Genomic DNA, 72,089 nt, shown 5'->3' on the forward strand with positions numbered 1-72,089 from the left:
TCATAAGAGGATATAATGAGAAACTGTATACAACAAACTAGACAACCTAGATAAAATGGGAAAATTCCTAGAAATTCACAAGCAACCTACACTGACAGTACATGAGATACAAGAATGTAACAAACCAATTGCGGCGGCTTGCTCAGTCGGTAGAGGTGGGGTCTGGCTGCGGATGAGGGGTCGGTCCAGCTTAGGACGAGGGGTCAGTCCCACTTGGGACGATGGGTCGGTCTCACAGGGGTTGCACGGTTCGGTTGATGGGGTCGCCCAACGAAGCCGGCGATGAAGGGGTCGCCCGGAGAAGCAGGTGATGAACTGGGGACAAGGGAGGCCAGGCCCTTGTCTGGGGCTCTCAGGAATGGAGGGTGCACGGCAGAAGAACTACCACGGAGACAAGGTAAACACACAAGTCCAACTTTATTGAGGGAGAGGCAACAGTTTTATAGGGGCTGGGGAAGGCTGATTGGTCGAAGCCATGCCCTGTTCTGATTGGTTGCCGGAGAAAGGTCAGTGGGAGGTACTGGAAGGGGGAGGGGTGGTTGTTAGGGATTGGCTGTTGCTGTTGCTGGGGGAAGTGGCAGGGTTTAGGGATTGGTGGCTGCTATTGCTGGGGTAGAGGGCAGACTTGAGTTTCCCGCCCATGCCTGGCTGTTGCTGCTGTGGGGGGGGGGGAAGGGCAGACTGGAATTTTCCGCCCTGTGCCTGCGCAGGGAGAAAGAAGAAGAAGGCATCGTGTGGCGCTATCCGGGAAGAGGGGCAGCCGCGGAAGCATGGCTGCCGAGAAGGGGAGACCCGAGGGCACTCTGCGCCCATGCCGAGCTTCCTTCAGGGGTGGCAGTGGGCCCAACCACCCTATTATGGGGGCAGCGGTTTGGGACTTAAATTATGTTCACTTAAGAGCTCTGTCAGCGTTTTTTTGTAAATCGTATGTATTCATTGAAAGTAAACTTCTGTGAAAATTTCAAAATTGACTTCATTTTGTGTATTTCCTTGGAAAGGAGAAATCAGTATGTTTACAGTCTCATCATTTGTGTATGCTTATTTTCTGTAATAATATTTGAAATTGTAATGAACCTTTTTCAAATTCCTTTTTTCTTTCTTTATTTTCACTTAGAAAATTATTCATATGTCTAAATTTTATATTAAATAAACTGGCATCAATAGGCCTAATTACCATCCACCCTTATGAATTGTAAGGATTTTTGTTGAGATTTATTAACTAATTTTTCTTGGTTCAGTATGTCCTGTCACACTAATAAGTGCTGTAAATATTTGTAATCTCTTTTCAATGAGAAACTTTTTTTTCCATCTTTATTTTTTAATATTACATTCAAGAAATATCAGGTCCCCATATACCCCCTACCCGCCTCACCCCACTCCTCCCCCCATAGCAACAATCTCATCCATCATCACGAGTCATTCATTGCACTTGGTGAACACATCTCTGAGCACCGCTGCACCTTGTGGTCAGTGGTCCACATTATAGCCCACACTCTCTCATGTTCCAGCCAGTGGGCCATGGGAGGACATATAATGTCTGGTAACTGTCCCTGCAGCATCACCCAAGACAACTCCAAGTCCCAAAAACACCTCCCGATCTCATCTCTTCCTCCCATTCCCCACCACCAGCAGCCACGATGGCCACTTTCTCCAAGCCAATGCCACCTTTTCTTCAGTTACTAATCATGATAGTTCATGAATAGAATATCAGTAAGTCCATTCTAATCCATATTCTATTCCTCTATCCTGTGGACCTTGGAATGGTTGTGTCCACTCCACATCTATTTCAAGAGGGGGCTTAGATTCCACATGGATGCTGTTTTTAAACCTTTTAAACTAATGATTAAAGAGCATTGTCAAAATATTACTACTAAGCAAAGTATTTTCCCCTAACCAATCTGATTATATTATCTTTATATCATTTATATATGAACATACATAAACAATTAAGTGTATAGTAAAAGTTGTGAACTTACACAGCAAACATGCATAACATCATACAGGAGTTCCATACATCAACCTTCCCCCAATACCTTGCATTGTCATGAGATGTTTGTTACAAACTATGAAAGAACACTGTCAAAATCTTACTATTAATCATAGTCCTTATTTTACATTTGGTGTATTTTTCTCCCAACCCACCCTATTATTATTTAAAAAAATTTTTTTATGACAGAAGTTGTAAACTTATAAAACAATCATGTACATGTGCAGAATTCCCAAACACCCCTCCATCAACAAACCACAACATGGTGTGTCATTTGCTACAGATAAAATAATATCATCTGATTGTTGACTGGGGTAAAACTGCCTGGGAAGGAGTAGAAAATGAGAGAAACTGGTGACTGATGGGACAAAGCAAAGTGCCTGGAGTGAACTGATGTAAGTTTTGGGGAAGGTGCAAGGAGAGTTGACAGGGCCAGCGTGGGGGTAGCTGTGAAGGGCTATGACCGACTGGGGCACACAGTGCACAAGAACTGAGGCAAGGTGCATGATAGGGGGAGCTGAGTCCAGGACAGGGATGAGAAACCAAATATAAATGGAACATTCAGAAATTATAGGAAATAATTCTCTTTGTATTGATGAAGAGATATTTGAGCATATAGCATACAATCAAACGATGTTTCCATTTATATTCTTTAATATGAATCTTCTCATTGGATAAGAGTTGACATTCATTTTTAGTAAATCTGCATATAAGTATTGTCATAGCCTTCATTGAGACTTATTTTGCCATAAAAATGTTTCATAAAATGTCATTATGCTTCTCAACAATGTATTAAAATTTGGGAACTGGATGTGGCTCAAGCAATAGAACATCCACATACCATATGGGAGGATCTCTGGAGACTCCTGGTGAAAAAGATGAGAAAGTTTACCTGTGTGGTGAGCCCATGACCACATGAGTGCCCAAGTGGTGAGCCACTGCCCACGCGAGTCACGCAGCAAGATGATGATGCATCAAAAGAGAGACAAAGGGGAGACTCAAGGTGAAGTGCAGCAGAGACCAGGAAATGAGGAGGCACAATTGACAGGGAAACTCTCTCCCCATCGGAGGTTTCCAGGATCGAATCCTGGTGAATATGAAAGGACAGAAAATGAGAAGAGAAGACAACGCAGACAGCAAAAACAGAAGGGCAGGAGGAGGGGAAGGGGGTAAATAAATCTTTGAAAAAAAAACTATATTAAAACTTAGTAAACTATTTGTCATTAAGATTGCATATGAAGGGAAACGGACTTGGCCCAGTGGTTAGGCTGTTCGTCTACCACATGGGAGGTCCGCGGTTCAAACCCTGGGCCTCCTTGTCCCATTTGCAGCTGGCCCATGCGCAGTGCTGATGCGAGCAAGGAGTGCTGTGCCACGCAGGGGTGTCCCCCGCGTAGGGAAGCCCCACGCGCAAGGAGTGTGCCCCGTAAGGAGAGCCACCCAGCATGAAAGAAAGTGCAGCCTGCCCAGGAATGGCGCCGTCCACACTTCCCATGCCGCTGATGACAACAGAAGCGGACAAAGAAACAGACAACAGAAGTGGACAAAGAAACAAGATGCAGCAAATAGACAGAGAACAGACAACTGGGGGAGGGGGGATTAAATAAAATAAATCTTAAAAAAAAAAGATAACATATGAAGTGGTACTTGACCAACTCTAGCAGTTAGTTTTAAAAGATTATTAAAAAGTAGACATAAATTTAGAAAACTGACATAAATTATTATAAAATCTATAACTAGGTCACTTAAGCTCATTTGAGGCATTAAGTTTCCTTTCAGAATGATTCAGATCAATATATCTATTTTCACTTCCATATGTCTACAGTTCAAAGAATATTCTATTTTAAAAATAATAGAATATGTGCATGAGTTTGGTGCATAGTAAACAGAAATAACAGCCCTCAAATATGGCTATGCACTAATCTCCATGTAAGGACATGAAATGCCCACCTCTCCCTCCCACTAGTTATTTGTGTAGATTGCTGGAAAGTGTGGGGTGGAACTGACCAGCAATCCATCCTGGAAGTTTCTGCTACAGCACATACACAATCCTAGGCATAGTAATCATTAACCTTCATATGTGTTGACTCTCACTGTTCTGGGGACCCACACAATTAGCATCATATGTATGCACTCACTGTTAATTACTTACTAAGCTACCTACACCCTTGAGCTGCTCTATACATTAGCTAGAGCCACTCCTTGTGCTGTCTAGCCTTATATAATCTGTTTCCCTACTGTATAGCATGGTTGGTGCCTGATCACCAACATTGGGACATGTGAGTAAATAAATGGTGTGAGTGCTGCTGAACTCCCCATGTGGTTTCTTTGGAATATCGAAAGATTCTGTCAGCCTTCCTGGGCTCAATTACAATTGGCATAGTTGGCAGGATATTCCAGAGAATCCCACTGGAGATAAGGCAGGTGAAAACATGCCAGCCATTCCAGATACTGTAGAGTAGACCCTGCAGTACACAGGGAATTTGTGGGGGGAAATCCTGGGGGCAGCCATACATGTCTATGTGGTATGAGCTTGCCCAGCTGATAAACACTTGAGGACCCAGGAGGGAGTTGGGGAATGCCCCATACACTCCTGCTGGATTAGCACAGTTAGAGAAAAGAGTAGAGGGAACGTTTATAAAGGAAAATGAGCAATGTGCAGTGGCTGCAGCCATTGCATGGCTCTTCTTCTTTGCCTGGTGTGATACTACTAACAAGCAGCAGCTGAAGCAAATGCAAGGTGACTGGAGGAGGACTTAAAAGTGGAATGGACTCTCCAACTGATAATGCAATCAAAAGGAGAATTTAAGAAATCAGAGGAATCACAAGAAGAGGTGCAAACAACGGTCTATCTATGCTCAGGCTAGAGGAAAGAATTACAAGTAGAAAGGAATTTGCAGACTCTCACCTCTGCTTTAGTGACAGGTCTTTTTTTTTTTTTTTTTTTTTGCTCCTAATAGTGTTATTTATTTATTTATTTTTTATTGCCTTTGTAATAATATTACATTAAAAATATATATGTGAGGTCCCATTCAACCCCACCCTCCCACCCCCCCCTCTCCCTCCCCAACAACACTCGTTCCCATCATCATGACACATCCATTGGATTTGGTAAGTACATCTTTGGGCACCTCTGCACCTCATATACAATGGTCCACATCATGGCCCATACTCTCCTCCATTCCATCCAGTGGGCCCTGTGAGGATCCACGATGTCCGGTGATTACCCCCGAGGCGCCATCCAGGGCAGCTCCACGTCCCAAATACGCCCCCACCTCTCATCTCTTCCTGCCCTTCCCCATACCCATCGTCCACCATGTCCACTTTTCCCAATCCAATGCCACCTCTTCTATGTGGACATTGGATTGGTTGTGTCCATTGCACCTCTATGTCAAGAGGAGGCTCAGATTCCACATGGATGCTGGATGCAATCCTCCCATTTTCAGTTGTAATCACTCTAGGCTCCATGGTGTGGTGATTGTCCTTCTTCAACTCCATCTTAGCTGAGTGTGGTAAGTCCAATAAATCAGATTGTAGGTGCTGGAGTCTGTTGAGGCTCAGGACCTGGCTATCACATTATCAGTCCAGAGATTCAAATCCCCTAACTATATCTTAAACCCCAACGTTAACTGCACCTCCAGCAGATTAGTATGAAAGTCTTATGAAGGGAGATCCCATCTGAGTCCAGATTCATCACACATAAACACCATTTCCAGAGAGGGGCCATCTGCCCTGGTAGTAAACCCCATCGGCCATGACCATAACTCTCATGGGTCTCTTTAGCCTTCATAGGAACCAATATCTGGGGGTTGTATCTGCTTTATCTGTCTCTCTGACTCTGCTCAGTGCCAGGTCTTTTTGAGCAACCAGGTAAGGAGATACTGATTCAGATGTAGAAACTACAGAAGAACCTTTAAATCATGCTAAACCACTTGTGCAAGGGAAGGCTAAATCACAGATACAACGCACAAGTAGAAGTTCAAAAGAAAGAACTTTTCCCTGAAACATGCTTGTAAGAAAACATTCTGCTAACGAGTTAACTAACATAAGGAAAACATTCCTGCAGCAACTCTGCAAACCCTCTGCCACCTGAATGTTGTGTCTGTGGGCTAGTGAGGGCTGACAGAATTAAACTACTCGAAAAGTAGAAAAACATAGCAACATTAATAATTTCTGTTTTTTTCCATGATAATTCTAATTGGGCCAGGAGAGCCATACTGATGAAATGAGTGCCATCAAAGTTTAGTAACTTTTGAACTGGAAAACCCTAAAGAAATAGATAAATAAAAAATGCTAGTAGCTTTTGTAAGCCTGCAATTAAAATATATTACAAACTAAAAGAAAATTAAAATCTTAACAATATCTTAATTTTAGTCACATTTTATTTTGATCAGAATTTTTATCAAGGTGTTAAAAAAGAGCTTTCAGTTTTAAATCATTAGCTTACTCCTGAATTACAAATCTGTCAAACTGTACTAATGAAGACTAACCCAGAATATATGTGTTAAATGTTTGTCGGTCTAAACTGCTATATTAGTGCTTAATATAGTGCATGAGTATTCCTAACTGGTTGCTGATTACTAATAAAGTATTTCCAGGAATGAGCTTGTGTACTACAGGCAACATGCATTCCACAAGAGATCTTAAAAGCAGCTATGTGAAATGACAGAGAGCTTGGTAACAGCCATAGCAAAGGAATAAGAATAATGAGTCAAATTAGTGAGCTTTATGTTTCTGTTGGTGTGTTTTAAATCTTTTTGGATTTCTCTGTTTGTTCAGTGTATATTTTGATACCTCCAGATGGTAATATTCAATTAACAAATGACAACTCTTAAAAAAGCTCTACTCAAATGACCAAAAAATTACTAAGTGCTTATATTGAAAACTAAATATGGATACTAATAAGATAAATTAACATTATATGTATTAAATTTTTGCAATGATGAAAATTGTAAGTTTTGACTAATAAAATTATTGCCATCCTCTTTTTAAAAAATTGTTTTTGCCTAAATTGAAATGGATATTTTTGCTTTACAGAACAGAATGAGGGATATAACTTAAATGGATATAGAAAGAAGTAAATGTTTGTGGAAGTGCCGACTCAAATTTGATAAGTTTACTTCAGGGAGTGTGTTTTGTCCTAACATAAGGTGGCTGGTTTTCATAAAATCAGGATGGAAGTATGTAAGACAAATTTTGAATGCATATGGCAAGTTGTAGAAGACAATATAGGAGGTAGGATTAAGGGAATGTATTCTGTGAAGTTGAAATTTGTCTTGAGATGAAGTAACCAGTCTATGTGGTTATGGATTATTATAAGACATTTATAAAAGTATTGCATAAATGGAAATATCCAGGAAGCTGTTATTAAATAGAAAGTGAATTGGTATTTATAAAAAAAGTAACTTCATAACAGGAAAACCATTTCAGGAAGGCCATTTCAATCTGCATGTGAAAGTGGTGGTAGGAAGAAGATAATCTTGATTCCACTGGGAATTTTAGGTTTTCATAAAATAATGAAGAAAGTAGTTTTTCCTGTACTGCTAAAATAAAATACCAGTTAATTAATGTAATCATGGTAAAGGTGTAAAAGCAAAAAGTAAAGTAATAAAATAGTTAAGACCATTTGATATGTTACAAGCTGAATGAAAAGTGTTTAGAAATTGTTACAGAATTAAAGGGCTTTTATAACATTCTGTTAACCAAAGTTGTTTGATAAAATGTTCATATGAATACATAAAGACTGTATAAAATTCACACAAATTAAACAATGCATTCTTCAAAATATTAAATAGAAGCATAATGTTGTTAATCATGGTTTTAATTATTTTAAAAAATGGTTTGTGTCACAAAATCCACCTCTCCACCTTGTCATCAAAGGCAGACACTCAGGCTTGTATTCATCTGATTTGCCCCACCTCCACTGACGAAGCAGTTCTTTGGGTGTAGAGAATGGCCATTAGGGGTTGCCAAGAATGACACATAACACTAGGTTAACATAAATTAAAGTAACATCACTGCTGTATACCAAAGTTCCAAATATTGGTTTCTGCAAAATATCAGTTATATCACTATCACTTTGCTTTAGATCTCACTAAGGCTTTCTGTACTATCTCCTTAGGCAAGTCAAGCCAGCTTGCATTCACCTTCATGTAGGGGGCCAGTGGTGGATCTTGCACTACATCGCCAAGGCCATGTGCAGAGCCCACACCATCTGTCCTGGCCTGGTGACAAAGGATCCAGCTGTGCAGAAGAAAGCAGTGGCCATAACCCTATTTCATTATACTGATATTATTTTAACTAGTAATTCTTTTTCAGAATTAAAAGAAGCCTCAGAAACAATGGTATCTTATCTTAAGAGCCTGGAATGGGCAAACAATTGGGAGAAATTGCAAGGTCTCTGCTCCCAGTAAGCTCTTAAGTGTTATTAAAGTACGATGTTTTCCCATACCACAAACCAAAACAATTTTGGCCTTTTCGTGGTTGTTGAGATACTGGAAACCTTTCATTCCTCATTTAGCTCAGATATTAGAAACCAATGTATGTGCTAATCAGGGAGGGTTGTACATAGAAATGAGAAAATCTCCCAAGTGGGCTGCTTTTTAAGAAGTAAAGAGGACAATAATACAGTTTTAAGCAGTAAAGGGTGGGCCTTGACTTACCCCATGAATTGGATATGGCTAGCATGAACATTGACTTTGGGTGAGATTTGTGGCAAAGACACCTTTCTAAACAAATACCCCTTTGGGTTTTTAAAATACAGTTTTTAATTTTTTAAAAAGATACTTGGATTACATAAATGTTACATATAAAATATAAGGAATTCCCACATGCCCTTCTCCCAACCCCTCCCACATTTGTCCACATTAACATCCTTCATTAGTGTGGTACATTTGATACAATTTGATACAAATGATGAACACATTTTGGAGCACTGTCACTAAGAATGGATTATAGTTTACATTGTAGCTTACACTCTCTCCTGCATAATTTTGTAAGTTTGACAAGATATATAATGACTTGTATCTGTCTTTGTAGTGTCATTCAGGCCAATTCTGAAATCCTGGAAATGTTCCCATATTACACCTGGTTTTCCCTCTCCCTCTCCTCAGAACCTCCAGGGGCCACTGCCTCCACATCAATGATAAAAGTACTACCATTGTTAGAATCACAATAAGTCTATTCTAGAATACCAAGAAGTCTACTCTAGTCCATCATTCATTCCCCAATCCTAAGGAATATGGTATGGTGATGCCTACTCCACCTCTATTTGAGAGGGGGCTTAGATCCTATGGTGCAGATGGATAGGACTATTTTGCTTGCAGCTGCAGACTCTCTATGTTCTTTGGGATGCTTGGGATGCTTGCTGTCCATCATCATCTCCTTGTTAGTTGTCCTGGGGGACCCTAATGAACTAGAGAGTAGGGGTTGCAACTCCGTTGAGATTCAGGGCTGAGCTGGCACATGGACAGACCAAAGATTTAAGTCTCTTAGACATACATCATCAACTCTAGCCCTAAATATAGGGTCAAATAGAAGGGGCAGAAGAGCCATGTGTAAGGAAACCAAAACTGAGTCCAACTCTGTCACACTTGGGAGCATAAGTTCCCAGGTAGGGCCCACTGGCAGGGCACCAAACTCCTGAGCTGTCTGCCCTACCTGTTGTTCTGAATGCCTCCACTATTTGAGGCAATATCTAATTTGGCAGTCAATGAGATCCTTCCAGGGTGTGCATAAGCACAACCTCTGGAATGACTCCCTTCACTTTGAAGTCTCTTAGCCATATAAACTCATTTGTCTTTACACTTTCCCCCTTTTGGCCAATGTCTTTTTCCAGTTGCATTGCTAGTTGGTGCCTGTAGTAATCCCTTGGTGCCAGGGAGGTTCATCTCCAAGAGTCATGTCCCATGCTGAGTTCCACTTAGAAAGAGGCCACATTTCAGCAACAAGGAGGCTCTCAGGAGGTAACTCTTAGGCACCCTATAATACTAGGCTCAGTTTCAATTTCAAAATTAAAGGTTCATAAGTTATCCAATAATATGAAGGGCCTGTCAATATTCCTCCTTCACTAGTTGCTGCCCCTGTATTTGGGGGATTCTTGCTATCAATGTGAGAATGTGTCAGAGCTTCCCAGGATGGGAATTTTATATTCTTTCAGTTATTGTGTGAATCTCCATGAACCATGACAAAGCCCCATGAACACGTGAAAAAATTTATGTGCCTTTTATGAAGGTTTGCCCCAGGTGAACCACCTTCCATACATTCTCCATCACCGACTCCCCACACCAGTGATCCTCCCTGCCACAGTTCTAACCCTTCTGTGATCCAAAACTTCTTCAGAATTGAAGCTAAGAAAATAAGCAAATACAATTACTAAGAAAATGAAATGATGGTTTGAAAAATAAGAAATACAAAAAGTTACACAATATTGGAATAATAAAAAATAATTAAAATTTAAAGTTAGAAAAAATTTTTTGTGAACTTAGTGTGATTTTTTTGGTGGTGCATTTTATTTTCCACTGCTTTTTTAAAATATTTACATTTTATTTATGTCTAAAAGATACTTAGATTTATAAAATGTTACATAAAAAAATATAAGGGATTCTCCTATGCACCACTCCCCACACCTCCCATGCTTCCCCACAATAACAACATCTTTCATTAGTGAGGTACATTCATTGCAATTGAGAAACACATTTTGGAGCATTGCACTAAGCATGGATTACAGTTTACATTGTAGTATACTCTCCATCTCAGTCAATTCTGTAGATTATGACCATATATATATTGACCCATATCTGTCATTGTAATATACAGGGCAATTCCAAGTCCTGAAATTGCACCCTTATTACACTTCTTTTTCCTCCCTGAATTCAGCACCTCAAGTGGCCATTGTCTCCTCATCAATGATTTAGTTTCTTCCATTGTAAAAAAATTTTATTGACATTGTCTTTCATCACTGTAAGATCTCTTATCTTGTATATACAGTGACATTTTCTTCTATTACCCAGTGTCTTTTTTTTTTTCATTTTGTATTCCAAGAAGTTTTAGTTTACAGAAACGTTATGTACAGAATATAGGGGATTCTGATAAATCCAACATCCTTCAACTTTTCCCCTTTCCCCTACTAATACAATTTGGTACATTTGTTTCAAAAGATATATAAATGTGGAAGTATTGCTACTAAATATGGTCAACGATTTACATTATGGTTTACATTTTGGACCATTCCCTTTGTAAATTTTGATGAAATTTAGCATGGTCTTTATCCATCATTGTAAGATCATGTAGAACACTTCTATCACTACCCAAATACCCAATGTTCTATCTATTCTGTTCCTCCCTCCCCTTGGGAACTGGGCAACAACCAAGCTTCACTCCTTGAAGAACAAGATTCATAGTTACTTACAAGAACTTTGAGGGCTTAATATACAGGCCTGTCCCCCCCCATTAGGCATTGCCTATGCTCTTGACAGACTCTTGCCCCTCAATTTGAGAACACAGCAGTGTTACCCAGGATGGGAGCCCAACACCTGCCCACTTATTATGTGGACCTCCAACCATTGATAAAACACACTATGAGAAGATGAACACACACACTCCCTAGAAGCCTGCCCCAGGTGTGCCCTGTCCTGAATGCCCCAGAAACACAACACCTAAACCAGTATTGTTCTCCTGCCACACTCTCAAAAAACATTCCCAACATCGTAGTTTCAACCACATACTGCAAATCCTCAGTGTTCACCTGGTCCCTCTCCCACTTCCATGGACAGTCCAACCCACCCTCGCCACCATCCTCCTCCACAAACCAGCACTGCCCAACCCAATAGCATAATGCACCACTGTCATGCCCATCCACTGCACAACTACACATTTCCACCTTATGATAGATTTTGCTCATATGGGCATTGGCTCACAATCTTCTCATTTCTGTTTCCTATGAATCTACTTTCCAGAATCTAGCTCTGTAATTCTTCTAAATTTTCTTAATTCATATCAGTGAGGTAATGTAATATTTGTCCTTTAGTGACAGGCTTGCTTCACTCAACATAAGGTCTTCAAGATTCATCCATGTCATCCCATGTATTAATGATGTTTTCTTACTTATAGCTGAGTAATGTTCCATTGTATGTATATACTACTATTTGTTTATCCACGTATCTGTTGTTGGACATTTGGGTTCTTTCCAACTGTGAGCAATACTAAATAATGCTTCTATGAACATTGGTGTGCATATATCTGTTCATGTCCCTGCTTTCAATTCTTCTTATATATACCCAGCAGTGGGATTGCTGGACCATATGGCAGTTCTACAGTTAGCTTCCTGAGGAACCACCAAACTGTCCTCCACAATGGCTGCAGCATTCTGCCTTCCGACCAGCAGTGGATAAAGGTTCCCATTTCTCCATGTATCCTCTCCAAGATTTTTATTCTCTGTATTTTAATAGCAGCCAGTCTAATGGTTTAAGATGTTATCTTGTTGTAGTTTTGATTTTCATTTCCCGAATTGGTGGTGATGCTGATCATCTTTTCATGTGCTTTTTATTTTTCATTTTTAAAATTATTTATTTCTATCCCCTTCCTCAACCCCCAGTTGTCTGTTCTGTGTCCATTCACTGTGCATGTGTTCTGTGTCTGCTTGTATTCTTGTCAGTGGCACCCAGAATCTGTGACTCATTTTGTTGCATCATCTTGCTGCATCAGCTCTCCATATGTGCAGCGCCATTTCTCTGCAGGCTGCACTTTTTCTTGTTCTGGGTGGCTTTCTTTATGGGGCACACCCCTTGCACTTGGGACTCGCCTATATGGTGAACACCCCTTCATGGCATGGCACTCCTTGCTTGCATCAGCACTGCGCATGGGCCAGCTCATCACATGGGTCAGGAGGTCCTGGGTTTGAACCTTGGACTTCCCATGTAGTAGGTGGAACCCCTATCCATTGGACCAAATCTGCTACCCTTCATGTGCTTTCTGGATATTTGTATTTCTTCTTTGGACAAGTGTCTATTCAAATCTCTTGCCCAATATTTGAATGGGTTGGCTTTTTATTTTTAAGGGGTAGAATTTCTTTATATATGCTAGATATTATGCCCATCATATATGTGGTTACTAAATATTTTCTCTCATTGAGAAGGCTGCCTTTTCACTTTGTCAATGAACTCTTTTCAGGTGCAAAGGTTTTTAATTTTGAGGAGACTCCATTTAGCTATTTTTTCTTTCATTGCTCTTGCTTTGGATGTAAAGCTCATGAAATCATTTCCTTATACAAAATCCTGTAGGTGCTTCTGTACATTGTCTTCTAAGATCTTTATGATCTTGGCTCTTATATTTAGATCTTTCATCCTTCTTGAGTTAATTTTTGTATATGTTGTGGGATGGTATTCCTTTCTCATTCTTTTTGATATGGATATCCAGTTCTGCAGTCCCACTTTTAAAGAAGTCATTCTCACCGAGTTGAATGGGCTTGGTGATATTGTCAAATATCAGTCGATTGTGTATGTAAGGATCTATATCAGAACTCTCAATTCAGTTCCTTTGGTCAGTATGCCTATCCTTGGGCCAGTATCATACAGTTTTGACCCCTGTAGCTTTGTAGTATGTTTTAAAGTCAGGTAGTGTGATTCCTCTGATTTGGTATTTGTTTTTCAATATACCTTTGGCTATTTGGGTCCCCTTGCCCTTCCAAATAAATTTCATAGTTAGCTTTTCGAATTCAGTAAAAATTTCTCTGGTAATTTTTACTGGGATTGCATTAAATCTGTAAATCAGCTTGCATTGGATAAACATGTGAATGAAGTTTAGTCTTCCTATCCATGGATAGGAAATATTCTTCTGTTTCTTTAGATTTTCTTTAATTTTCTTTAAAAGTGTTGTGTAGTTTTCTGTGTGTCTGTCACTTACATCTTCAGATAAGTTTATTCCAGGTATTTCATTCTTTTATTTGCTATTGTAAATGGGATTTTTCTTTCTTGATTTTCTCCTCAGATTGCTCATTGTTGGTGTATAGAAATGTTACTGATATTTGCACATTTTTTTTACATTTATCTTATAACCTGCCACTTTATGGAACCCTTTATATATACTCTAAAGCTTAGACTCCCAGGGCTTTTGAAATATAGGAACATGTTATCTGCAAATAGTGAAATTTTATTTCTTCCTTTCCAATTTGGATGCTTTTTCCCCCTAAATGCTCAAGCAAGTACTTCTAACACAAAGTTAAATAAAAATGGTGAGAGTAAGCATCCTCATCATGTTCCAGTTCTTATTGGGAAAACTTCTAGGACTTCAACAATGAATATGATGATAGCTGTGGGTTTATCACATTGAGGAAGTTTCCTTCTATTCCTATCATTTGAAGTGTGTTTATCAGGAAAGGGTGCTGTATTTTGTCAAGTGCTTTTTCTGCAACAATACAGATTTATCGTGTGACCTTTTCTTTTGATCTGTTACATTGACTGATTTTCTTATGTTGAACCATCCTTGCCTACTAGGGATGAAGCTCACGTGGTCATGGCATGTAATCCTTTTGATGTGTTGTTGAGTACAATTAGCAAGTATTTTGTTGATTTTACATTGAGGTTCATTAGAGACATTGGTCTATAGTTTTCTTTTCTCATGGCATCATTGGCTTTATTGGCTTTGGTATTAAGGTAATGTTGGCATCACAGAATCTGTTAGGCAAAGTTTCCTCAACCTCTGTTTTTTGCAAGAGTTTAAGTAGGATTGGTGTTATTTGTTTCCAGAATGTTTGGTAGAATTCACCTGCAAAGCTATCTGATCCTGGACTCTTCTTAGTTTAGAGGTTTTTGATAAATTCAAGATCATAATTGAGATAGTGTTTGAGTTAATCAATTTCTTCTTTTGACAATATAGGGTGCTTGTGTTTCTCAGAATTTGTCCATTTCCTCTCGATTATACATCTAGTGGGCATACAATGTTTCAGAGTATCCTATTATGATACTCTATTTCTGTGAGGTCAACAGTGATATCCCCTTCCTCCTTTCTTATTTTATGTATTTGCTTCTCTTTTTCTTTGTTAGTCTTGCAAAGAGTTTAATTTAATTAATCATTTCAAAGAACCAGCTTTTGGTTTTATTTTTCCTAGTGCTTTCTCATTTTTCTTTTCATTTGGTTCTGCTCTAATCTTTTGTTATTTCATTCTGTTTTCTTTGGGGGTAGTTTGTTGGTCTTTTTCTAGTTCCTCCAGGTGTACATATAGGTCTTTGATTTTAGCTCTTCTTTAAAAAAAACAAAACAAAACATTTATGGCCATGAATTTCCCTCTCAGTAAAGCTTTCAGTGCACCCTCTAGTAGGCAGCACTTTGTGTTGTCATTTTCATTCATTTCAAGGTAGTAACTGATTTCTTCTGCAGCTTCTTCCTTGACCCACTGATTGTCCAAGAGTGTGCTATTTCAGTTCCATAGCTTTTTGCCTAATCTGATTTTCTGCCCCTATTTCCAGCTTTCCTCCATTGTGATCAGAGGAATTACTTTGTATAATTTCAATCTTTCTGAATTCATTGAGAGATGCTCTGTGTACTAGCATGTTGTCTACCTTAGAAAATGATTCATGTGCACTCGAGAAGAATGTGTATCCTGCTGTATTTGGTTGTAATGCTCTGTGTGTGTATATACACATACATATACATACATACATATACATATATATACATACATATATATATATATAATTTCTCTCCCCTTCCTCTCCCCCAGTTGTCTGTGCTCTGTGTCCATTCACTGTGTATTCTTCTCTGTCTGCTTGTGTTCTTGTCAGTGGCACCAGGAATCTTTGTCTCTTTTTGTTGTGTCGTCTTGCTGCATCAGTTCTCCATGTGTGTGTCACCAATCCTGGGCAGGCTGCACTTTTTCACATACAGCAGCTCTCCTTACAGGGGGCACTCCTTGTGCATGTGGCTTTGCTACATGGGGACACCACTGCATGTGGGCCAGCTCACCACACCAGTCAGGAGGCCCTGGGTTTCAACCCTGGACCTTCCATGTGGTAGGTGGATGCTCTGTCAGTTGAGCCAAATTTACTTCCCCCTGTATATATATTTCAGGTCCAGCTCCTCCAATGATTACTCAAGGTCTTCCTTTCTTGATTCCTGTCAAGATGTTCTAATGGTGAGAATGGTGTATTAAAATCCCCCACAATAATTGTAGAGGCATCATTTTCTAGTTTTTCCAACTTTGCCTTGTGTCTTTTCAGTCACCCTTATTAGCTGCATAAATGTTTATTATTGTTATTTCTTCTCGATAGTATTCTTTTTTAATATCTAGTGGCCTTCTTAAAATAGTTTTGCATTCAAAGTCTATTTTGTCCAACGTAAGTATAACTACTCATGCCCTTTTCTGGTTATTGTTTGCATGCAAATTTGCTTTACAGCCATTCAGTTACAGCCTCCTTGTGTCCTGGATGTAAGGTTTTTTTTGCAGTCAGCGTAAAGATCAGTCATATACCATTATCCATTTTGCCAAACTATTACCTTGATTGGAGAGTTTAAGCCATCAACATTCAGTGTTATTACTGTCAAGGAATTACTTATATTAGCCATATTTTCTTTAAATTTATGTATGTCATTTTTTTACTTCTCTTTTTACCTTTTTAGTTTTTCTTACACTCTCCTCCAACAGTCTCTCCTATTTTTTTCCTTTCAATCTCCAGAATGCCTTTTAATATTCCTGAAGGGTGGGTTTCTTATTGACAAACTCTCTTAATTTATCTATATTTTGAACTTTCCTTCATTTTTGAATGCCAGATGAGAAATCAACACTTAACATTATCAAGCTTCCTTTGAATGTGATAGATCTTTTTTCTCTTTCTGTTTTCTCCATTCTCTATCTTGAGCATTGGACAATTTGACAAGTATAAATTTTGGGGTAGGGATGTTAGGATTTTTATGGTTTGTAGTGCAATGCACTTCCTGGACATATACTAATAAGTGAAATATTTCATTGTACTTTTTCATTTGAATTTTCATAATTGCTTGTGCGGTTGAAAACTTTTTCATGTGTTTTTTTCACCATTTGAATATCTTTGGATAGTTGTCTTTTCAAATGTTGAACACATTTTTTAATTGGGTAGTTTGTCTTTTTATTGTTGAGTTGTATGACCTCTTTACATATCATGGATAGTAAACCCTTACTGGATATGTGATTATCAAATATTTTCATGAAATGTACTCAGCTGACTTTTCATCCTTTTGGAAAAGTCCATTGACATGCAAGTGTTTAATTTTGAGGAAGTTCTATTTATCTATTTGTTGAACCAAGAATCAAAGAATGGTAAGATGAAAGTTTCCCTCTAATCTCTACGAAAGAGAAATTGAGCATACAAGTAAACTCACCATCCTAATCAGATGCCTAGACACCAGGAAAAAATTACAACACACACTAAGAAAATGGAAAAAATGGCCCAAGAAAAGGAAAATATCAGAGGCCCAGAGGAGATGCAGGAATTCAGAAAACTAACCAATAATATGCACACAAATTTCCAAAAACAAATTAATAAGATGAAATCCAATGTGACTAAAGAGATAAAAGACATCAGGAAGAAAGTGAGAACAAAGAATGTGAAAACCTGAAAAGTAACAGAGCTCATGGGAAAGACATAAGTTTTATCAAAACCAAATTAGAGGCATACAATAACAGTCTTGAAATGATAGAATAATTGATAGAGCAGACAGAACAGCCAAAATGGAAGAGAGAAATGCTTATAGAATAACAACCAAAAAAAGAGATGAAGACAAATGCATCTACCCAGTCTCAGAGGCTGAGAGCATGAAAATGGTAATCCTAACTGTAGCAAATGTCCAAAAAAGAAAAATCCCCTGAAAGACTGTTCATCAGGCAATAAATTCACTTTAGGTAAAGGAAGAACAACTGGCTACAGCATCCCACTCATGGTCAGGATATAGATGAGGTGGTCCTGCCTTGGAGAACATTGGAGGCATTAATGAAACAAGTCCTGCCCTGGGACATAGCCCTGTACCTAAATTTCAGTGAGAGTAATGGGCAAAATGGTAGTAAATATCCACAACAATGTTCTGTTTTGGCCTGGAATCAGAAGCCCAGCATCTGCCATTTTCACTAAAGTAGCCTGGAAGGAGAGAATGGGAAACTGTGCCAGAAGGGCCAAAGAGGGAATACAAAGAACTACCAAGAGAAGAAAACTGAGGGGGCAGAGTTGGCCCAAGGAGAGCAGTGTGGCTTTATCAAAGCAAAGCAGGGTGGAGACAAATCAAAAGCAGATGTGAACCCTACAGAAAAACTGCTATTATGGGCCAGAAGGTGGCCCCCTTAAGAGAGTAAGGCCCTACTAAAAGCCAAAAAAAAGAGGGCTCTCATGTGGGAAAAAGAGTTCCACATGTTCTATTGTAGATGTTGCTGTATTGCAGATGTTGCAGTTATTCCCTATTGTAGATGATGTTGCAGTTCTAATAGCAAACAGTTGCTCAGTAGTTTCCAAACAATATGATGTGGAAACTAGGGCCGAGGCTCTCAGTTCCAGAAGCTGTGAATCCCCTGGTCCCATCTTTATCTCCTCTCTTGTCTGTCTCTTTTATTAAGTTTTATGGACCCTCCCTTTGAGCCAACCTATCACTGAGCTGATCTCAGCAACTGGCACCCAACATGGGGCATGAAGGGAAGGCTCACAGCAACTGGTGCCAAACAGGGACCCAAAGGGAAGAGGGATCACCTCAAGTGAAATGAAAGTTAGTGTAATGGCACAGAGCCCTGACTGATATGGAAAGCCTTTGAAGTCCTCAAGGGTTTGCTTGTATTTCCCCAAGAGACAGAGATGGCCTGTGTGGGTGCCAGATTCACAGATGGAGCCATGCCATGAACACCAAGAAACAATGAAAATTCCTGTGGAATCCAGAACCTTCAGTCATGCAGATGGAGAGATGGACACTAGAAACTGTATGGCTGGATCTCAATCTGAAGACTAGAATGGCATTACATCAAAGAATTTAAACTATAGAACTTGTTCAAGCATAGCATCATAAAGCAAGTGTAGCTTGGGGACAGAAAGAGATTAAGAAGAAAATTGAGAGGAGGAAAACTGGAAAAGAAATGTTGAATTATAAAAGGAAGCAATAAAGAAATTCTAGATTAATAGATTTGGAACTTTTCTGTTTGATGTCAGTTTGTTTGTTATAATTGTTTGTGTGTTTAATTGTTCAAAAAAGTAAAAAGAAAAAATGAAAGAAAGGAAGGGAAAAAGAGAAAGAAAAAAAGAAAAGGAATAACTAGAAAAGAAAAAGGAAGGGAAGAGAAAAGGAAAGAACAAGAAAGGAAAAGAAAAAAGAGAAAAAGGAAAAGAGATAAAGGTAAAAGAGAAAGGAAGGATAAAATGAAAGAAGTAAAAGTTAAGTGAATATTGAAAAGGATAAAAAGTTTGTGGGAATGCTAATTGAAATGTTATAAGGTGTATTTTGTCCTAAAATAAAATGGTTAATATGGAGATATGTGGGACAGAACTAGTATGCATAGAGGAAGTTGTAAAAGTATTGTGGTAGCATTCAGTGAGATAATATGTTTGACAAACTTAAAACAAGCCTGAATGAATACAAAAAGTGCAAAAACTGTGTGAAAGGTCAGCAATGGACTTTTGCACTTCTTCAAGGCTTTTTGCCCTGGCCTGATGGCAATGAATCTGGCTGCATAGAAAAAATCTGTGGCAGTGATCCTACTAACATCAGAGACAATGGTATCTTAAGGGTCTTGAGTAGGCAAAAAATTGGGACAAGCTGTAAGGTCGCTGCTACTCTATCAAATTCTTAAATATTGGGTAAGATAAAACTATACTCTCTGCTGTAATTGATAAAATACAATGTTTTCTTATGTTAATAGAATTTGTAATATTGTTGGAATACTAAAAAATCTTATCCCTAAGATGTGTTAATTAGGAAAGGTCCTTCATGGGAGTATGAAGACCTCCACAGGCTGCTTTAAAAAATAGAGGGAGAAGGTGGATATTGACTTAGCCTGCGAATTGGATGAGGCCCCAGGTCCACTGAAGATGCTAACAGCATTATACAAACTGGGGAAGATGAGATGCTTTGATCAAGTACTGTCCTATATAACCTCTCTGTTGGGAATACTAAGCCCATGAGAAATGAAAGTCTATTCATTAAATGTCTGTTAGTTGGAAGTCTAATTGTTGTTGCAGTTATGGATTATGTATGAAACGCTTGAATAGTAATCAGAAATTTAATAATGAAACATATTTTGTACTTAGGTGATTTGCTGAACTGTAAGTGATATATAAATGTACTTTTTTGAATGTATTGAGAAAAAAATGTAATGAGTATTGTTCAAATGTAAAAGTGAAAATATCATGCAGAAAGCTCAGTTAATCAGTAAAACATCATTTGCATAGACTTAGCAAAAACAAAAATGGGGAAATGTGGGAAAAAGTTTCACCTGTTCTACTGTAGATGTTGCCTTATTGCAGATGTTGCAGTTATTCCCTATTGTAGGTGATGTTGCAGTTCTGATAGCAAACAGCTGCTCGGTAGTTTCCAAACAATACAATGTGGAAACTAGGGTCAAGGTTCTCAGGTCCAGAAGCTGTGAGTCCCCTGGTTCCATCTTTATCTCCTATCTTGTGTCTTTCTCTTTTATTTCTTTCAATTTTATGCCACTTTCCTTTCGAGCCAACCTATCACTGAGCTGATCTCAGCACTCTCAGAACTGGAAAAGCATAGCATTCTGTAGAGTTGGCCAATGAGCCCATGATGCACCCCAGAAAAGAGGAACATACAGGTTGCTAAGGCTTCCTTATACATGGTACAGGTCAGTGAGGAAGACACTTTGAACTCTAATGAGTCAGATAGGAAGGACACTTCCATCACCCATACACTGCTCTTTCTCTCTTTAAAAAGAACGCTAAGGGATGGAGATAAGGATTCAAGGATCCCACTAGGAATTGTAAGTCCTTTATTGGCATTAGGATGGATGGGGAAAGGAGCGTGTATACCTTCATCAGTCTCTTAAGATACAGGTGCTCAAATGGCAAAAAAAATCCAGATTTATCCAGAGAAGTCAATATAGTGGATGACAAAAGTCATTCTTACTGTTGATATGGCTTAGTTCTTGGAGGAAACTTGTAAAACTAAGATGAGTTTTGTCATAGAGAAAACCATTGTAGATAATCTGGATTTGGCACAGCAATTCTCATGCATAATATTGATTGTAGAGAAACACTTCTGCAAAGTGTTCAGATATCTGAATGAATTCCAGGCAGACCTAGGTACCTCAGTATAGCAAAAAAAATGACCCAATTAGGAACATTTCCCTCCCAATAACAATAGGGTGAGAGGACGATGAAATGGAGAACTCAAAGAACAACAACATGAAGGCCATCTGGAAGAATAACTGGGTTGTGACCCCATCTAAAGGTATTGGGTTACTGAACAGTGCAGTATATGGAAAACAAGGCATTGGAAAGTATGTTGGGGAATGCACAGCTTTGAGGGAATGGAGAACTAGGAAGTTCTCTCTTGAAACTACAAAGACAAAACCCAATCACAATATATCCAACTGCTTTCTACTTCTCAAATGGAATGCACTCACCACAGCACTGCCCAGGGGTGGTTTCTGGTCTGGCCTAAAGTGATATTAACAGGCCACCTAATTTAAACTGGAGATGATATAGATGCCATCCTCCTGAAAACTACATTCTGAAAACGTGACACTCCCTATGTCTTCAATGTAATTTCATGTGCTTGCTTGATGTTATTTCTATGTTCTTGTTGGAAAAGCATTTTTATAATAAAATACTAATGCATGGAATGACACACTAACAGATTCTGCTTTCTGGGGAATTCTCTAACCAATGAACCCACAATTCACATGACTGACATGTTTCATTACATTTAGTTTCATTTATAATTCCTTTTCAAAGTGTGATGGCAATATTAAATGATACTTCAAAAGGAGTATGTACCATAGACTCTACATCTAAAGTGTTTATCCATGCCTGTTTTTAACCTTGCCAAAAGCATATCTTAGAAAACTAAGGTAATAGAAAAAAGCCATAAATTTGTGTTCTAAATGATTAACACTCAAAGTGATTTTCTGCTTGATTCAAGACTTTTGTGTTTAGAACTGCTGAAAAACAAAAGTAAAATGTAACCTAACATAAAAGATTTTCAGCAACAAGATCTCTTGCTTGCATATATGCATCTACGGATCCCTTGAATCAATCGCACTTTATATTAGTTCTGGAAAAATCTATCATTCAGTATACCTTTGTCACTTCACAGTTCTATATTATTATCCCACTTAATTTAAATATTAAGACTTGTTCAAGCTCTTGACTATTTTCTGAATTGTATGGTAAATGGTCTATATAAAGCACTTTACTTTCCACTGAATGTTCTGATGGGAAATTCAGCTGAAGATTTTCCTAAATAACTTCAGGATTGTTACCTCAGCATGACTATTAATGTTCAGGAATGACTGATCACTGAAGGCATGTCTTCACTCATGGCACTGGTAACAGTTGTATACAATGTGAATTCTCACTTGCCCTCAAATGTTAATGTATGAATAAATGATTTTGTGTGGTTTTTCATGAATAACATCTTCAGCATGAATTATTTGGCACTCCATCAAGGGGTTTCATTTTCTTGTAAACAATATGTTTCTGTATGAGTTGGAGCAGTGGATGAAGATTCCTCCAATTTCATTACATTTATGAGTTCTCTAGTGTTGAATGTCCGCACAATATCTTCTACAAGCTTTCCTACAAAGGTAGCATTTCTATCAATTTGCTCCAGGATGAACTGGCTTAAATTGGTGGAGTAGGCTGAATGACTAATGGCTCTGACAGATTGATCATAAACACAGTTTCTTCAATAGTTGAGTTCTTTCATATGTTTAAAGGTTAAGTTGAAGACTGCACTACCTTCCATAATCAAAACATCTAAAGTATGAGTTCTCTCTTGTAATGTAACATTAGAACACTGACCAAAGCCTTTCACGTGTATGGCAGTCATAGGGTTCCTCTCTAGTTTTTGTCTCATGTTGTCTAAGGGTACAAAATTACCCTAAAGTTTCCCCAAACAGATGCTATTCCTACAGTATTTCTCCAGTGTGATATTCTCATGTCATCTAAGGGCAGAAGAATGAGTAAAGGCTTTCCTACATACAAGATATTCATAGGGTTTCTCTCCAGTGTGAGTTCCTTCATGTCTTCTCAAGACAGAAGACCAAATGAAAGCTTTCCCACATAGAAGACATTCATACGGTTTTTCTCCAGGGTGAGATCTCTCATGTTCTTTAAGGGAAAAACAATGATGGAAAGCTTTCCCACATAGGTGGCATTCATATGGTATCTCTCCAGTGTGAGTCTTCTCATGTTTTCTCAGGTCATAAGGAAAGGTGAAGGCTTTTCCACATACATGGCATTCATTGGGTTTCTCTCCAGTATGAATTCTCTCATGTTCTTTCAGGCCAGAACCAGAACTCAAAGCTTTTCCACATAGCTGACATTCATAGGGTTTCTATGCAGTGTGAGTCCTCTCATATTTTCTCTGGACAGAAAAAGAGGTGAAGGCTTTCCCACATACATGACATTCACTGGGTTTCTCTGTGTGTGACCTCTCATGTTTTCTTAGGAAAGTAAATGAGGTGAAGGCTTTCCCACATGTATGACATTCATAGTGTTTCTCTCTAGCATGAGTTCTCTTGTGTTCTTTCAGGCCAGAATGATAACGGAAGGCTTTCCCACATAATAGACACTCATGTGGTTTGTCTCTAGTGTGAGTCCTCTCATGTCTTCTGAGGACATTAGAAGAGGTGAAAGCTTTTCCACATGTATGACATTCATAAGGTTTCTCACCAGTATGAGTCCTCTCATGTTTTCTCAGGACAGAAGAGATGGTGAAGGCTTTTCCACATAAATGACATTCATAAGGTTTCTCTCCAGTGTGAGCCCTCTCATGCTGCCTCAGGCCAAAACATCTACAGAAGGTTTTCCCACATACATGACATTAGTATGATCTTCTTCTTTGGTGATTTTGCTTTTGTTGATTAGAAGATGACTTGTCACTGAGAGATTTTCCAAATACATTCCTGAAGTACAGTGTCTTGAACTTTTGAGTAAAAGACATATGTTGATTCACTCTGGATTTGTGAGTAAAATCTTCTGGCAATTCAATACATATAATGCCATTCTATTGAGTATGAAATTTCTGTTTCAGGGAAGTAGATAAGAGACCACAGATTTTACAAAAATCCATTCAAATATATATGAATCCTAGACTAATCATTCAGTGACAGTCTCCAAATAACATCTTTATAATGTTAGTTGGAATACCAAGTTATTCTCCTGCATGCACAGAGATCTTCTCTTCTTTTGCATCCCAACTGCAGAACTATCTCATCAACTTGGGAAGACTTTATAATGCTCCAAAGATTAATCATAAGAGGCGTGTTTATGCCATTATATTTGTATAAAAACCCAATTAAACATTTGTGCTTGAGTTAATTTTTCCCTAACTGCAAACTGTCACCCACTCATTCTGGATTAACACTTAAGATCAACATACCTACAGTTAAGTGGTTGTCCTGAATTCTTTTTTTTTTAAAGATTTATTTTTATTTATTTAATTCCCCTCCCCTCCCCCGGTTGTCTGTTTTCTGTGTCTTTTTGCTGCGTCTTGTTTCTTTGTCCGCTTCTGTTGTCGTCAGCGGCACGGGAAGTGTGGGTGGCACCATTCCTGGGCAGGCTGCACTTTCTCTCGCGCTGGGCAGCTCTCCTTTAGAGGTGCACTCCTTGCGCGTGGGGCTCCCCTACGCGGGGGACACCCCTGCTGTGGCAGGGCACTCCTTGCACGCATCAGCACTGCGCATGGGCCAGCTCCACACGGGTCAAGGAGGCCCGGGGTTTGAACCGCGGACCTCCCATGTGGTAGACGGACGCCCTAACCACTGGGCCAAAGTCCGTATCCCCTGAATTCTTAATTCATTCTACTCCCAAGTATCTTTTTGGAAGACAAGGGTTCACACCTGTGCAGCTTACCAATGACATGACAGTAGATGTGTCTTTCCTGCAGATATGCTGCATGGATAGCATTAGCTTTTTAAGACAACTTTATCTGCCTGAAAGAACTGGAAAAAAAACAGTAAAAGAAATGTTGGTAGACTAGTATTAGGGAAATTAAAATGTTGAAATCAAACATTATTCTATATTTGTTTCAAATATGACACTTATATGGCAAATAATATCAAATTAAGCAATATTCTATGCAGGAGAAACCTTTATACCACATTGACAAATAGAAAATATTTTCAAAATGGAAATATAAGAAAAATTATTAAAAAGCTGGTATGTTGGGGAGGTAAAAAGAATAACCATCCAAGAGGAAGACAGGAAAGAAGTCCAGTAAGTGAATGTTCTATCTTTACAGTATAAACATATCCATTATGTACAATGTACTATGTACTATTACACTACAGTAGAGATTGATAAGTCAATGGAATCATGACAACATCCAAGGAAAATTTTCCCAATATTGACAATTGCTTTGCAGAAAATATAACTCACTTAAGGAAATCTACAGTTGATAATATCAGAAACCTCCTTACCAGTCAACAGATTCCTCATTGGCATGAAGCACAGCATCCGAGAGCTTACCTGAATTCTCACTTTGGAGAAATCCATTTCCTTCTCTCCACAGTTCCTCTCCTTGCTCTAACAGGGAAAGTACATCTGATTTGCAGACCTGATGTCCTGGTGGTAGTAAAAAATAAATGACATTTTGAGTTCTGTGCCATTAACAGTGCATTACCATCAAATCCAGGGAAGGTTGACTTTTTTACTTTCCTAGACTTCTTAAGCAAATACCATGAATGTCTTGTGTTAAACAAAGACAATTTATTATGGTTTTGAGGTCAGGAAAATGTTGAAGGCACCATCAAGGCAATGCATTCTCTCCAAGACTGTGAGATTCTTGGAATGGCTGCTGATGACCCTCGGTCCTTGTCACATGGAAAGGCACATGGAAACATCTCCTGATCACTTTATTCTCCTCTGGTGTCACTGATTTCAGATTACTTCTAATGGCTTTTTTTCTGTCTGAATTTTATTCTCTAATAAAGGACTCTTGCATTAGGATTCAGTCCCTTCATGAATGAGGTGAGACACATTATAACTGAAGTAATCTCATCAAAGGGCCCTACTAACAATGGGGATATGCCTACAAGAATTGATTATATTTAAGTACATTTTTAAGGAGTGCATAAAACATCAAACCACCACACATCACCCTGTAACCCTAAAAATGAGAAGTTCTTTCTAGATGTAAAATACTTTCAACCCATCGCAATACCTAAAAGGCTGAAGTCATTTCAGAAACCATGTGAAGTACAAAGTACAATCAAAATTGATGATGGGTGTGGTCTATCCTGGGGCACAATTCCCATCAGTCGACATGCGCAGTCTACAGAACAAGTTATCTTCTTCCAACATACAATGGAGAGATAAGTTGGAGACAAATATTTACACTCCAGTAGGGAGAAATTGAACAAAAAGAGGAGTCCCAGGTACCAAAGAATTCTGAAACCCTGCAAGGAATGTTTCATTAGATTTCAAAGTGTGAGATGCAGCTCTGGAAAATATTTTAATCTCCAGGACTGTTGAAGATGCACCTTCACCCCTTCAAAGTGCTCGTGTAGCAGCCATGTTCTCTCTAAACCATGGGGTGAAGACCCCACTCTGTTAACGCTGGCATGGTGGCCAGACTCTGAATTCCTAGGGAAAAGGCACAACCCTCTCAGAACAGTGGGGTAGTGGCCAAACTCCACAATTCCACAAGCACAGGTTCCAGCCATCTAGACCATTAGGATGGTAGCAGTCTTCATGAACAATAGGGCAGAGAGCTGGCCAACTCTGAGCATGTGGCAGACTCACCTTTTCCACATAATGGGTAGGTCTGCTGTCTTGCCTTGATAACATGTCTACAGTCCAGACTAGCTTCGAGGGCTCCAACCTTGAAGTGATTTTTCCTTTAACAGGTCCCTTTTCTGTCCATTTTAATATCAGCTCACAGCAGTTCCATTCATACACATCTCGCAAAAAAGTTGTCTTTTTTGTATATGGTATGCAGAGATCCAAACCATCTTAGAGGAAACTACCCACAGATCTTTCCTAGATAACTGTTCTTCTAATACTGACTTACACAGAAATTGATGATTTATTCCATGTTCAGTTAAACCCTCACATAGAGCACTCTTCTCTGAGGACTCAAGTCCCAGAATCTTGGAATTTTCCAAACCATATTCCATTCCTCTGATGTTTTCCTGTAAGCTACAAAGAGAAACCAGGCTACTGTTTTCACATTTAGTTGGAAATAGCCTCAGGAATATGTAAAACTTCACCACTCTAAAGGTCTGCCTTCCTTCTGACTTCAAAACTCAATTGTGTCCACTTCTCTGCCCCTTTAAAAGAAATATCTCATTTCCCAAAGCTTCCAATAATACATTCATTATTTCCTTCTAAGTCTTCATTGGGAGAATCTTTAGCGTTCATACTTCTACCAATGATCTCTTCAAAGCAATCTAGGACTTTTCTAAAAAAGCTCTTGCACTTCTTCAAGCCTGTACCCATTAACTAATTCAAAAGCTCTTTCCACATTTTTGATATTTGCAACAGTAGCATCTCACACTTGTGGTTCAAAATTTTGTTTTAGATTCCTAGGCTGCTTAAGCAAATAACCTGAGATGGGTTGGCTGATAAAATGGAAATGTATCACATTATTGTTCTGAGGGTGAAAAGATGGCCAAATCCAGGTATCATCAAGGCAAGAATTTTTCCCCAAGAGCGTGACATTCTTGATTGGCTGCTGGCAACAACTGGTCCTGAGGTTGTCATTTGGCAAGGCACATGGCATCTCTTGGTCTACTTCTCCTCTGGGTTTTGTTGATTTCAGCCTGTTACTTTCCTCAGTTTTCTCTCTCTCTGCCTGAATGTCATTCTCTTATAAAGAACTCAGGATTAATACTCATCTTGATAGTGTTGGGACACACCTTAACTGAAATAACCTCATCAGAAAGTTCTATATACAAGTTCACTTGAAGAGGAATACTTTCAATTTAAGAACATGTTTTTGGTGGTATGAACAGCTTTAAACCACTTTAATGACCGAAGGAAAATAAGGTAAATATTGGAGGTCAGTCAAGGGAAAAGTACCTGCAATAGAGAACATCGCCAATTTTCACCATTAAAGGATTAACCTTAACCTATTATCCAAATACAGTGAGGTGTTTTTGTTATTGATGCCCAAGTTCAAAGACAACCTGTAGAACTCTCTATATTTTCAAGGAAGGAGAAATTCTAGGTTTGTACAATGGTTCATTATTATTTTCAAAAAGAACACTATAACATAAGCTCCCTAGAATAATGTGTAAAAGGAATTGTCTGTTGTTTTTATGACTATAATCTGAATCACGCTAAATTCCTTGAGTAGAATATTAAGATACATATATTTAACACACATATTTCATAAGAAAATAATCATTGAATTCCCAGCACTGCTCTGACCATTGGACATTGAGTAGAAGGAAAACATGATATTTGTGTTGAAAATGATTACAATCTAGTTGTGTGAAAAACTAGATGTAATAAGAAATTTCTTTTAGGTATTTGTGCATTTAACAAAATAGTAAAACATTATGATATAAAGTTTAAAATTAAAATATAAAATAATATACAAAACAATATGGAAAACCAGTACTAGTCACTTCTTGAGAAAATAAGAGAAACTGATATAGATAGGTACATTTGAGAGACTCACCATTGAGATGAGATGACTGATATTTTCCAGCATCATATCTCTGAACAGCTTTCTCTGAAATGTGTCCAGCAAGGCCCATTCTTCTTGAGTGAAGTCTATAATTACATCATTAAAGTTCTCTAACTCCTAAAAACATCATGGACATAAGGATTCAGAAAGGGCAGAGTAGGATGTTTGAGAGGACTCAGTGAGAAAGTGGCGACTTTTCAGAAATCTCACACGAACTTTGAGTTTCAAGTCAGATCATTCTCATTGTTGAATGGTCACCTGCTTTTCACACCCAGAGAGACACAGACACATTGAATTAAAACTCCATTATAAAAGAATATCACATTTATGTTTTTTAAAAATAGGTGTAATATGGTGGCATTTTCTAGACACTGGAATCATCCTAAATGATGCTGCAGTGAAGGATACAGGCTGTAGGAGAAATAAAAGCACCCAAGAGCACCCTGTGCATAGCCGACAAGGCATAGCTTATCAGTTGCTGACATGCTGTCTCTAAGGCAACTCAGAGATGAACAGAATGGTCGCTGACCACAAGTTCAGACAGAATGGCAACCAAGCCCTGCCCAGTTACACCACGTCTTCTTCCTCCTCTCCAAGCCCCTCTCCATTTGTTTAATCCCCACCAATCAAGCAGTATGGCAGAAAAAACTCAGCCTACATGATCAACCTAACCATCCCCCATAGCTTACCCCTCTTCTTGTTTGGGCATATATTCACCCCCACCAACCAAACACCACCTAGCCTCCCTTCCCTATTGCCCTGAACTATAAACTGCTGTTCCTACATAATAAAGTTAGACTTGGTCCAGAACCCTGTCTCTGGAGTGTACATGGTCTCCGTATCTGTCCTCACTCCCCTGGGGTCAACTAGTTGAGCCCACCAACCTGGGGGACACCTCAGTCCAGTGGAAAATGGTAGCAGTGTCAAATTGCAACATTTGGTGCCCAATGTGGGGCCTATGGACAGAGACAGTCCCGCCAATCAGGGACCTTGGGGAATGGTGTCGTATGCCACTATCGGGTGAGTGACCCCCTGCCCTATCATGGGCAACCTCCCATCCTCCGCAAGGACGCTGCAAGCACAAGCATTTCATGCTCTCCTAGCTAGTAGACACACAAAAATTTCAGAAAAGAGACTCAATCAGTATTGGGGTCTTATTGTACACTTTAACCCGTGGCTTTCTTCTGCCTCTCTCTGGGACCCACACACCTGGGCAAAACTGTTAAAAAGGGTCCATTCTGCTGAGGTTCTGAGGGCAAAACTTTCCCACTTGGCCTTATCCCTGCACTGCTCGCTATCTATGACTGTCTTTCCGGCGCGCCGCCAGATGAGCCTCCTCCCGTGCCCCCTGATCTAATGGCCTCAGAGCAAACGCTGCTTCTCAGGGATCTTCATCTCCCCAACCTCTGCACCGATTCCCTCCCTTCCCCCACTATGCTTTGTGGGAGCCCCTTTACCCTTCACTAACCGAGTTCCAGTCAGAAAAAATTAGTTTTACTGAGCGCACCTCACAAGAGCATACTAGGCAAGACTTATCCCCTCCTCTTCGTCCAGCACAGAGCTCAGACTTGCTAACAAATCAAACAGACATTTTGCTGGAGAGCCCAGCCCCTGAGGGCAGGAACCAAAACTCAGCCTCTGAGAGCTGAAGCCACAGCCCCGCCTTTCTCAGAAACAAAGAGCACGCTCCTCCCCGATTAGATACTTCCCTTATGTGAGCCCTCCCTCATTTTCTCCCAACAGTCAGGATAGCTCCACCCCTCTGCAGGCTAAAGCCCCCAAAGAAATACTCACTAAAGTCCTCATAACTATAAAGTACCTTTCTTTTAATCAAAAAGGTCTTTCCCCTGCAGCCATACACTGGAGAAGCCTGTGCAATGCACCAATGCCATTGTCCCTGGTACAATGGAAGGATCCCCTAACAAATGACTGGCACAGTCCACATGCATTGCTAACCCAAGGTAGAGGATATGCTGTATCTTTCCAGAAAATGCTGAACATCCCATCTGGGTTCCTAGCTGGTGCATCTGACCAGCAATATCCTTAGAGCCACCTGCGGTCCTTCTCCTACGGTAACACCCCTACTACTCCTTCCCCTCCCATCTTTAAACTCCCTCTGGGGCACCTCTCAGCCCTGCCAGTAAGAGAGGACTCAAAAGGCTATAGAAATGATAATGGCCCTTTTTGCATAACAAGAGAAGAATCAGAAAGCAATGCAAAAAACCCTTTTAGCATTTATTGGACTATCTTTATAACACAGGAAAAGGCCTGACTAACATTATCAATCCATGATAAAGAAATAAAAGGACAAATAGACACAGGCACAAATGTTTCTGTCCTAAGCACCAAAGATACTAATCCACCCTGGCTGTTAATCCTAGGCCCAATAATACAAGGGGTTGAAGGCTTAAAAACATCTCAACAATGACGTGACTCACTTCCTTGGTCAAACCAAGAGGGTCATTTGGGTTCCTTTAAACCGCTAGTACTGCCTAATTTACAAAATACCTTATGGGGCAAAAATATATTCCAACAACTCAGAGCAATTTTAACTACTAGCCAGCCCCTCCAATTCTAAAGGCCACTGCTCCACCATTATTAACTATAAGCAAACCAAATCCAATAAAATTCTGATGGGCTACTAAAAGCCCCATCTGGGTGGAGCAGTGGCCACTGCCTCAACATAAACTCACTCACCTTTGTGATCTAGCTCAACAACTTACACATAGCCCCCAACCTTCTCTGATGTTTCTTATGCACCTACCTTGCCCGCCCCCTTTTATGGCCGCTGTCCCAATCAGCAATTACAATTCATCTTTCCCACATGGAAACAACAACTCATGCACCAAGCCCATACTGCCCAACATCCCCCTCTGGAACGTCAGCCTCATCAACATCATGTGCTTTAATTTTCTCTGCTGCCTCCTCCCCTGTGTGGGGCTGGACCACACACAGTGCTGATGTGTGCAGGGGGTGACACGCAACACAGGGGTGTCCCCCACATAGGGGAGCACCACGTGCAAGGAGTGCACCCTGTAAGGAGAGCCACCCAGCATGAAAGAAAGTACAGCCTGCCCAGGAATGGTGCCACACACATGGAGAGCTGACACAGCAAGATGCTGCAACAACAAAGAGACATGGATTCCTGTGCCGCTAACAATAGAAGTGGAGAAGAACATGCAACAAAAAGAAACAGATTCCTGGTGCTGCTGATAAGGATGGAAGTGGTCACAAAAGAATACACAGTGAATGGACAGAGAGAGCAGACAACTGTGTGTGGGGGGGGGGGCGGGGAGAGAAATAAATAAAACATAAACCTTAAAAAAAAAAGATCCAATGAGCTAATGTATAAAGGGCTTCCAATCTACATAAGTCAGATCTGTTATACATTATAATGGCAGAGAACCTTACAGCAAAGTCCAACATTCTGCTCAACTAAACAGGTATCATACAAAACTCTGGATCAACAGACGCTGACTCACTCAACTCTACATAACCCAGGTGTTCACTGTACAGACAGTTCAGCAGCACACATCATGGACTCCTGAGATGATGTACTGAACAACAAACTCACCAATCCAGGGGAATAAGACCTTCTGGCCTGCACTCTCTTTGGGACCTTCAAATACCCCTGGTTCACTGTCTTTCTCACATCTTTACTCCCTCTGTCTGGACAATAATACAGGAAGTATCTTTATTTTATTTATTTTATTTATTCATTTTTTTTTAAATTTAAAAAAATATGAGGTCCCCATTCACCCCTGCTGCTCCCACCCCACCACTCCCCCCACAGCAACACTCTCCCCCATCATCATCACACATCCATTGCATTTGGTGAGTACATCTCTGGGCATCACTGCACCTCATGGGCAATGGTCCACATCATAGCCCATACTCTCCCACATTACAGGAAGTATCTTGATCCACTATGGTCTCTCATGTTATTCAACAATTCCAAAAAGCCATAAATTTTACTCTAAATACTAGAGTACACCTAAATGAATGCCAAAATTAAAGACAAGGGAAGCGGACATGGCTCAACTGATAGATTGTCTGTCTACCATATGGAGAGTCCTGGGTTCAATCGCCAGGGCCTCCTGAACCATGTGGAGCTGGCCCATGTGCAGTGCTGCCCACACACAAGGTATGCACCCCACAGGGAGAACCATCTTGCATGAAAAAGGCACAGCCCACCCAGGAGTGGCACTGCACACACAGAGAGCTGACAAAGCAAGATGAAGCAACAAAAAAGAGATGTAGTTTCCCAGTGCTGCCATGCAAGCAGATGCAGAACACACAGTGAATGGACACAGAGTGCAGACAATGGGCGGGAAGGGGATAAAAATCAATAAAATAAATCTTTAAAAAGTAAAAATAAAAAACAAAATTAAAGAAAAATAAATACAAGACAATACTTCTTATAATTACTTCAATCAATAATGTTTGAAGAATGATTATCTCCAAAAGTGGAATTTGGGCATTTTGGGACAAGTCGGTAAGGAGAATTTTAATGATCTTTATTTAAGTTTTCAAAATGTGCAAATAAATACCAATACATTAAGAAATTAGAAACTGGGAGAAATGAATTATTTCTCTTCTATTATCTAACCCTAACTTTTACTCTTCTCAACAATGCACAGCCCTTCACCTGAGCACCTATAGCAATATGCTGTTTCAACTCACCTGCTGAAATGTCAGTCATCCTACTGACTGTAAACTTCTGATCTTACTCATCTCTATCAGCTATATTCAACTGCTAATACATGCAAAAGCCAAATGCAGGGATTAAAATGATCAATGAATGCACTACTTCTCCAATGAAGAAATGGGCTGGCTGAGAAAAAATCTCTCTCATCTCTCCAGTGAATACAGAGACTTAATGGAGTCTGGAAGAAATCTGTGTAATGTTGGAAATGAAATTACCTACCGATGAATCTATAACCTGTCACCACTGTCAGACCTAGGTAAAGTCAACTGCAGCTCAAATCCTTAAATATCTCCTAAATGACCTTATAATATCCATGCTAATAGGAGAAACCAACCCATCTCCTGACAACACAGGGGTAATATCAGTAGAATATCCTACTCACCAGTGGTTGCATTGTAAATAGTTCAATTGATAACTGACTTCCTCTGGATTTTCATTCACAACTAAATAAGCCCTAGGTAAACAAAGTAGACAATGGAAAAAGAAGCTATGTAACTCTGGTCTTGCCCCCAATTTCCAGTCTCACTTGTCATGAATCCCAACCCTTCACTTGGAAGTAACCCCATCCCCATCAATAGGAAAATGAAGTGTGCTCCAAGGGAAATAGGGGGAGGACTGTCCTCTCCACAAGTCAAGAGTAAAAAGACCTTGGCTACTCTGGAGAATAAAGAAAGTATGAATACCTACCTTTGCTGTACAGGAAAGAACATGAAAATAATTGAGTTTTATATATTCATTAGCCAATGGTGTTCAGAGATTTCCAATTCCCTCTCTGAGTCTTAACACATTGGGTGTCCACTGTCAGAGAAACTAAACTAGAATTTCTCATATAGGAGAATTTCTGGTTTATGAAACATCCATCCTAGTTTCCTGGACTTTCACAATCCTTTCTGCTTTACTTTGTATCTATCCTTGAGTACACTTGCCCTAGATCATCTTGGTTCTTCCACACAGGTGTCTAATAATATCACTTACCAACACTGAGTTCTATATCTTATCCCACTGGACTTGGATATCACCCAAGATACTGAAGAATGAATTTCATTATGAGGTTGATCAATTCAAGGCTTGTTCCATTTGGAGACATCAAAAGCTCCCATCAGGCAATTTTAGCCCTTAGAATTCCCTGCATCAGAAAGAGGTAGAAGTATATGCCCTCAATCATCATTAGAGCACTTTCGTATTTGGTTATGTCATCCTCAAAGTAACACTGCTGAGTAAGTCTAAATTACCCATTCAACAAATGAAAAAACAGAGGTTCAGAAATCTTTAGTAATGTTTAAAATTACATGACTAGAAAGACAGCCAGAATTTCCATTTTTTCCAGCTGTCTCACAGTTCAAATTCCTTAAGTGTTTCAAAGAGGATTTATCTGGAATGTCACCTTTCATTTTGATAATCAGAGTTCCCAACTTAATGCCCAAATCTCTTCTTCATATAGTTTATTCACACAATTATGACCCCTGTCTAGGTTCTCCTACCATACAGGAGCTGATTCTACTATTGAAACATTAGCCTCTAACTCACCTGATGTTCATAGTCCAATATATTGGACACTTACCCAATTCAACATACACCTATTCAGAACATTTTTCTTGCCCTTCAGCGTATTTACATCTGTCTCCAATCACATGCCTTGTCCATGATGTATGGACAAAGAACATGGAGTAATATGCTGATCCAGGTCTAAATAGTTTATTTCCTTCAGTTCACTCATATAATTTGTCAGTATACATTTATTTCTTTGTCTATCCTCTACTGGTGCAACTGCATAAAACAATTCCCTGAATGATTTTAAGTAAATTTCACTTTAAAAAATACAAATGAATAATGAATTCAGAAAAACTGCATGTCCACAATAACATAACCTGACCTCAGACTGCCTGGGTCTAATGCCTGGGGTCAAATCCAACAATTACATTTCAAATAACAAAAGAAATAAGGACTGTCCCTTCTGGTTAAAATTCTCTTCTTTACTCACCTGAATCCAAACAGATCAAACATGCAAGGAAAACAAGACACTGATGAGGCTTTCACCCTCAATCCAATGTACTAAGAGTTCCTTTCTCACTGTAGAAAAAAGACCATTTTCATGAAGGACTCTTGTTGTATGCAGTTGATTGTCCTGTAACCTAGAACACACACCTTGATTAATTCAGATGACAGTGAAGATACTTTTTTAAATCAAGTCATGTCTTCTTTATCACAATCTTTATGCTCAAATTAGAAAAATCATGTAGGTGCAATTAAGGAAAACAGCCTGTATCCTTTAATTCCTCCTCAAAGTCTCTACATCAGTCTTCATACCGTTCCCCACAGGTTTTGTGGATTTTGTCCTAGGCAAGGATTCTAGAGTAGTCACAGGAAGAACATCTCTACTACTCTTCATTTCTAAGAGGACTTGTCATCAACCAACATTCAAAGGATGTAGGCATCAATGCAGTCTATATAAATACTTGTGTTGAAAATATATATTCAAAGAAAAACATTTTCATTTTGAAAAGTGGCATATATTACTACTAAACACAGGAAATACTATCTCATATCTCTTCATGTCCAATTTTGTTGATGTTCTAAGGACTATAAAACCCCACAAGCTTCAGAACATTAGAGATTTCCAGAATAAATTAATCTAGTTTCATTACAGATTTTCCATGAATAGAATGTGCAATACTTTTTTATTATTAGATCCATTCCAGGGTCATGTATTGCATTAATTAATTATTTCTCTTCCCTCCCCCCCCCCCCACCAGTTGTCTGCTCTCTCTGTCCATTCCCTGTGTGTTCTTCTGTGTCCACTCGTATTCTTGTCAGCGGCACCAGGAATCTGTCTCTTTTTGTTGTGTCATCTTGCTGTGTCAGCTCTCTGTGTGGCCCCATTCCTTGGCAGGCTGCAGTTTTTTTGCATAGGTGGCTCTCCTTATGGAGTGCACTCCTTGTGTGTGGTGCTCCCCCACACAGGGAACACCCTGTATGGTACAGCCCTCCAAGTGCACATCAGCCCTGCACTTGGGCCAGCTTCATCCACCACATTGGTCAGGAGGCCCTCGGTTTGAACCTTGGACTTCCCATGTGGTAGGAGGATGACCTATCATTGAGCCAAATATGCTTCTCCTGTGTTGCATTTAACTGTCACTCTCTCTAGTTACTCCTTTTATAAATTGTAGAAGCATGTATGCAACAAACTTTCCAATCTCAACCATGTCACGTAATTGAGTGAGTGGAATTAATCACATGCAAAATGTTGTGCTTTCCTCACCAACATTCATTACCAGAACTTTCTAATTGTCTCAAACAAAATCCTACAACCAGTATTCAATATTTTTTTAAAAGTAAAAGTATGAAAGTTTTCAGGTGTATCTTGACATATGGAACAAAAACTATTTCAAAAGTGAAATCAAGCAATGTACTTTCATTTTAGGTATGGATACTTGATCCCCAAATAATATTTTCTATTTTCTTTTTAAATTCACAGTTCCAAAATTTAAAAGGTATATTCTGTTTAATTTTAATGCTATGCCTTTTAGATAATCGATAACATCATTTTCAGTTTTCTGATATAGTCCTATGAAATTACAGCCTAGTCATGCAACATTCTTGAGGCAAGCGATAATTTATTTTTGTCAGAATTTTGTCTATGCTGTAGGTCAATGCTGAGCTAGGCTTATCCAAGCACGAAGTTATATGAGCAATTAAATAAGCTGAAACTGAGGAATTTAAGAGACACATTAGAATTGATCATTTAAAGGAAAAAATGCAAGGATGCTCTATTTGTCAGCCAAAGGAGTGTTAATGAAAAATTTGCTAACAGCAGAGTGGGGTATTTCCTGATGCAATTACCAAAAATGCTGCAATCGTTTTATAAATCGTTAAGGGGTATTTTTAGAAGAACTCTGCGATGCTTGAGAAAAGGCCTAGATCACTTTGAAGAGAATGTTGGTAGGAATGTGGAGCCTAAAGTTATTTCCAGTAAGGCCTGGGAAGGAAATAATGAAACTATTATTGGAAACTGGAGGGAAGGTGATCCATGTTTTAGAGTTGCACAGAACTTAGCAAGATTGACCCCTAATATTATTTGGGAAGCAGAATTTTAAAATGATAAGATTGGACAGTTATCCAATGAGATTTCCAAACTAAATGTGGAAAATGCAGCCTGGCTTCTCCCTGCAACTTATAGCAAAATGCTGGATGAAAGAGATAAGCGGATAAATAAATTCTTCAGCTCAAAGGAACCAGAAACTAATTCCAGAAATTCCAAGCCTTCAGACAATATGGCCACATTTGATGAATTAACTCAGAAACTGTAAGCCAGGACTGAACATTCAATTATCAGGGAAATACTTGTGGAAAGTATTACTGTCTGATGACTTGGACCCCTGTTTCCTGCATGCTAAACCAACAGGTTTTCCGACAGAGCTGTCTAAACAAAACCACTGTCAGCCTGAACTAAAAGGGACATGAAGAGGAGATGGAGGGGAAATGGCTTTAAGAAGAAAAGCATGGAAGGTGAAGTCTGGAATTAAGATATTTCCTTGGGCTGAGAGAGGAATCCTACCAATACTTCTGGTGAGAGTAAATTTTCCCTGGCATTTGAAGATGGTGTATGTTCCAACCTGCTGTTCAGGGAGAGTTTTGCCACCCCAGGCTACTGAGAGGGTAATGCACATTCCCCAAGGGTTGCAGAAAGTGAGGTCAACACCCCGTTGCTCTCAGGGTTTAGACAGTCTCCCATAGATTAGGGAAGGCCAGGTCACCAATTCACTCTTCTGAGATGGTTGGGAATGTACACTAGAGATGAGGGAGAATGTTTCCACTACCTCACTGTATTAAGTGGGTGGAAACTATACCCTAGAGATTGGGGAATGTGTGGCCATCACCTCAACATTCTTGGAGGGTGAGGCCTAGAGCTCAGTTACCATAAGCTTGATGAGTGTAAAAGAAGGCAAATGACTGTTGGGCATGTCTGTGGGAAAGGGTTGCCTCATGAGGCACCAAGGGGAGAAGAAACCATAATTTTACTTTGAAATCTAATGGAGTATGCTCTGCAGGGTTTCAGATATGTTGGGGACCTGTGATGCATGTTTCCCTCCCAAATTCTTCTAGTGGTAATTCAAATGTTTATCCTATGTCTGTCCCTTTGTATACGGGAAGCTGACAAATTGTTTTGTTAAGTTTCACAGGTATACAGCCAGAGGGAACCTGGCCCCCCAAGACAAACTGTATTTCTATAAACTGATTCATTGTGATATGATTTTGTACTTAGCATTGTTACTGATTAAAGATGCACTTTTCAATATTGTAATGTTTCTTGTGAAATCCAGAGAGTAGAGTGTAGCAGTTTGATATTATTTATGAATTCCAAAAAAGGATTATGATTTAAAACTAACTCCTCCTCTGGGTGTGATCACCTTTGCTTGCATTAGATTCAACTGATATGTTTTGATTAAATTAAACTACCTATAAAGATTAAGGCTTTGATTCAACCACATCAGTAGGGTGTGACTCAGGGCTGAATCTCCAGCCCCCTTGCTGGGCTCCTATAAGTAGACACTCACTCAAGAAGACACACAGGGAGAGAGAGCGCTTCATATAGTAGATACCAGAGGAGAGATCTTTTTCAGCTTTGATCCTGTTGCTCCAGGAAGAGAGATAAGTCATTTGCCTGATAGTTGACAGCTAACATTTTGAAGAAACCAGAGGAGCTCAGAAGGTCTGGAGAGATACAAGCCCTATGCCAGCCTGTAACTGAGAAAGAGGAAGGCTGAACCCTCACAAAGATTGGCGATCATCTTTGGTGTGAAAGTACCTCTTATGGTACCTTGAGGTGGGCCCTTTAGGGCCTTTTAACTATGTGCTTTTACCCCAAAATGTTTTAAAAAGTCAACCGATTTCTAGTGTTTTGCATCAGCACCACTTTGGTTGACTAATATAGATGCTTTGAATAAATAATCTAGCACTATTTCATTTTTGGAGATGGAATACTCTTAGAAATGCAGCTATATAAAGAATTGCTCTATGAAAACATTCTGAGAAATCTAAGTATAGGTTAATCTATATGACAATCATTTTCTTTTTATGACAACTACATGTAGTTTTTGTGCTGATTATTTATAGATATTAATACAAGAGTTTTCTATATATTAACCATATCATGTCATATACGCTATGAAAGTGGATCTCAAATGTCTCTGTATACAGAATTCAAATGGGAGCTTTAAATAATTTTCATGTATAGTGTGAACATACAAATTTAACTGTTCCTTTGATTGGCATGAGAAATCCTCAGGTGATTTCAACAGGCATCAAGGCTGAGAACCACTTCTCTAAGGAGCTGAGACTCTGTGGCTCACTGAGTACAGTTACTGAATCTGCAGCATGAGCATGTCTGAGAGAGTGGCAGAACAGCAGATTCAAAGACCTCAGCCCAGAGTACCAATTCAGGATTTGCATTTTAACAAGATCCCAGAGGATTCATATCCGAGGGGGTACATGAAAAAGCAGCAGCACTGGTTCAGAATTCAATCCAATGTCCCATTTCACCATGCTTACAACCTGGGAGGAATAGTGCCTCATTCAATTCCCATCCAAACAAAGACACTGTCAAGAAAGGTTATCTCAGGAACTCGTTCACCTATACTGTAATAATTCAGTCACCCTGATCTTAGAGCTAAGTCCCCTGCCTTTCCACAGTTTTTCCTTGCTTTTGGTATAGGCTGAAAATAAAGTACTCTTCATTTAAAATAATGAATACAGGCATACTTGGAATGACAAACAGGAGTCTATTCTGTTTTTCTACATACTCAGCCACACTTTCCAGACATAAGTTTCAAAATATTTATACATGTCCAAGTTTATAATACATGTGTTCATTTTTATATTTCCCAATTAATAGAATGGGAAATAGATACACTTCTTTCTGGCACCCTCAGAGCATATCTCAATCCCAATACTTCTAAAATAATTATAATATAATTTTAATTAAAATAATTCATTTTTGCATCACCATGCAGTATTATTTATTGCTAAGTTAAGCAGTGTACAAATTTCTTGTTTACATCATTTTCTTCTTTGCATTATCATTAGCTTCATTTTCTTTGACTCAAACATTTATAACAAAAATTTTCCAAGATAATCTTGAAGTGACTGCTGTGACTCTGTAATATATAGTCAAATTCATCTTACAATCTACTGTGTCCAAATTTTCCCCCTTGAGGTGTCTGTTATAAAATACGGTACACTCAAACTTTGTCCTCCAGATGCCCTGTAGCAGCAAGGAATAGAAAGGTTATTTTTCATCTCTTTTTACGCTTTACCTTTCCTACTGAATGAGGTAAAGATGTCATTTTCTGTTTTCCTCAAATCCATAAAAAAGCAATATTTTTAGAAATTCTTACTATTCTAATAGTATAAATAGTATGATTCAATATGTTACTATATCCCTTATTAATTAATAAATTCCACTCAAAAGCCATACCAAATTTCCTGACAAAGTTGACAACCTGGCTCTAATATGTATTTAAAAGACAAAGGCCTGATATTAATGCCATTGACCTCTATGCTCTGGTTACCAGCTGGGCACTTCTTGCTCTTCATGCTGAGGACCTGACAGGAAAGCATATGTGCCCCTGTCTTGAAAGTATTATTGATCTGGTCTATGAGGAGGAAGAAAGTGTGCCGTCATTTAACAGAGTCAAGGAAGAATGTGTTGCACATGCACATGACTTACCTAGCACATCTCAATATTCCCCTGCCAGTGTTAATAAACTGACAAGGGCAGCAAACCCACCTGAGAAGGGCATTGTGGCCAGGAACACACCCATCAGACATGATGAGCTGGCACCTGGTAAGCTTCTGAGACTGGGGGCAAGGGAAATCTAGAATGGACAAAGTAGGAGATAATGAGAGTCAGTTGTGGCCCCAAGTCCACCTGCAGTAGCGGTGGTTTTAGAGTGTCAATAAGCTTCCTCCTGCAAGATTCCTACATAAAGCAAAGCCAACTGGAATCCTAACGAAGTGCTCCCTGAACACAGAGAGATCCAAGTGGCACAGAGATAGGCTAGATAGACATGGGGATGCTTCACCTAGATAGCCCTTAAGAGAAGGACTTCTTGCCAGTTTCTGAGTGTCAAGAAATTAGTCAAATTCTGCTGAGGATGAAATAAGGTGATGGCTGATAAAAGCTTCTGCAATTATTATATTGATGAAAATGTTATTGTCACCAAGACTGATGTCCAGGAATTAAAAGGAATAAAAACCCTAATTGCAAAGGGTAACTATTCTTACCCTATTCAGTGGGATGAGGAAAAATGCTGATGAATGGACTTTGCTTTCAATTTGCATTGAAGAGATGAGAGATCAGCAGCAGAAAATAAAAGTTGAAAATGTTTTGCTTTTTTCTTTCCTTCAAATTTCAGAATGGCCAATTTTAGAACATGAGGACAAATCATGAGAGGGAGTAGTATAAGTATATAATTTATAATGATAAAAATTCATGACATCACAGGAAGGAATGGGACACAAACACAAAGAAATTAAAAAAAAAAAAAACCAACAGCTAGGATAATAGATAATGCCTCACCTAGGATGGGGGTGATGCCAGTAGAGAAATACTTTCAAATGTAATGGTCCAAAATACTTACCTCCAAAAGTACCTATTTCATTATTGTAATAAATTATCAGGCAAGCTACTGAATATGAGTGTCAAGACAAGACTGTGCAGAGTTGAAGATCATGACAAAGGTTTAAAATAGTATTTATTAAGCATGGGAAATGGAAATGACCTGCAAGACCTAAGAGGATTATGAGAACTTTTGAAAAATGCCCTAAATAGCCCAGATGCCTGATCCAGGGGAGTACTTACTATGCACCTTGGTAAAAGTGTTCTCTCCTGCAAACTAGGAACTTTAACCTGGAAGGGCGCATAGCTGTGCTCAAAATGGTTTCTGTAGGTCATAACATGAACAGTTAACAGCTTGGAAACCTTCAACATTCCACTTAGGAAGACTTGACAATAAGTATCTTTTGCAGAGAATGGCAGACATCTAACTCTTTTTCTGGACACCAAAGGGATTTTAAGGCTGAATGTGCCTAGAGTCCAGGATTGAACAGAATGATCCTTATGGCCAAATGCTCCAGATGTTTATAGAGCTCCAGGATAAATTCAAGTGCTATTAAATATGATGTGTTTATTCCAGGGAAGGCTACCTTCCTTCTGTCTTAATTTCCTCATCCGTAAAATAAGAGTAGTATTTACTTAACTTTATTCTGAAGGATAAAATTGTTATGTGTAGAGTGCCCTGAAATACTTTTCAAGATTTTATTTTTTATTTCTCTCCTCCCTACCCTCCATTGTCTGCTCTCTGTGTCCTCTTGCATTCTTGTCAGCGGCACTAGGAATCTGTGTCTCTCTTTTTTTTCTTTTAAAGATTTTTTAATTTATTTCTCTCCCCTTCCCCCTCCGCCACCCCTAGTAGTCTGCTCTCTGTGTCCATTTGCTTGTGTTCTTCTGTGATTGCTTCTATCCTTATCAGTGGCACCAGGATTCTGTGTTTCTTTTTGTTGCATCATCTTGTTCTGTCAGTTCTCTGTGTGTGCCGTGCCATTCTTGGGCAGGCTGCACTTTCTTTTGTGCTGGGTGGCTCTCCTTACAGGGTGCACTCCTTGCGTGTAGGGCTTCCCTACACAACATGGCACTCCTTGTGTGCATCAGCACTGCACATGGGCCAGCTCCACACGGGTCAAGGAGGCCCGGGGTTTGTACCACGGATCTTCCATATGGTAGGTGGACACCCTATCCATTGGGCCAAGTCCATTTCCCCTGTGTCTCTTTTTGTTGCATTATCTTGCTGCATCAGTTCTCTGTGTGTGGCACACCACTCCTGGGCAGGCTGCACTTTTTTCGCATGGGGAGGTTCTCCTTGTGGGGGTGCACTCCTTGTGAGTTGGGCTCCCCTATGTGGGGACATCCCTATGTGGCACGGCACTCCTTGCATGCATCAGTACTGCATGTGGACCAGCTCACCACACTGGTCAGGAGGCCCTGGGTTTGAACCCTGGGCCTCCTCTGTGGTAGGCTGACACTCTAGCAGTTGAGCCAAATCCGCTTCCCTGAATACACTTAATAGTGTTCAATTAGTATGATTATTTAAGTAATAATAATAATAATAATAACACATTGTCATTTAGTTATCAGGCCCAGAAGCTCTTTTTGAGTCCAGGACTGAGCACTCATTTCCTCTCTATGAGAATTATGAAGTTTGATACTATTTTATTATAAAATAGTAAAATAAAAAATAAATATAGGACACAATGAAACCTAGGACATAGTAGGATTCTCAGTAACAACACATAGCACTTATATAATTCTACATATGTATCTATTAAAAAGAGTAAAATGTCATGTATTATTACTGGTCATAAAATGCCTCATGATGCATAGGCTCCCAGGTAGAGAAGAAAGGGTTGAAAAGTAACAAAGCAGGTTGATTTCAGGCTACAGTTTTCCATTATAGATTATAAATCCCCAGGTATACTTGCGTGGCCAAACTGCAGAGGAAAAATGGCAAGAGTGGTGCACAGAGGGCAGGAACCCACCCAAAGGTGAGAAAGTGTATGAGAGAGATGCCTCTTTGAAATGTTGATGAGCCCACCCCTTTGCTAATGGCCAGGGAAGAGTTCCAGCTGTTTACTCTTTTGATTGCTTATTCTCCCATCAATCTCCCAGGAGGACACAAAGATAAAGTCCTTGGGGAATATCCAGGGCTTCTCCTGGCTTCCAGAGAAAGTCTTCATCCAAGTGGCAGAAACTTGGGGAGGGTCTTGCAGCAGCCATCTGGGGTTATTGATGTTCACGTGGACTTCTTGCCAGGTTCCAGATCCATCTATTGATTTCCTATCTTACTAGCCTGCTTCAAGTGCATTATAACTCCTTTTGGTTTTGTCTGTGTGTTCAGTGCCAGTGTATATTCTAATACCTCTCGATGTAAGGTAAGTTGATAAATGAAAACTCCTAAAAGAGCTCTATTCAAATGGCCAAAAACTAAGTGCTTATATTAATAAGTATGAACACTAATAAGATCTTTAAAGTGATGAAAATTGTCTTGACTAATGCAATTATAATCTCTTCATAAAAATAAAAGACAGTTCTTCTCTAAACTGAAATGAATAGTTTATTTTTCTTCACAGAATGAAATGTAGGATGTGAAACTAAAATGGATATTGGAAGAAGTAAAACATCTGTAGGAGTGCTGACTTAAACTTGATAAGTTTGTTCAAGAAAAGTGTATTTTGTCTGAGGATGGGATGGCTAGTTTTCATAAAATCAGAATGGAAGTAAGTAGGACAAAACTTGAATGCATATGGCAAGTTGTAGAAGGTACTGTGGTAGCATTAAGGGTTTGTGTTCTATGAAGGCAGAATTTGTCTTCAAGTAAGCATGCTGTATGTGGTTATGAATAATTATATAAGAAGTTTGTAGAAGCACTGCTTAAACTCTAATATTCAAATGGCTAATTACAGAAAGTCATTATTTCTTTTCCTATAATCTATTTTTCAAAATGTTACATTCAAAAAATATGAGGTTTCCGTATATCCCCCACCACCCCTCACCCCACTCCTCCTATATTAACAACCTCTTTCATCATTGTGGCACATCATTAATTTGGTGAATACATTTTGGAGCATTGCTGCCCCACATGGATAATAGTTTACACTGTAGTTTACACTCTCCCCCAGTCCATTCAGTGAGTTATGGCAGGATATATAATGTCTAGCATCTGTCCCTCCAATATCAGTTAGGACAACTCCAAGACCTGAAAATGCCCATCACATCTCTTCTTCCCTCTCCCTGCCCTCAGGAACTACTGGGGCCAATTTCTCTCATCAATGCTACAATTTCTTCCATTACTAGTCACAATAGTTCTGTAATAAAATATCAGTAAGTCCACTCTAATTCATATTTTATTCTTCCATCCTGTGGACCCTGGGATGGTGATGTCTGCTCCACCTCTATATTAAGAGGGGTTAGATTTCACATAGATGATGGATACAGTTCTCTGGCTTGCAGTTGTAGGCACTCTCAGTTCCCTGGTGTGGTGGTTGACCACCTTCACCTCCAGTTAGCTGGCCTGGGTAAGTCCAATGAACCTGAGGATAGAACTTTCAAGTCTGCTGAGGCTCAGGACCCAGCAGGCACATGGACAGTCAAGAGATTAAAGTCTCTTGAGTATACACCAACCCTAGTGCCAACCACAGGTTCAGTAAAAGTGACAAGAGGAATGTGTAGAAAGGTCACATCTGAGTCCAACTCCATCACACTCAGGAACTCAAATTCCAAAGTAGGACCAACTGACATACCACTGAATTCCAGAGATATCTGCCATGACCATAGAACCTGTGGGTCTCCATAACTCTCAGGAGAACCAGTATCTGGGGTTGTTTCAACTTTGGCTGTCTCTGGGACCCTGCTGATGCGTGAGTAAGCACAACCCAGCTAATGACCTCCTGAATCTTTTCTGGAGACTCACAACAATATAAACTCATTTGTCCTTTCCATTTCACCCTTTTATTCAAGTTCAAAAAGCAAATTTTAACACCTGATATTACATGTAGGCTGAGATATTCTGCTGGTCTGAGTTGACCCTTTTATTGTAGGTCTTTTTCTAGTTACACCATCAGCTGGTGCTTGGTAGTAATTCCTCTGTGCCAGGGAGGCTCATCCCCGGGAGTCATGTCCCATGCTGGGGGTGGAGTTAATGCACTTATGTGCTGAGTTTGGCTTAGAGAGTGGCCACATTTGAGCAAGTTGGAGGCTCTCAGGTGTTAAACTGTTAGGCACCCTCCAGCTCTATCCCTAGTTCATAGTTCAGGCACACAGGTTCATAAGCATAGTCATCAATATCAAGGGCTCATTGTTGGACCATCCTTCCTTGTTGGTCTTTGATGGTGCACTTGGGGAATTGTTGCTGTTACATTGGGGAATGTGATAGAGCTCCCCTGGCTAGGAACTCAGCACTCCCTGAGTTGTCCTTTGTAACTGTAACTACTATGAAAATACCCAACATATATCCAAACATTTTTATGTACCCTATATACAAGTCCTGGAGAAATCCATCCCAACCATGTGCCCCCATCAATAACATCCTGCACCAGTGTTCCTCCCCTCCCATAGTTGAACCTCTCTATGTTCCAAAACTTCTTCAAAAATGAAGCCTAATATATTGCCAAATTCAATTAAGAGGAAAATGAGATGTAGCGATGGGTTTACAGATTAGAATTAGAATACAAACTAACTTAGAAAAATTAAAATAAAGTAAAAATAAATTGAGGTATTAAGAAGTGAAAAATATTATACAGCTTTGCTTTTGACATTTTGCCTTTTATCACTGTAATAGGTGTTGCCCTGTAGGTACAGTGGCAAGGCAATTTCTTTCATTCATTCCTCAGTGTCTACATCCTTTTTTTTTTTCTTCTAATTTTTAATTTTGCCTTCACGAAAGCTTTAGATCACAGTAATTCACATATACAATATATGGGTCTCCTATATATACAACATCAAACCCTTTTCCCCCTTCCCCGGCAATGATCTTTTTAAATGTTCATGTTATATTTGCTGCAGCTGATGAACAGATATTGAAACATAGCTTTCAAAGATGGTTCCATTTTGGTTTACATTAGGATTTATATTTCAGACTATATAATTTTCTAATTTTTAGTTACCTTAAGTTTTACATCATGGTTTACATTTTAGCCTATACATTTTTATACATTTTTGGTATAATTTAACATGTCTATATCCATCATTGCATGATCTTGTGGAACACATCCATTCCCCCCACCCCCCCAGTTACCCTGATTCCATCTATTCTAAACCTCTCTCCTCCTTCCCTCAAGGCCCACAGTGACAATCAATCTTCATTACTTGAAGGACCAGATTCACAGATATTTGCAACAATGCTGAGGGCTTGACTTTTAGACTGCCCTAACCCACTGGGCGCCATCAATTCTCTCAAGAGACACAATTCCCTTTGTGTGAGAACATCAGTTCTTCCCAGGATGTGGGTTCACCTTCACACTCATTGTATGGGTCTCCACCCAATGACATAATACAGTATAAAAACATGAACACTCACGCACTTCATAGAAGCCTACCTCTGTGCCAGACACCCCCCTTAAGAATCTTGAACAGGCAATTCTTCATTATATTTTCTAAAGAGTTTTCCCAACATTATAGTTTCAATCACATACTTGACAATCTTCCATGTTCAAAAGTTACCCCAAGCCCTCCCCCAGTTCCTTGAGCTATCTGACCCGTCCTCCCAATGCTAGTCCCCCTCAAGCCCACAGAACCCCACCCAAAGGTATCCCTGTGCCCCCATCTTATCCTTTCCCTGTACAAATACTTACCTCCAGCTTATCATATATTTCACTCATGTAGGCATCAAGCCCCAACCTTCCCCTGCCCCCAACTTCCTTTAAGCCTATCATCCAGTCTCTAGCTCTCTGAGACAGCTTGGTTTACTTATTTCATATCAGAGAGGTCAGGTAGTATTTGTTCTTCAATGCCTGGGTTGCTTCACTCAACATAAGGTCCTCAAGATTCATCCATATTATCCCATGTGTTTATATTCCTTCTTATAGCTGAGTAGTATTCCACTGTATGTGTGTACCACATTTTATTTATACATTCATCTGTTGAAGGGCATTTGAGCTGATTCCAACTTTTGGCAACAGTGAATAATGCTGCTATGAACACTAGTGTGCATATATTGGTTTGTGTCCTTGCTTTCATTTCTTCTGTGTATATACCCAGCAGTGCAACTGCTGGGTCATATGGAAAATCTAGAGCTAGTTTTTTTGAGAAACTGCCAAACTGTCCTCCAGAATGGCTGGATCTTCTCCATTCCATCAGCAGTGGATGAGTGTTTCCATTCCTCCACATCCTCTCCAGCACTTGTAGTCTTCTGTTTTTTTTGATAGCCGCCAGTCTCATGGGAGTAAGAGGGTATCTCATTGTAGTTTTGATATGCATTTCCATAATAGCTAGTAATTTTGAGCATTTTTTCATATGCTTTTAAGATATTTGTATTCCTTCTTTGGAGAAGTGTCTGTTCAAATCTCTTGCCCATTTTTTAAATGGGTTGCTTGTCTTTTTATTTGCGAGATATAGGAGTTCTAGAAAGTCCTTATTAAACAGAAACCCAATTCATGATTAACCTCATAACAGAAAAACCTGTCAAGTCACCTCAATCTACATATTAAAGTTGTGATAGAAAAAAAGATAATTTTTGATTCCACTGGGAATCATAGGTTTTCATAAAATAAGGGGAAAGTAGTTTTTTCTGCACTGCTTAAATAAAATACCTGTTAATTCATGTAATCATGATGATTGCATGCTGTAAGAAATTTGCTTTGAGACAGTACCCAAAATCATTTTAGTGACTTATGTATGTAGGGAGTATAGAATGTGTGACACCGTATTGGTAAGGAAAAAGAGAGTAATTTTGTCCTAAGATACAACTGGTTATCAAGAAAAGTTAAAATATAAAACAAAACCTGAATGAATACAGAAGTGCAGAAGATTCATGAAAAAGAAATTTTTGTAGTTACTACTGAGCAAAGTTTACTAGGTCTATGTATGAAGTTTTAAAAGCTGTAATATCAAATATTATACTCATGGTTTGTTTTAGCTAAAATTTTGCAAAAACTTTTTCTCCTGACTACTCAGTAAAGAAAAATCTCTTTCTATCAAAATATCTTCATATAGTTTAATCCTATCATTTCCTTGGCTGTTAAAAATAACAATAATAAATCATCACTTTTCAAAGAACATAATGTTCAAACCTGTCTTCCCAGAGTAAAGTCCTGAAAAATATCTTTGACCTTTGGAAAAAGTAAAATAATAGAATACTTGAGTCCAATTGATAAAAGTTGAATGGAAAGTGTTTAAAAGTGTTATGGGGCTGAAGACTTGGCCCAGTGGTTAGAGTGACCGTCTACCACATGAGAGGTCCACGGTTCAAACCCCAGGCCTCCTTGACCTGTGTGGAGCTGGCCTATACACAGTGCTGATGTGAGCAAGGAGTGCTGTGTCATGCAGTGGTGTCCCCTGCATAGGAAGCCCCACAGGCAAGCAGTGCACCCTGTAAGGAGAGGTGCCCAGTGGGAAAGAAAGTTCAGCCAGGAGTGACAGTCACACACACAAGGAGAGCTGATGCAGTAAGATGACGCAACAAGAATAAACATAGATTCCTGGTGCCGCTGACAATACAACAATAGAAGTAGACACAAAAGAACACAGTGAATGGACAGAGAGAACAGACAACTGGGGCAGGGGGGCGGTAAGGGAGAGAAATAAATAAATCTAAAAATAAAAAATAAAAAAAAGTGTTATGAAATTAAAAGGAATTCTTTAACCCTCTGTTAATCAAAGTATTATCAGTAAAATGTTCACTTCAAAAGAGTGCAAAAAATTCCTGAAAATCTAAAAAATGTGTTGGCATAATATTAAAGTATAATGTTGTTAATCATGGCTTTAATTAATATTTTTTTAAGATTTATTTTTTTATATCTCTTCCCTTCCTCCCCCACCCCAGTTGTCTGCTCTCTGTCCATTCGCGGTGTGTTCTGTGTCTGCTTCTATTCTTGTCAGCGGCACTGGAAATCTGTTTCTTTTTGTTGTGTCATCTTGCTGCATCAGCTCTCTGTGTGTGCAGTGCCATTCCTGGGCAGGCTGAACTTTCTTTTGTGCTGGGCGGCTCTCCTTATGGGGTGCACTCCTTGTGTGTGGGGCTCCCCTATGTGGGAGACATGCCTGAGTGGCAAAGCATTCCTTGAGTACATAAGCACTGTGCATGGGCCAGCTCCACACGGGTCAAGGAGACCCAGGGTTTGAACCATGGACCTCCCATGTGGTAGGCAGATGCGCTATCTATTGAGACAAGTCCACTTCCCTAATTATTTTTTAAATTGGTTGTGTCACAGAAACAACCTCTCCATCTAGAAATCAAGAGACATGCTTTAGCTCATGTTCAATGGATTTGCCCCACCTCCACTAAAGAAGCAGGACTATGGCTGCAGAAAAAGAGTGACCTCGAGGGACTGTCAGGGTTGGTGCATAACAGTAGATTATCATGAATTAAAGTAACACCACTGCTGTTTGTAACAGTCCTAAATATTCCAAATGTGTTAAAATTTTATCCAGTTATGGCACTATCACTGTTTAAGACTTGTTAAAGCTTCCTTTAGTATCTCCTTAGGCAAATCAATCCAGCCTGCATTCACCTTCATGTGAGAAGGCCAACTGAGGATTTTGCAGTGCTTCTCCAAGGCTATGTGCAGAGCACAACCATCTGTCCTGGTAGCAAAATGCTGGCTGTGTGAAAAAAAAACCCAAAACCAGTAATCTTATTTTTTCAGGATTAGAAGAAACATCAAAGACAATTGTATCTTAAGAGTATGAGATAGACAAATATTTAGGACATGCTACAAAACCCTGACTGTCAAATTCTTAAATGGTGTTTAGTTAAGTAAAACAAAAAACTGTATCCTCTGTTGTAACTGATAAAGTACATTTTCTCATATTAATAAGGTTTATAATAATTTTGGGATCCTGAAAACCCTTCATCCCTCATTTAGCTCAGATATTAAAAACTATCATATGTGTTAATCAGAAAAGGTTGCACAGGGAGATGAGAACCCCATCCCCCACTGCCCCCAGCAGGCTGCTTTTAAAACAATTAACACAGGCTCAAGCGGTAAGTGGGTAGGTCTTAACTTGTCCTGTGTATTGGATGTAGCCAGTACCAATCTTGGCTTTGGGTGGGGTGTGTGGTAGAGGCAACTTCCTAAACAAATACTACTTGAGTTTTAGTCACAATTCCTAGAAGAAACCAAAGTGTGAGACAGGAACAGCGAACTGTTGTGGGCTGCCCTCTGTGGGGAAGAGGAGTCTGTGTAAGAACACATAGAACAACTGCCAGCAGTGAGAGGTAACAGTCTATCACGTCCCTGCCCCCTCCTCTAACATCTCTCTTGGGACTAGTGAGGCAGATGCCTTCAAGAAGATCTAGAGCCATCCCATTGAGACCCAAAGGCAGCAGAGTGGCTCCACCAAAAAGGCAAACACTGGATACCAGACCTGGTGGTGCCTAGTCCAGCAGTTCCAACTGCCTGTCACTCACCAGCAGCTCACCAATAGCACCCTAAAGTGTCCATCGTGCTCACCCAATGACTGACCATCACCTCACTGGATGAGACACACTGGCTGGGCAGAGACTCCAGGAGCATGATGGCAAGGGGATTATCGGCCCCTCCCTCTCTCAGAAGGGGCAAGGTATGCTGTCAGTGCTGCAGACACTGACAAGGGGACTCCTGTAACTTTGTACCCGGATCCTTACAGCAAAGGACTAAGTCTAAATTACAAGTTAAAGCACCAGAAACCCCAAGCCCAAAAGGGCAAGCAATAATACACTGTTGTTGCCATCCTTCAAACTCTCTAAACTGGGGAAATGTGGTCATTTTGATTATTGTTCTGGTCTATGCAGCATTGTTGACTGGGAATCTTAAATCCATGAACAATAAAAAATCGCTCAAAAACACTTCTGAAACTACAGTTAGTAATCTAAAGTCTCCTATGACAGCATTAGGCCCCATCCCTAGCCACCATAACAGCTACGACTTGCAGAAGATACAAGTTTATTATTAACCTGCCCTACCGTTGAAGTGTGACCAGTCGTTTACTCAGAAGGAGCCATGTCCCGTGACATAGAACAGCCCCCCATCCTGAACCGACATGTCCTGATACAGTTCATTTCCTTACAAGAATAGACAAATAAGCCACATGAGCCCACCAAACCCTCCTATACCACTGAAATTCACTGCCCCTTGCCCACCACCCCTAGCCATCCCTATAGGCCCTCAGGTCTTACCTAAGCCCAAACCCACTCCCACTGTCTGAGCATGTTCCCGCCTATAGATGTACTGGATAAATTCACGACTGCCTCTGCCAGGGGCAAGCTGAAGTTTATTCTTCAGACCCTCACCATTGGGAGAGCTTCCCAATAATTCCTTGCCTGCAATCACTGGTCTCTGCATCCCAACTGTCTCACCCCATCATCTAACATATGTTGCCAGAGCCCGGGATCTGGGAAGAGGAGTCCCCTGCCACCACACCTTGCAACCTGGGAAGCAGTGGACAGTGGCAGCTCACCTGGGGTTACTCCTTATTCTGATCATGCAATGCTGAGTCCTATCCTCCTTTTCACCCTCTCCTGGAACTCCTCAGAGTGAACCTCAGAGACAGAGTAAGCCCCAGAGACACTTGGGATTGCGTTGAGACCAGCAGATTGGTAAGAGAACTGCCCTTGCTGCTGCTGTAGCTCCATCCAAAACCAGACTCCCATCACCAGCTGGGGGAGTTAAGGGAATTCTCCTCTGGAGGATCCTGCTCTTTCTCCTTTTGTTTTAGACAACTCCACAGATCCTAGCTAGGTCTGTGATCCTCTTCATTTTTGGGGACCACAGCAGATGTCTGACCTGCATCCCTAGAACCCCCTCAGGAGTCAGAGATGTCTGGCCCTGGGTGTGGACTTCCTCTGCTAAGGTTCTCTGACTACCTTGGGGATGTCTGAGGTGCTCAGTCAACCCTGGAGAGTCCCTGGCCCCATCCTAGCCTCCAAAAATGGGAAAACTCCTTTGGCTCCTCTCTATTATTCCACCACAATCTGGCCTCAATACAAATTAGAACATGGAAGTTAATGGCTGGAACATGGTACCTTTGACACAGATCCTTAGAGATCTGGAAAACTTCATCCAATGCAGTGCCAAGTGGTTAGAGGTCCTTACGCTCAGGTCTTCCTATTTCTCTGAAACCGTCTTTCTCTGTCCATTGTGTTCCTTTTACCAAATCCTACTGCTTCATCAGAAACTTCCATCTCCCTTTCACCCACCTCCCATATCTCCTGAAAATCTCAACGTTGGTCCAGCAAGCCAAGTTCCTCCTGCACCCCCTCCCTGTGCACCTCCAGCTTTGCCTCCATCCTTGTCCTCACCACCACCTTCCACCCCTCAGCCGGCTGCTGCGCCTTCTTCTGCCCCTCCATTCTCCCCTCCTCATACTAGTTTATGAGGACTACATCCACCCCACTCCCCACTGTCCACCTCCACCTCTGAAAGCACAAGGGTTAACCCTTCTCCACCTCTTAATTCTATACAAATACCAACACTCCTCTCAGAAAAACAAAGTTAAAATACACAATCCCTTCTCACTCTACATATATTATGTCATAACAACTTCTTCTACCAGCCCTGTGGGAAAAAGCTGCATTTGGCTGCAGCCACTGCCTTTGCCAATTCCCTACACACACAGGGCCCTCCCTGATGCGCTCCTGGCACTGACACAGTTTCCATAAGCTCCCTCAGTGGGAATATCAGGCAGGCTCCAGAGATTTAGACAGCATGGCTCACTTCCAAACTTACATAATAGAAGGCATGAAAAAGACAGCCCTCAAAACAGTAAATTATGATAAAACCAAAGAAATTTCCCCAAAATCAAGATGAAAACTGTGCTGCCTTTATGAAGAGATTAAATGAATCGTTCCTCAAATATAGTAATTTTGACCCGGATTCTGAATCCAGACAACTACACTCACATAGCCACTTTATCACTAAGACATCCACAGATGTCAGAAAAAAAAATGGCAGAAATTACAGGAGGCCCCTCAACCTCCTTGGAAAGACCTAATTAAAGCAGCCCTCAAGGTCTTTAACAATAGAGAGGAGGAAGCCAAACTAGAAAATCACAAACGAGATCCCTCCTTGCTGCTGCCCTCAGATTCGATTTCCAAAAACACCATCCCTCTTCTGCCCTGTGGCCACCACCTGGACGTGCTTTAGGTGTGGGAAGGAAGGACACTGGGCTCATGCACGCCCCAATCTAGGACCCTGCCAGGGCTTGTCCGGCATGCTTACTTAGAGACCACTGGAAGTCAGATTGTCCTGAAAATCCAGTTTCTGGGAAAGCCCGTCCAACACTCCTTATGGCCTAGATCATCTTCCCTTCCTAACCTACCCAAAATAACAACAAAAGACTGATGGGTCCCAGTTTTGGAGAGGTAGTGGGAACTGAGGGTTATCATCAAGGTTGGAGGTAAGCTGAGCTCCTTTTTCACTGACACAGGGGCTACGTACTTGGTCATTTCAGAACATTCAGGGTATTTAACATCTTCCTCAACCTCTACTGTGGGAGTTGAGGGTATTCCTCCCTCTCCATTGATTATGCACTCCCTCCCTTGCACTACAGAAAATCTCACATTCTCACACCAATCCTAGTTATACCATCATGCCCCTCCCCACTCTTAGGAGGAGACATTCTATCCAAACTGCACTCCTCTAGCTCCTTTTCACTACCTTCCCCCCAAGCTAGCTTCCTTCTCCTTTTGTCCCCAGCCCTACCCTGAACTCCTACTTCCCCTCCTACTGACATCCCTTTTATCTTACAACAGAAAGTAACCCCAAGTCTGGAACACTGACTCTCCCTCAATAGCCTCACACCTCTCCCCTGTAAGAATCACTGTAAAAGACAGCCCTCCTTTCATCAACATTCCCCAATATCCTCTCTCCTGCAGTGCCAAGTGTGGACTTAAACCCCCATTGACAAACTGTGCCACAGTGCTGTTATGCCCATGAACTCTTGTACAATACACCTATCCTAGCTGTTGAAAAACCTAATGGCAGTTATTGTCTAGTCCAAGACATGAGAGCTGTCAACCAAGCAAACCAGGCTATAGTCGCTAGTCCCCAACCCCTATCACATATCCCTCCCCAAACCACACATTACACAGTATAGACCTCAAAGATGTCTTTACAACAATCCCCCTAGATGGAAACTCTCAAAACATTTTTGCTATTACATGGCTCTCATATTTTTATTCATCTTTAATGCTATACTAATACTCCGAATAACCCCACTGATAATTTTTCTCCTTCTCATGTGTGGTTCTTATCTCCTACAGCTTCTCGCCTGATTCATCCACCTAGTTGTTCAAACCACCCAAGAATATGTAAATGAAACCTTCCTATTACAAGAACAGTGGATAACCACCTCACAATGCAAAACCCACCAGCTACACAAGAAGAGAACCCCTTACATCCTCTAACAGCAGAAAGGAGACAGAATGAGTCAATACTCCCTTTCCTCCACTCATGACTGCCTCTGCCAGAGGTGGGCTGCAGTTTATTCTTCAGACACCCTCTGTTGTGAAAGCTTCCCAATACATCTTTGCCTGTAATTGCCCTTTCTTTCTGCCCAGCATTCCCATTACTTAGGGCCTTCATCATATTCATATAATCTAAGAGTTAGGAATGTTAGAGCTACAAGGTTTGAACTGATTAACAAGTCATAAGGCAGTGACTCCATTTCTATTCATTGAGCAAAGCTGCTTACTGCAGAGGACAGCACAATGGAAATGGAGCCAATATTGGACCCATCCTTTCCAGGCCCCTGCATTCCAAGAATACCCTGCCTCCTAGCCCACTACCCCCAAGCCCTGCATGAGAATAATTCACTTTTACAGCGTCTTATTAACAAGAGGCTATACTCAGAGTCTAACACCCTCTCCTGGAACTAATGCTTTCCTGCCTATTGATATACGTATAAATTCACATCTGTACCTTCCATGAGTGAGTTTAATTCTCATATTCAGATCCCTCCGCAGGGAGAACTTCCCAATAAACTCCTGCCTGCCTGCAATCCTCAGTCTCCATGTCCCAGCGAGTGTCATTTTTTCTCTAACATAGACAACAGTATAGTGTTATTGGTCACAATTTCACAGAAGCAACCATATCTTCTCAAATGCATTACTGTTGTAATGAACTTTCACCAGAACTTTCACTTTTATAAATCAGTAATAAGTTAACTGGGCAGTTTTCGGTGTTTTGTTATCAATGGACAATTTTAATTCTGAAGCTTCACAGAAAACACGTGCAATCAGCTACAGGCCAGAGTACATCACATTAAACAAAACAGACTGTCTCAGAAACCCATGGAAAGGAATATGCCAGGTACTCTGGGGCACAGCTTTCTAAGGCTTAAATAACTTTGGAGAAAACACCACTGGGCTGAGTCAAGATTCCACAATTCTAGTGAAGAAACCAATGGGTTCATAATATTGAGAGGAACAGGTCTCATTTTACTTAAAAGAATGAGTCACATACAAAGATAATAAGAGAATACTGAAATTTGGAAGAGAGAAGTACCCTGTCATGTACAAGGGAGCCCCAATAACATTAAATGACAGTTTCTCATCAGAAATTTTGAAGGCAAGAATTCTAAGGGAAGATATATTTATACAGTACTGAACAAAATCATTAGAACCAAAAATTTTTATATCCAGAGAAGCTCTCTTTCAAAACTGAGGGGGAGATTAAGGCATTCCCAGATAAACAAATGCTAAGTGTTTCTCATGCTATTACCAGATTTTATTTAGGTTCTTGGCTATGCTGCAGAAATGCATTTCAAGAGCAGGCTGGGTGAGTTAGGCCAGTAATTTATTCAGGTAGGGAGGGAAGAGAAATGGGAGGAAATAACAACAGGGGTCCCAGGTAGAGAGGAAGGGGCTGAAAAGTGATAAAGAGGGCTGATTTATGGGCTACAATTTCCCATTATAAGTTATAAATGCCCAGGTTTTACTTGCATTGTGATTCAAGCAGGGAGGTAGCCAGCTGCATTCCAGGTCTAGAGTCAAGAGAGCACACTAGAGCATGCTTAGGTACCATGCCTGCCTGCCTTTTGACCTGTTAATTATCCCACCCCTTTGTTAATGGCAAGGAAGGAGTTCCAGCTGTTAACTGTTCTGATCGCTTATTTCCTCCATCCATCTCCCAAGAGGGCCAAATGATAAAGTCCTTGAGGAATACCTGGGGCTTCTCCCGGCTTCTGGAGGAAGCCTTCTTCTGAGTGGCAGAATCTCAGGAAGAGTCTTCCAGCAGCCATCTTGGGGTTGCTGATGTCCACATGGACTTCTTGCCAGGTTCCACATCCATCTATTGATTTCCTATCTTACTAGCCTGGGTCAACCCCTGGATCTGACCCACAAGCAAAACTAGAGGGTATTTATCAGATGGGAAAAAAAGATCAAAGCAGCATTAAAAAATAAAGATCTCCAGTAAAGGTAATTACCTGGGTAATTATAAATGCCAGTACTATTTTATTGTACTTTTTGGTTGTAACTCCACATACAAATAAATGCCTTAAAATAATGATAAATGTATGGTTTGGAATTCAAAACAAATTCAGATGTAATCTGTGACAACAACTTCATAAAGAGGGGAGGATGGAGGAGTACCTGAACATAGTTGGTGGATGATATTCAAGTTAGGTAGGTATCAAATCTAAAGATACTGTTACAGATTTAGATGTTAAATTAACCCCCATGGTAATCACAAAGAAAATATCAAAAAACTATGCAAACCAGGAAATGAGAAGTGATTCAAATTGGTTTACTACAAAAGATCAACTAAATGCAAAAGGAGGCAGTAAAGAATAAAATTACAAAATTTGAAGTGGCCTGTATCTGTTATTGAAGATCATGCTGAACAATTCTAATGCCCTAACAATGCCCTACATTCCACCTATTCTAGTCTTTCCTCCTCTTCCCCTCAGCAACTATGGTAACCACTAAGTTTCAATTTTTGAAGAATAAGAGTCATAGTTCCTGCAATAATATTGAGGGCTTGACATACTGTCTGTTTTATTAGGCACTGCCTATGTTCTCAAGGAATTCTTGTCCCTCTAACTGAGAACACAGCTGGATGCCCCAAGATGGGAGTTTCCATTTTCTTAATTATTGTGTGGGTCTCCACACACTATTACACACTACGACAAAAATGAACACTTACATATTCCATAGAAGCCTGCCCCTGGTGTGTCCTGTCCCATGTACCCCCATACCCAGCACCTTACACCAGTAAATCTTCCCTGCCATATCTGCCAAAGAACATTGCCAACAATGCAATTTTAACCACAGACCTGCAAATCCCCAGAATCCACTTGCTCCTTCCCCTGACCATCCCATATTTCCACACAGTCCAACCAACCCCCTCCTCCACTACTCCTCAGACCAGCACCACTGAACCCAATCACATCACTGTACCACTGTCACCATCATCCACTGCACAGCTACACCCTTCCAACTTATCACAGATTTTGCCCATGTGGTCATCTGTTCACAACTCTATACTCCCTTTTGTCAAAACCTATAAAAGTGTACAATCCAAAATGTAAACCATAATGTAAACAATTGACCATAATAGCAATGCTTTGATGTTTGTACATCAATTACAACAAATGTACCATCTGCATATAAAAGGTTATTATTAGAGGAGAGGAGAAGAGGGGAAGGATGATGGGTATATGGGAATCACCTGTATTCCCTATGCGACTTTTCTGTATCCTAAAGCTTCTTTGAAGAAAAAAATGAAAAAAAATTAAACACTGGGGGAATATATGGAAGAAAATGTCACTTTACACACAAGACAATAGATCTTACACTGATGAAAGAAAAATATCTAAAAATTTTTTTATTATTTAAATTTTTTTTGTATTTATTGGTTACTTTTAAACTTTTAATTATTTCATTTTCTTATTAATTTTATGTGGTTGTTTTCTTGTCTTCATTTTTGGAGAGGCAGGTTTTGGTTTACAGAAGGGTCTCAACAGTGGTGGGGAGGATCACTAGTGTGGGGTGTCAGTGATGGGTATGCATGAGAAGGGTTCAACTGTGGCATGCCTCTAAGGCATATGAATATGCTCAAGTGTTCATGTGGCATTGTCTCGGTGGGTAGAGATACACACACTTACTGAGAGAATATTGAATTCCCATCCTGTAGAGTTCTGCTACATTCTCTAATATAACAGCAAGTATCCTCTGAATACAAGGGGAGCGCCTAGTGAATGAAGACAGACCATCATGCCAGGTCCCTGATATTGATGACTTTACTTATGAAACTTTTCTTTTGAAATTTAAACTTGGCCAGATATTAGAGGTTGCCTAAGAATTACCCCCGAAAGCCTCCTTGTTACTCACATGTGGTCTCTCTCTAACCCAAAAATGCAATACTTGCAACCAGTGTGGGACTTGACTCCCAAGGTTGGGCTCCCTCGCACTGAGGGATTATTACTAAGCACCAACTAGCAACGCAGATGGAAAAAAAGCTTGACCAAAAAGGGGAAACAGTACATGCAAATGAGTTTTCATGGCTGAGAGATTTCAAAGTGAGTTCAGAGGTCATTCCAGAGTCACAGCAGAATCTGTCACAGTAAGCAAATGCTACAAACAGTGGGGCTCCTGAGGCATTTAAAGCAAATGGTTTATAAACTCATCATGTAAAAGCATTAACTTCCCCACAGGGTGGGGCATGACTCCTGGGGATGAGCCTCCCTGGCACAGACAGATTATTACCAAGCACCAGCTGATGATGCAACTAGAAAGAAGACCTCGAATAAAAGGGTCAACTCAGATCAGCAAAATATCTCTGCCTACGTGTAATATCAGGTGTTAAAATCTGCTTTTTGAACTTGAATAAAAGGGTAAAATTGAAAGGACAAAAGAGTTTATATGGTTATGAGACTCCAAAAAAGAGTCAGAGGTTCACCAGAGGGGTTGCACTTAGGCACGCCTCAACAGAGTCCCAGAGACAGCCAAAGTAGATACAACCCCAGGTACTGATTCTCCTAAGGGCTACGGAGACCAACAGGTTCAATGGTCATGGCAGATGGCTCTAGAGTTCAGTTTCGTGTCAGTTGGCCCTACTTTGAAGTTTGTTTTCCTGAGTGTGGTGGAGTTGGACTTAGATGTGACGTTTCTACACATGCCTCTTCTGTCACTTTTACTGGATGTGTGGTTGGTGCTGGGGTTGGTGTATACTCAGGAGATGTTAAAGAATGTATGACTATAGCAGAAACCTTCCAGTTTTTGAAACTAACTTCTATTAAGGGTCACCAATGACATATCCAAGCATGCTGTGCTCTTACTGGTGAGGGATTGTGCCACGGACCTGAATGGATGTTGTCAGGATTTCAGATTAGATCATCTCTATTGACCTCTTCTCATAAGACTTCACCTGAAGACTGAAAAAATTAAAGGTTTAGATACATTTATAATAAACTCATTGAAATTTTTTTCAATACAAAAACAAAGATGAAATCTTACCTTCCAATTTGCTTTCTCCTTAATTCCTTTCAAAGTAAGGTCTTAAAGCTGTGACTGACATTTTTGTCACAATGAATTCTCTCAGGATGCTGGGTAGCCTGTGGTAAGTACAAAGAGAAAGGAAGACCATTAACTTGAAGAACTTTGCTATCAGTAAAACCTCCCTAATTGCATATTCTCCTCTTATTCTAAGTCAAAATACAAATCACCACACTCAGTTTCCAATATTTTAAAAGTGTAATGTTTCTTATGAAAAGTATTTTTCATAAGGTTGTATATGTATTGTGTATATATCTCAAGTTCAAGTTAATGGCTTTATGTTCTAAACAAAAGTGATTAAGTAGCACAAGAATTAGTAATATCCTTAGTTGTAACCATATACTGGCATTGGTTTTAAGGGCCATTTTATACTTTTTTCCTTATGCTCTCAGTGTTATACTAACCAACCCCCAAATCACTGAGCTGCTCTTAAAAAAAAAAAGAAAAAGGAAAACTTCTTGACATTGTGTTAATATTTTATTGTTGGTCAAATCACATGGAAATGTACCACAACTGAACAAGCCATACATCAGATTCCTGGCTTAAGTTTTACCACAGGATAGGATTACACCGCAAATAGTTATCAGATCTTTCCTTGCATAGGTCTGTATGTCACCTATATTACTGAGTGGCTGAATAAATAAAATAAAGTCATTCATTAATTGTGATTTTAATTACCAAGTATTTTTTAACATTAATTGAAAACCGTTGTGTGAAACCTGTCTATTCAAGAAGTAACAGAATTATCTGTATGCATTTCAAGTAAATTTGAGATGAAAAATGAAGTACATTTTCCAAGCAACAACAGTAATTTCTTAATTTAGGAAATGGAGTACATTGAGATTTTAAAATTTCCATTAGTTGTCTGTATCTTGTTCTACCACATGAATATTCACAATCCTAGAAACACAGAAAACATTTAAATATAAATAAAAATAAACACAATCATATATTAATCACATTATTTAATGCAAAGAATGAGGAGATAATTCTGGAAACTAATAAGAAATAAAAAGGACTTTAACTGGATACTATGAACAACTCTATGCCAATAAATTAAATAACATAGACTAAATGAAGTATAAAACTTATATGTGGAAAACTACGAAGCATAGCTAAAAGAAATAAAAGATGTACATAAATGGAAGGACATCCGGTGTTCATGGAATAAACTACTACTGTTAAGTAGGCAATCCTACCCAAAGTCGTTTTGTAGATTCAACACAATCCCTGTAAAAATTCCAACAGCCTTCTTTGCTGAAATGGAAAAGCCAATAATCAAATTTATATAGAAGTGCAAAGGGCTCCAAATAGAAAGGCCACCCTCAAAAAGGAATCAAGTTGGAGAACTCTCACTCCCTAATTTTAAAAGTTATTACACAAAGAAGCTAGCAGCCTTTGTTTAATCTCCACCCTTGGCAAAATGGAAGCAAGCATGATTGAAAATCACACCAGACTTACGGGATGGAATGGATCAGATTCAGGGCGCCGGCTTGGAAAGTCAGCAGTGGTCATGGCTTCGGACCCCGCACTCATCAGGACTGGAACTTGGATGCACCTTTATCACTTTCTTGGGGCAGAGCAGGTAGATTCACTCTGTCCACTTAAAAGGCTGCTGCACACCTAGGCCCAAGACATCCCAGGAAGGAGAGGAAGCAGAGCTCAGTCTACGCACTTTGTAGACAGGGAGGGCAGATTTACCTGCCCACATTAAAGGGCTGCTGCACTCCCAGCCCCAATATGCCCCAGGAAGGAGAGGAGGAGCTGCATACTTAGAACATTCTCTCTCAAATAGGCATATTTAGCCTGCCCACATTGGGTAGGTACAGTACATGCTATGGCAGTTAATTAGAACTGCAACCAGTGCCTGAGAGCTGTGCAAGAGTTTCATCTCAGCAAGGTGGACAGGCACAGACTCAATCACACCCCCATCAGGGGCTGTGTCAGCTAGGAATTAAAGGCACAGCAATATCAGGTCAGCAGGGGACAGCAATGAGAAGGGTGCTGGGCAGATTAGGACATGTGGAGTTGGGGAAATGTCAGGGAGAAAGGTGGGGTCTTTAGGGTTTGGTCCCCAGAGCATACTGGAATCAATCTACAACACCTTTATGGATTACGGGGCCTGATTTGGCTGCGAAATCTGATATGGAAACATTGTCACCACCAGGGCAATTCTACCAAAATAAGTCCTTCAGGTAATAGCAGCTAGAGAAAACAAAAGAATAATTAAACAGAGGAGAAACAAAAACAAACATTGCAGTTTAACATTCCTGGAGGAGGAATAGGGGAAAGGAAGCTTGCTTCTGAGGATGACATAAGTCCATATATAGTGTAACCTAAAAAAATGTGCCATATTTCAAACTAAAAATCAGATGAGTAAGAGATGAAAAATATGGTTTGTTCAACAAGAGCTCTTACAAAACTGCAATATAAGTTGAACCAAGTGTCAATGGAAGACCTTTAGCAAAGCTGGCCAGTAAGAAAGTGATAGGCTGAAAGAAGAAACTGAGCACAGAACAAACACATCAAAAAGATCAGCTGCTGAAACACCAACAAAATTACAAGACATATTAAGAAACAGGAAAATATGGTCCAGTCAAAAGAACAAATTAAACCCCTTAACCAAACACAGGATCTGAGACAACTAATTACAGGTATCCCCCAAAAAATCCTCAATAAATTCAATGAAAAGGCTAAAGACATTAAGGATATTAAGAAGATACTAGGTGAACACAAAGAACATTTTGAAAGATTTTAAAGAAAATTAACAGCTCTTATGGGAATAAAAGACACAATAGAGGAGAGTAAAATATATTAGAGTCATATAACAGCAGATTTGAAGTAGCCAAGGAAAGAACAAGTGAAGTAGAAGACAGAGCATCTGAACTTAAAAGGACAGGAGGAGAGACAGAAAACAATGGGAGAAAAACTGAGCAGGTCCTCTGGGAATTGAGTGACTGCATAACACACTATCATGCATTATGGGTGTCCTGGAAGTAAAAGAGAAAAGGAGCAGAAAGAATAGTTAAGGAAATAATAACAGAAACCTCCCCAACCCATGTGAAAGACAGAAATATCAATATCAAAGAAGGACAACATACTCTTAATAGAATAATTCAGAACAAACCTACTCCAAGACACATATTATTCAATATATTAAGTGCCAACGATAGAATTATGAAAGCAACAAGAGAAAAGCAGCTCATCACATACAAGAGACACTCCATAAGACAAAGACCTGATTTCTCATCAGAAACCATGGAGACAAGAAGGCAGTGGTATGATACATGTAAGTTACTGAAAACTGACAAGAATTCTACACCAGGCAAAACAGTTCTTTAAAAGTGAAGGTGAGGTTAAAGTCTTCACAGATAAACAGAACCTGAAAGAGTCTGGCACCAAGAGACAACACTTATAAGAAATACATAAGGAAGTGCTGAAACCAAAAAGGAAAGGATGGGAGAGAGAATTAGAAATGCTTATTAGTAAGGGTAAATAAAAGGATAAACAGACAGATAATAAATAGTAAGATATGTCAATGGAAAGCTAAAGGATAAAACGTATGAAGTAAATAATGCCGTTACAGTAATAACATTAAATGTTAATGGACTGAACCACCAGTCAAAAGACACAGAGTGGCAGAATGTGTGTATGTGTATATATATATATGTGCTGTGTATATGAAACTAAACTTAGATGCATGGACACACATAGGATGGAAGTGAAAGTTTGGAAAAAGATATTCCACAGATCTGTAACCAGAAAAGAGCCAGAGTAGCTAGACAAATATAGGGTAAAATATAATTTGAATTCAAAACAGTTAAAAGAGATGTAAAAGGACTTTATATATTAATAATATGGGCAATTTACCAAGAAGAAATAACAATAATAAACATTAATACAACTAACCAGTGTGCCCCAAAATGCTGTGGCAAACACTGGCAAAACCAAAGCGAGAAATAGTTGTCTCTACAATTAATAGTTGGAAATTTCAATACATGACTCTCATCATTGGCTCGAACACCTGGACATGGGATCAAGAGGACAAAAGAGAGCTTAAATAATAAGATAAATGAGCTACATCTAACAGACATATATATAATATTTCACCCCCAAACAGCAAGATATACACTATTTTCAAGTTCATGTTCCTTCTCCATTATAGACCATATTTTGGGTCACAGAACAGGTCTCAATAAATTTAAATTATTGAAATTATACAAAGGACTTTTTTTTTATCATGATACTATGAAGGTAGAAAGCAATAATAGGAAGATAAAGGGGATACAAACAACTATGTGGACGTTAAATAACACATGCTTAAACAATCAGTGATTGAGATAGAAATTATAAGAGGAAACAATAAACATCTCCAGGTGAATGAAAAAAAGGAAACAACATATCAAAACAATGGGATACTGTGAAGGCAGTGCTGAGAGTAATATTTATTGTCCTTAATGCCTACATTAAAAAAGAACAGGTTCAAATAAAAGACTTAACTGAATACCTGGAGGATATAGAAGAACAGAAAACTAATCCAAAAGCAAGTAGAAAGAAAGAAAGAAATAACAAAGAATAGAAGAGAAATAAATGAAATTGAGAGCAAGAAAAAAAAGAGATAATCAACAAAACCAAAGATAATTCTTTGAAAAGATCGACAAAATAGATAAACCCTTAGCTTGACTGACAAAGAAAAATAAAAAGAGAGACAAGCTGCAGATGAAAAAAATCAGAAATGAGAGGAAGTTCATTACAACTGATCCCATAGGAATAAGAGATATCATAAGAATAATATAGACAGCCATACCAAATTAGATGATATAGGTGAAATTCACAAATTCCTGAACAGATTACACTGACCCTACAAGAAATAAAAACCTCACCAAACCAATCACAAGTAATGAAATTGAAATAGTCATCAAAAACCTCCCCAAAATGAAAAGCTCAGTACCAGCTGGCTTCAAAGGGTACCAATCATTCAAAGAAGATTTAATACCAATCTTCCTCAGTCCTTTCAAAAAAACTGAACAGGAGGGAATGATAATAAACACATTCTATGTAGTCAAAATTTTTTTCCCTCTATTTTTTTTATTGACTTTGTAATAATATTACATCAAAAATATATATGTGAGGTCCCATTCAACCCCGCTCCCCCACCCCCCCTCTCCCCCCCCAACAACACTCGTTCCCATCATCATGACACATCCATTGGATTTGGTAAGTACATCTTTGGGCACCTCTGCACCTCATAGACAATGGTCCACATCATGGCCCATACTCTCCCCCATTCCATCCAGTGGGCCCTGTGAGGATTTACAATGTCCGGTGATTGCCTCTGAAGCACCATCCAGGGCAGCTCCATGTCCCAAAGACACCTCCACCTCTCATCTTTTCCTGCCTTTCCCCATACCCATCGTCCACCATGTCCACTTTTCTCAATCCAATACCACTTCTTCTATGTGGACATTGGATTGGTTGTGTCCATTGCACCTCTATGTCAAGAGGAGGCTCAGATTCCACCTGGATGCTGGATGCAATCCTCCCATTTTCAGTTGTAATCACTCTAGGCTCCATGGTGTGGTGATTGTCCTTCTTCAACTCCATCTTAGCTGAGTGTGGTAAGTCCAATAAATCAGATTGTAGGTGCTGGAGTCTGTTGAGGTTCAGGACCTGGCTATCACATTGTCAGTCCAGAGATTCAAATCCCCTAAATATATCTTAAACCCCAACGTTAACTGCACCTCCAGCACATTAGCATGAAAGTCTTATGAAGGGAGATCCCATCTGAGTCCAGATTCATCACACATAAACACCATTTCCAAAGAGGGGCCATCTGCCCTGGTAGTTAACCCCATTGGCCATGGCCATAACTCTCATGGGTCTCTTTAGCCTTCAAAGGAACCAATATCTGGGGGTTGTATCTGCTTTATCTGTCTCTCTGACTCTGCTCAGTTGTGCATGAGGGCAATCCTTCTGCCAGCCTCCAGACTCTTTTTTAGAAACTCGTAGCCATATAAACTCATTTCTCCTTTCCATTTCCCCCTTACTTTAGGTCAAACAGCATTTTAAAGTCATGTTATTTTATGTAGACATGGATATTCTGCTGATCCGCATTGAACCTTCCGTATAAGGTCCTTTTCCAGTTGCATCATCAGTTGGTATTTGATAGTGGTCCCTCGTTGCCAGGGAGGCTCATCCCCGGGTGTCATGTCCCACGCTGGAGGGAAGGCATTGCATTTACATGCTGAGTTTGGCTTCGAGACTGGCCACATTTGAGTAACATGAAGGCTGACAGGAGGAAATTCCCAGGCACAATGTTGCTCTAGGCCTTGTTCTTATTTTAGGTTTATCAGCTCACAAGCATAGTCATTAGCATCAGGGGCTCACTGTTGAACCCTCACTCCCTCCACGTCCCCGCCGCTGTACCTGGGAGACTGTCGCTGCTCCCCTAGGGACCGCGGCAGAGCACCACTGGCCAGGAACCCAGTACCCCCCCTGCTGTGGTTTTTAATTGTTGCCATTATGAGTATATCCAATCATTACCATGCCCCCTGGACATATGTTCTGTACAGCTCCCTGTCAGCCATATATCACCTGTCATTGGTATCCCATACCAGTATCCCTCCATTGCCATTGTTGAAACACTCTGTGGTCCAGAACTCCCCGAAATTTGAAGCCCAATATAATGTCATGGTCCCTTACTAGGGAATGGTATATAGCGATGGGTTTAAAGGATGGATAAAGAACTTGGATAAAGTTAGATAAAGAACTTAGATAAAGAATGTTGACTTGAAAAAATTCCACATCCTATCCTTTCCCCCCCCCCCCCCCAATTATTCAGCATTTCTTCACAGGAGTCCAAGACCACAGCAATGCATATATATAATATACAGCACTCCCATACATACACCACAAAACCTTTTTCCTTCCACAGCGATACTCTTACACCCTTTTCACATCATATTTACTTAAGGTGATGTACAGAGTCTGAGATATTAGCTTTCTAACAAGGTAATATCTGTGCTTACATTATGGTGCATACTTTAGGATACACAGTTCTTTACATTTTTAGTTATCCTATGTTTTACATTATGGTTTACATTATCAGTCTGTCATCTCCTATATGTTATGGTGTAATATTACATGTTTTGTATCCATCCTTGTGTACTCTCAAAAAACTCCTCTCTTGCCCCCCTTTTACTTTGGTTCCACACATTTGACGTCCATTTTCCCTTCCACCTTGGTGCCCACAGTGACAGCCAACCTTCGTTTCCTGAGGAGCCACTTCCAGAAATAGATGGAATAGTGTTCAGGGCCTAACTTGTTCAACTGCCCCAATGCCCTGGGAGCCACCCTTTCTCTCGAGGGATACAATTCCCTCTATTTGGTGGCATTAGTCCTCCCCAGGATGTGGGTCCACCCCCACTCTCACTACTTGGGATTTTACCCCATGGTGTCACCCACTCTGGCAGAAGGAGCATTTAGGCATTCCCCAGGAGCCCGTCCTGCATCAGACCCTCCCCTCCGAGCATTCTAAACAGGTAACCCTCTTTATTATATTTTGATATGATTTTCTCGGCATTTTACTCTCCACCACCTCCTGACCCTCTCCTGTGTTCATATGCTCCCCCTCCCTCCCCCCACTTTTGGGCAACGTTACCCAACCATCCCTCCCCAGCCACCCTCAAACCCGTAAAGCCCCAACCAAAGGCAACCCCTTGCCCCCATTTTATCTCTTCTTTGTGTTCATACTTACCACCATCTCGTCCTAAATTCCCCCCCTGCAGACATCGGATCATATCCTTCCTCCACCCTCCGATTTCCTGTAAGCCTATCATTCAGTCTCTTGCTATCTAGGGCAGCTTGTTTATTTCATATCATTGAGGTCATGTAGTATTTGTCCTTCAATGTCTGGGTTGCTTCACTCAACATAAGGTTCTCAAGATTCATCCATGTTATCACATGTGTTTGTAGTGTGTTTGTTCTTACAGCCGAGTAGTATTCCATTGTGTGTATATACCACATTTTATTGATCCACTCATCTGTTGATGGGCATTTGGGTTGATTCCAACTTTTGGCAATAGTGAACAATGCTGCTATGAACATTGGTGTACATATATCGGTTTGTGTCCTTGTTTTCAGTTCTGCTGGGTATATACCCAGCAGTGGTACTGCTGGGTCATATGGCAAATCTATGGCTAGTTTTTTGAGAAACCGCCATACTGTCCTCCAGAACGGTTGGATCCTTCCGCATTCCCACCAGCAGTGGATGAGTGTTCCCCTTCCTTCACATCCTCTCCAGCACTTGTATTCTTCTGTTTTTTTCATAGCTGCCAATCTTATGGGTGTAAGATGGTATCTCATTGTAGTTTTGATTTGCATTTCCCTGATAGCTAGAGATTTGGAACATTTTTTCATGTGCTTTCTTGCCATTTGTATTTCTTCTTCGGAGAAGTGTCTGTTTAAGTCTTTTTCCCATTTTTTAAATGGGTTGTTTATCTTTTTATTTTCAAGATATAGGAGTTCTTTATATATGCAAGTTATAAGTTTCTTATCAGATATATGATTGCCAAATATTTTCTCCCACTGTGTGGGCTCCCTTTTTACTTTCTTGACAAACTCCTTTGAGGTGCAGAAGGCTTTAATTTTGAGGAAGTCCCATTTATCTATTAGTTCTTTTGCTGCTCGTGCTTTTGGTGAGATATTCATAAATCCATTTCCTATTACAAGGTCCTGTAGATGTTTCCCTACACTGCTTTCTATGGTTTTAATGGTCTTGGCTCTTATATTTAGGTCTTTGATCCATCTTGAGTTGATCTTTGTATAAGGTGTGAGATGGTAATCTTCTTTCATTCTTCTACATATGGCTATCCAGTTCTCCAGACACCATTTGTTGAATAGGCCACTCTCTCCCAATTGAGAGGGTTTGGTGGCTTTATCGAATATTATGTGGCTGTATATGTGAGTTTCTATATCAGAGCTTTCAATTCAATTCCATTGGTCTATGTGTCTCTCCTTATGCCAATACCATGCTGTTTTCACCACCGTAGCTTTATAGTACGTTTTGAAGTCAGGTAGTGTGATTCCTCCAATTTCGTTTTTCTTTTTCAGTATGTCTTTGGCTATTCGGGGTCTCTTTCCTTTCCAAATAAATTTCATAGTTAGTTTTTCTAGTTCCTTAAAGAAGGCTGCATTGATTTTTATTGGGATTGCATTGAATGTGTAGATCAGTTTTGGTAGGATAGACATCTTAATAATGTTCAGTCTTCCTATCCATGAACAAGGAATAGTCTTCCATTTATTTAGGTCTTCTTTGATTTCCTTGAACAATCTTGTATAATTCTCGTTGTATAAGTTCTTTACCTCTTTAGTTAAATTTATTCCTAAGTATTTGATTTTTTTATTTACTATTGTGAATGGTATTTGTTTCTTGATTTCCTCCTGATCTTGCTCATTATAGGTGTACAGAAATGCTACTGATTTTTGCACATTGATCTTATATCCTGCGACTTTACTAAACTCATTTATGAATTCTAGAATCTTCGTTGTAGATCTCTCAGGGTTTTCTATGTATAGGATCATGTCATCTGCAAATAATGAAATTTTGACTTCTTCCTTTCCAATTTGAATGCCTTTTATTTCTGGTTCTTGCCTCAGTGTTCGTGCAAGTACTTCTAAGACAATATTAAATAGAAGCGGAGACAGTGGGCATCCTTGTCTTGTTCCTGAGTTTAGAGGGAAGGAGTCTAGGATTTCTCCATTGTAAACAATATTGGCTTTAGGTTTTTCATATATACTCTTTATCATGTTCAAAAAATTCCCTTGTATTCCAATCTTTTGGAGTGTTTTTATCAAGAAAGGGTGCTGTATTTTGTCAAATGCTTTTTCTGCATCAATAGATATAATCATGTGATTTTTTTCCTTCAATCTGTTTATATGCTGTATTACGTTGATTGATTTTCTTATGTTGAACCATCCTTGCATACCTGGGATGAATCCCACTTGGTCGTGGTGTATAATATGTTTAATGTGTTGTTGAATACGATTAGCAAGTATTTTGTTAAGTATTTTTGCGTCTAGGTTCATTAGAGAAATTGGTCTGTAATTTTCCTTTCTTGTGATGTCTTTGTTTGGCTTTGGTACTAGGGTAATGTTGGCATCATAGAAGGAATTGGGTAATGTTCTTTCCGTTTCAATGTTTTGGAATAGTTTCAGCAGGATTGGTGTCAGTTCTTTCCGGAATGTTTTGTAGAATTCACCTGTGAAGCCATCTGGCCCTGGGCTCTTCTTAGTTGGGAGATTTTTGATAACCAATTCTATCTCTCTGCTTGTGATTGGTTTGTTAAGATCATCAATTTCTTCTTCCATCAATATGGGCTGCTTATGTGTTTCTAGGAATTTGTCCATTTCCTCTAGATTGTCATTTTTGTTGGAATATAGTTTTTCAAAATATCCTCTTATGATAGTCTTTATTTCTGTGGGGTCAGTGGTGATATCGCCTCTCTCATTTCTTATTTTGTGTATTTGCATCTTATCTCTTTTTTTCTTTGTTAGTGTTGCTAAAGGTTTGTCAATTTTGTTAATCTTCTCAAAAAACCAGCTCTTGGTCTTGTTTATCTGTTCAAGTGCTTTCTTATTTTCTATTTCATTTAGTTCTGCTCTTATCTTTGTTATTTCCTTCCTTCTTCTTCCTTTTGGGCTACTTTGTTGTTGTTTTTCTAATTCCTTCAAATGTGCAGTTAGTTCTTCAATTTTTGCTCTTTCTTCTTTTTTGATATATGAATTTATGGCTATAAACTTCCCTCTCAGTACTGCTTTTGCTGCATCCCATAAATTTTGGTATGTTGTGTTATCATTATCATTTGTTTCAAGGTAGTCATTGATTTCTTTTGAGATTTCCTCTTTGACCTAGTGTTTTTCTAAGAGTGTGCTGTTTAATTTCCAAATCGTGGTGTGAAATCTGGGCTTCTTTCCCTTGCAAATCTCCAGCTTGACTCCACTGTGGTCAGAGATAATGTTTTGTATGATTTCAATCTTTCTGAATTCGTTCAGCCTTTCTTTGTGGCCTAGCATATGATCTATCTTGGAGAATGATCCATGTGCGCTTGAGGAAAATGTATATCCTGCTGTGTTTGGGTGTAGCGATCTATATATGTCTATTAGATCGAGCTCCTCTAATATACTATTTAGATGTTTTGTTTCTTTGGTGATTCTCTTTTGAGATGTTCTGTCCAGAGTTGATAGTGGTGTATTAAAATCCCCCACTATAAGTGTAGATGTATCTATTCTTTCACTTAGTTTTTCCAGCGTTTGCCTGACGTATTTAGAG

The sequence above is a fragment of the Dasypus novemcinctus genome, chromosome Y (genome assembly GCF_030445035.2).
Source record: "Dasypus novemcinctus isolate mDasNov1 chromosome Y, mDasNov1.1.hap2, whole genome shotgun sequence".
Taxonomy (NCBI): domain Eukaryota; kingdom Metazoa; phylum Chordata; class Mammalia; order Cingulata; family Dasypodidae; genus Dasypus; species Dasypus novemcinctus.